Raw genomic sequence first — 72089 nt, 5'->3', positions numbered from 1 at the left:
GCCCAGGAGTTGAAGGTTGCTGTGAGCTGTGATGCCACGGCACCCTACCCAGGGCAACAGCTTGAGGCTCTGTCTCAAAAAAAAAAAAGAAAGAAAGAAATGCACACATGGCCTTTCGAAACTGCACATTTTCCAGATCCATACAAGACAAAAAAATCTTTTTTTTTTTTTTTTTTTTGTAGAGACAGAGTCTCACTGTACCGTCCTCAGGTAGACTGCCGTGGCATCACACGGCTCACAGCAACCTCTAACTCTTGGGCTTACGCGATTCTCTTGCCTCAGCCTCCCGAGCAGCTGGGACTAAGGCAAAAAAATCTTATTTGCATCCCTGGAGAGAGAAGAGAAAAGAAGGTCCCAGGAAGAAAATGGCCTATTTCCAATGTGCTCACCTTGCTGGGCCAAAAAAGTGGGGTAGGGAGCAAGGGGTAACGTGGAGGTTATAATGATCCCAGGCATAACCAATTCTTCCTCAACACAGCAATTTCATAAGTGCTCTGGATAATAGATTCTATAAGGAAGTTTGCTGTGGTTTAGAATGGAAAGCATCCTCGTAAACCAGGCAGTGTACCAGCCGTGCTCCCATGCTGTCTGTGTGCACAGGCACAGGGCCCCTCACTCTACTCCGTAGCTTCAGCTGATCCACAAGTGGTCTTTCATTCTTTCAACAAATGTTCTAGAAACTGAAGATACAGTAGTGATGAGAAAGACAAGGAAACAAGCTTCATAGACCTACTTTAAATGGGAGAGGCTGACATGAAACCAACACTTTCAGAAGCAACTCTGTAGCCCCCCAGCTATGAGGTGCTGTGAGGGAAGAGCTCAGGGTGCCATAAGGCCTATTTCTGATCCATGGAGCAGGGTATTGGAGGGAGTGTCAGGCAGTTTCGCCAAGGAGGTGACATTTAATCTAAAACCTGAACAATGGCATTCCAGATTTTCTGTAGAGAAAATGATTCAGAACAGCAATCAGGATGGAAGAGATGTGGGAGCTGAAGCTGTGTCTTTGAGAAAACAACAATTGCTCATGTCTGTAAGGGGAGGTGATGAATGAGGCCCCTTTAAGTGCCACTTTATCACAGCACTGCACATGTTAAATGGGTCACCCAAAGACAGCAAGTGGAAATGCCCTGAGGTCAGTTTCCTAGTAGACTATTTATTAATAGATAAAAGATCTGAACACAAATGATCATCATTGTAAACTTCTGGTTCTCAAACGTTTTGCACTTTATCATACTTTATCATTTTTTTTTCCACAGTGTATTTTTTCTTTGTTTGTTTTTGAGACAGAGTCTCATTCTGTTGCTCCAGGCTAGAGTGTCATGGCATCATCTTCACTCATAGCTACCTCAAACATCAACTCCTGGGCTCAATCAATCCTCTTGCCACAGTGTCCCCTGAGTAGCTGGGACTACAGGTGCTGGTCACCATGCCCAGTTTGTTTTTCTATTTTTAGGAGAGAAAAACTCTTCACTCTTGCTCAAGCTGGTCTCAAACTTCTGAGCTTGAGCAATTCTCCTGCCTGGGCCTCCCAGAGTGCTAGGATTATAGGCATGAGCCACTGCACTCAGCTTGGTTCTCAAACATTGTGGTCTCAGGACCCCTTTATTCTATAAAACTTAGTAAGAACTCGAAAGGACTTTAAAAACATATAAACTGTATCTTACCAAAAATAAGTTACCTATTAGAAATTAAAAATAAGTAAGTTTTAAAACCATTAATTCTTTTTAAAATAACCACATATTAACAAAACATATTTTTGTGGAAAACAACCATATTTTCCAGAACGAAAAAAAAAATGGGGGGAGAAAAGTGGCATTATTTTACATTTTTATGCATCTTTTAAATATCTGGCTTGAGAGAAGACAGCTGAATGCTCATATATGCTTCTCTTAGAATATTATTGATTTATTTAATTCCCTCCCTGCCTCTTGCAATGTTATTTAGTTGAAGTATAATTGTTGTGGGCTGAATCGTGTCTACCCTCCCAATTCATATGCTGAAGTCCTCATGCCCATTACCTCAGAATGCAACTGTAGATGTATTAGAAAAAGATAGGGTCTTTAAAAGATGTAATTAAGTTAGAATGAGAATATTACGGTCCACCCTAATCTGCTGTGACTGGTGTTGGAGTAAGAAGAGGATATCTAATAAAAAATAAAAAACGGAATAAAGAAGAGGCTATCTGGACAGAGGTACAGAGGGAAGAATCTATAAAGACACCAAAGCAATCAATAAAATAGATAAACCTCTGGCTAACCTAATCAGAAAAAAAAGAGTAAAATCTCTAATTTCATCAAGCAGAAGCGACAAAGACGAAATAACAGCAGACTCCTCAGATTAAAAAACTCCTTAATGAATATTATAAGAAACTTTATTCTCAGGAATATGAAAATCTGAAGGAAATTGACCAATACTTGGAAGCACGTCACCTTCCAAGACTTAGCCAGAATCAAGTGGAAATGTTGAACAGGCCAATATCAAGTTCTAAAATAGCATCAACCATACAAAATCTCCCTAAAAAGAAAAGCCCGGGACCAGATGGCTACACATCAGAATTCTACCAAACCTTTAAAGAGGAACTAGTACCTATATTACTCAACCTGTTCCAAAATGTAGAAAAAGAAGGAAGACTACCCAACACGTTCTATGAAGCAAACATTACCCTGGTCCCCAAACCAGAAAAAGACCCAACAAGAAAAGAAAATTATAGACCAATATCACTAATGAATATAGATGCAAAAATATTCAACAAGATCCTAACAAACAGAATCCAGCAACACATCAAACAAATTATACTTCATGACCAAGTCAGTTTTATCCCAGGGTCTCAAGGCTGGTTCAATATACATAACTCTATAAGTATAATTCAGCACATAAACAAATTAAAAAACAAAGACCATATGATTCTCTCAATTGATGCAAAAAAAGCTTTTGATAATATCCAGCATCCCTTCATGATCAGAACACTTAAGAAAATTGGTATAGAAGGGACATTTCTTAAACTGATAGAGGCCATCTACAGCAAACCCACAGCCAAGATCATATTGAATGGAATTAAATTGAAATCATTTCCACTCAATCAGGAACCTGACAAGGCTGCCCATTGTCCCCACTGCTCTTTAACATTGTAATGGAAGTTTTCACCACCGCAATTAGGGAAGAAAAGGTGATCAAGGGTATCCATATAGGGTCAGAAGAGATCAAACTTTCGCTCTTCGCAGATGATATGATTGTATATCTGGAAAACACCAGGGATTCTACTACAAAACTCTTAGAAATGATCAAGGAATGCAGCAGCGTCTCAGGTTACAAAATCAACATTCATAAATTGGTAGCCTTTATATATACCAACAATAGCCAAGTTGAAAAAACAGTTAAGGACACTATTCTGTTCATAGTAGTGCCAAAGATGATGAAATATTTGGGAGTTTATCTAAAGGACATGAAAGATCTCTATAAAGAGAACTATGAAACTCTAAGAAAAGAAATAGCTGAAAATGTTAACAAATAGAAAAACATACCATGCTCATGGCTGGGAAGAATCAACATTGTTAAAATGTCCATACTACCCAAAGCAATATACAATTTTAATGCAATCCCTATTAAAGCTCCACTTTCATATTTTAAAGATCTTGAAAAAATAATACTTTGTTTTATATGGAATCAGAAAAAACCTCGAATAGCCAAGACATTACTCAGAAATAAAAACAAAGCAGGAGGAATCACGCTACCTGACCTCAGACTATACTATAAATCAATAGTGATCAAAACAGCATGGTACTGGCACAAAAACAGAGAAGTAGATGTCTGGAACGGAATAGAGAACCAAGAGATGAATCCAGCTACTTACCGTTATTTGATCTTTGACAAGCCAATTAAAAACATTCAGTGGAGAAAAGATTCCATATTTAACAAATGGTGCTGGGTGAACTGGCTGGCAACCTGTAGAAGACTGAAACTGGACCCACACATCTCACCATTAACTAAGATAGACTCTCACTGGATTAAAGATTTTTTTTTTTTTTGTAGAGACAGAGTCTCACTTTATGGCCCTCGGTAGAGTGCCATGGCCTCACACAGCTCACAGCAACCTCCAACTCGTGGGTTTAAGCGATTCTCTTGCCTCAGCCTCCCGAGTAGCTGGGACTACAGGTGCCCGCCACAACGCCCGGCTATTTTTTGGTTGCAGTTTGGCCGGGGCTGGGTTTGAATTCACTACCCTCAGTATATGGGGCCGGCGCCTTACCGACTGAGCCACAGGCGCCGCCCCTGGATTAAAGATTTAAACTTAAGACATGAAACTATAAAAATACTAGAAGAGAGTGCAGGGAAAACCCTTGAAGAAATTGGTCTGGGTGAGTATTTCATGAGGAGGACCCCCAGGCAATTGAAGCAGCTTCAAAAATATATTACTGGGACCAGATCAAACTAAAAAGCTTCTACACAGCCAAGAACACAGTAAGTAAAGCAAGCAGACAGCCCTCAGAATGGGAGAAGATATTTGCCTCTTTGTCTCTGACAAAGGTTTAATAACCAGAATCCACAGAGAACTCAAACGTACAAGCAAGCAAAGAACAAGAGATCCCATCGCAAGCTGGGCAAGGGACTTGAAGAGAAACTTCTCTGAAGAAGACAGGCGCACGGCCTACAGACATATGAAAAAGTGCTCAACATCTTTAATCATCAGAGAAATGCAAATCAAAACTACCTTGAGATACCATCTAACTCTACTAAGATTAGGCCAAAGCACAAAGTCCCAAGACCAGAGATGTTGGCGTGGATGTGGAGAAAAGGGAACACTTCTACACTGCTGGTGGGAATGCAAATTAATACGTTCCTTTTGGAAAGATGTTTGGAGAACACTTAGAGATCTCAAAATACATCTGCCATTCAATCCTATAATTCCTCTACTAGGTATATATCCAGAAGACCAAAAATCACAAAGATATTTGTACCAGAAAGTTTATTGCAGCTCAACTCATAATTGCTAAGTCATGGAAAAAGCCCAAGTGCCCACGAATGGATTCATAAATTGTGGTATATGTACACCATGGAATATTATGCAGCCTTAAATAAAAATGGAGACTGTACCTCTTTCATGTTTACATGGATGGAGGTGGAACATATTCTTCTTAGTAAATTATGTCAAGAATGGAAGAAAAAGTATCCAATGTACTCAGCCCTACTATGAAACTAATTAATGGCTTTCACATGAAAGCTATAACCCAGTTATAACCTAAGAATATGGGGAAGGGAGAGAGGGAGGGGAGGGAGGGGGGAGGATGGGCAGAGGGAGGGTGATTGGTGGGATTACACCTGTGGTGCATCTTACAAGAGTAGATGTGAAACTTAGCAAATGTAGAATATAAATGTCTTAACGCAATAACTAAGAAAATGCCAGGAAGGCTGTGTTAACCAGTGTGATGAAAATGTGTAAAACCGTTTATAAAGCCAGTGTATGGTGCCCCATGATTGCATTAATGTACACAGCTATGATTTAATAAAAAAACAACAACAACAAAAAAAAAATGACACCAAAGCAGACCACCATCACCAGCCAGGAAGAGAGGTCTCAGGAAAAACCAGTCCTACACAAACCTTGATCTTGAACCCCTAGCCTCTGAAATTGAAAGAAGATAAATTTCTGTTCTTTAGGCCACCCCGTCTTGTGGCACTTGTCATGGCAGGTTTACCAGACTGATATACAAAGTACTCCCCTTGGCCATCTGGCGACTGTAGTGATATTCAGCAATGAGGTATGTAGTGCTTTTTGGAGGATGAGTTCATGAATTAAATTGTCAGATCCTATACAACAACATCTCTGATAGCCACTCCAGAAAAAGGGTTCCAAAATTGCTCTGAAGGATGGACTAGGAGCTGGTGTCAGTGCATAGCTTCCCAAGGGGGATATCTCACAGGTGACCAAAGGGCTATTCAGCAATGAGGTGTATAGCACTTTTTTCTAGGATGAGTTCACGAATTTAACTGTCCAACTTCGTGTATGTATGTATGTGTGTGTATATTATATACTTGTCAAGTTTGGCCTCACACAGATATGTAGTTGGAAAAGGCAGTATGCTTCAGTAACCTTTTAGGCAATTGTAGATTATCATAGTATCCAAAAGTATCCTTGTTTGATACTGTACCGAAACTTGACAATTACTGGTTTATCTTGCAGGTTAGCTGCTCATGGAATAAACCACATCAATGAATTTCTTTGTACTGTCACATTAAAATCCATTGGTTTGCCTTGCTCTTTGAATGGATCTTTTGCTCATACATGATTCTGTAACATTGTGCTCTTGTCATTCGGAAAATATCGATTCATTGAGTTCTGCAGATTTTCCAAATGCTTTCATTACACAAAATTTTTAAAATCAAGTTTGTTAATGTCACCACCAGTCTCATGAGAAAAGTATGTAAGTGTTGGAAAGCTGCCAGGCTTACAGTGGCGGACACAAGTTTTCCAAATGAGAATTTTCATTTGAAAGCTGAACATTTATCATTGCCAACAAATACTTCAGTTGTTTTTCTTTAAGGAAAATGACCACTAAATACCTCAGTCTGAGTAACCTCGGTTTGTCGGTTGTTCTTTCAAGAAAAAATGATGCTCCATGATAAGGGGGCTGGTGTGGCTTTAAACTTAAGACATGAAACTATAAAAACTGTAAAACTCACTCACAGATGACCTTTGTCCTTTGGTTTGCAGAAGTGCTTCTCAATTCATCACAGAGTATTTGAAAAAATCGTGTGCTCTAAAGACAAGATTTAATAGAATTAATAATTTTTATGGTGCCATCAAAGATACTATTAAGTGAAACTGTTACCCTATTATGGTGAAGAACCAGATCAAGTTCATCTTCAGGTTTTTAGCCTGTCTATTTCACTTTCAAAACAATGTATATGCTGAATCTGACCACTTCTCCCTAAAACCCACTTTCACCTCCCTGGCCTGAGGCCCCTTGCGGAAGCTCCCGACTAGAGTTCTCATGGCAGCCCCGCCGTCAGTTCTCCACACTCTTCCCAGACCACTTTCTCCAAAACAGCACACACACCCCTGTCCCTCATTTGGCTTTACGTTTCTTCCTAGCATGGACATTATATAGGGTACCCCCAAATTTGCCCCTAAAGTCACCATCCATAGGGAAAATGGGAAGTTGTAGCTAAGCTTTATTTACAAAATATTCATTACAAAATTTTACGAGCCTGTGGTCAGAAGGATAGACCTAGGCAAAGCAGCTCAGAGTCAGAGGCAGCAAAGTGGAGGGTGGGTTGGGGGATGGCTAGAGACCAGGAAGGAACAGAACCCACTGGATGTCGTGGGGGTGGCAGATGAGGAGATTGCAGAGGAAGCCTGAATTGGGAGGGAACCCAAGCGCCATGCTGAGAACTTGGGCACTTTCTTTCTTTCTTTTTTTTTTTTTTTGAGACAGAGCCTCAAGCTGTCACCCTGGGTAGAATGCTGTGGCATCACAGCTCACAGTAACCTCCAACTCCTGGGCTTAAGCGATTCTCCTGCGTCCACATCCCAAGTAGCTGGGACTACAGGCACCTGCCACAAGGCTGGCTATTTTTTGGTTGCAGCCCTCATTGTTGTTTGGCAGGGGCACTTTCATTTTGACCCCATCTCTTGCAACTGTCAGCTGAGGTATGATCATCCCCCCTCTGTCCACTGGGGACACTTCCCAAGATTCTTAGTGGATACCTGAAACTCTGGATAGTATCGAACTCCACATATGGTGTTTTTTCCTATACAAAATTGTACATACCTATGTACATACCCATGATGAAGTTAAATCTATAAGTTAGTAAGAGATTAACAATAGCAAATAATAAAATAGAACAATTATAACAATGTACAGTAATAAAATTTATGCAAATGTGGCTTGTTTCTTTCTCTGTCAAGATATTTTATTGTCCTGGACTCAATCCTCTTCTTATTGTAATAAAGAAGGGACAGAGCAGGACGGTGTGAGATTTCATCGCACCGTTCAGAACGATGCACCATTTAAAACTTACAAATCTTTTTTTTTTTGACATAGTCTCACTATGTCTCCTTCAGTAGAGCGCTGTGATGTCACAGCTCACAGCAACCTCAAACTCTTAGGATTAAGCGATTCTCTTGCCTCAGCCTCCCAAGTATCTGGGACTACAGGTGCCCACCACTACCAAGTGTTGTTTTGTTGCTGTTGTCATTGTTGCTTAGCTGGCCCAGGCTAGGTTCAAACCTGCCACCCTCGGTGCATGTGGCCAGTGCCATAAGCACTGTGCTATAGACACTGAGCCTTGTGAATTATTTATTTCTGGAATTTTCCAATTGATTTGTTTGGACCATAGTTGACCGTAGGTAACTGATACTGCAAATAAGTGAGGGCTACTGCCTAAAGTTTGGCAGGGTGATACCCACAGCCTTGTTTTTATTACTAAAAATTGCCTTGGCTATATGGGGTTTCTTCTGGTTTCATACAAAATGAAGAATTATTTTTTCCAAATCTTGAAAGTATGATGATGGTATTTTAATGGGGATTGCATTGAATCCCCATTGCTTTGGGAAGTATAGACATTTTGACAAGGTTGATTCTTCCCAGCCATGAGCACGGTATGTTCTTCCATTTGTTAATATTTTCTGCTATTTATTTTCTTAGGGTTTCATAATTTTCTTTGTAGAGGTCCTTCACCTCTTTTGTTAGGTATATTCCTAGGTATTTCATTTTTTTTTAAGCTACTGTGAAGGGAATTGTGTCCTTGATTAGCTTTTCATGTTGGCTGTTATTGACATATACAAAGGCTACTGATTTGTGGACATTGATTTTATATCCTGACACATTACTGTATTTTTTGATCACTTCTAGGAGTCTTGTGGTTGAGTCTTTGGGGTTCTCTAAGTATAAGATCATATATCAGCAAAGAGGGAGAGTTTGACCTCCTCTGCCCCCATTTGGATGCCCTTTATTTACAAAGGGGGAGGAGATTGAGGAATGAGGACGTGGGGAGAGGAGAGCAGGAGGGGGTTGGGAGGTCACGGTGTACGGCACACCTCTTGGGGGTGAGACATAATTATAAGAGGGACTTTATCTAACAGATGCAATCAGTGTAACCTAATTCTTTGTACCTCAATGAATCTCAAACAATAAAAATTAAAAAAAAAAGGCCACTATATTTGTTGCCTGGAATTCCTGTCCCTCCCGCCTGTTCCAGTAAGGTGATGTGGGTACTTGAGGATGTCTATTTCTGCGAGGAGGCAGAACATCTTAGCCAATGTAACTGACTAGCTCTCTGGTCTCTTACATTGCTTGATTTTATAGCAAGGGGGAAATGGAGCCCTTCCTTTAATTAGTCTGTTGGTGAGTTTAGATACATCACACTTTGTTCCCCCCAAAGACTGTCTCATTCTAATTTTTATTCAATAAGCACTTGTTGGCTGATAAATGTTAAAGATAACATCTATTGTTTGAAACCCAATGATCTTTGTTACTACTGATGTATGATAGAATGTTCTTAAAATATATTGTGTTGCTTTGAGTGCCACAGAAAGGCCGGAAGACAACAGCCTGCCTTCTGTGAATGTTCCTTGCCACCTAAACGTAACACGTGCTTATCAAAGAAAAAGTACAAAATCACATGAAGTCAACAGAAACAGATCTGTCTTCTCCATACCACCTCCCCCTTAATCAGCTCCTCAGAGCGTGAATGTAGCCCATCAGACATTTTCTATATGTATCTTTGTATAATGTACTTTTTTTCAAAACCAGAAATGAACTCCCACTCGATATCCTGTTTTGTAGCTTGCTTTCCTCTTCAACAATAGATGGCATTTTAGAAGTCCAGGCACGGGATTCTATATTTTGAATGAAACATCCTTTCGATGCAGTACTTGCCTTGACTCAGCCATCTTTAGAGAAAGGCAGACCTTAAAGCCACCAACCACTTTAATTTGCAAGGGGATCCTTGGCAAAAGGGCAGTTTTTGCCCGCTGTAAAGCACCAACCTGTGACTAGATGCCATATATTTTAAACTCGGGGAAACTCCAAATATCCCTGGGCAGCAAGGGGGTCCCAGGCAGAACTGGGCAAGGGACAGCCCCAAAGAGCAAAAGGGGGTTTGTTGCTAGATCAGATTCTTGCTGTTGGGGATCCCCAGGCCCAAACAGAACATGTTTAGACACATCTTCCACTTCCTGCAGGCCTGTAGTCATTGACACTGAGAAACAGAATGGCAAGTTGATTTATGTCAAGGAAAAGTTCCTCCCAGGAAAACTCTTCGCAGCATTCACTCAGCACAGTCTAGCAAATCCTATATATTTGCATATTGAGACAGTACAAAAATATTTACCGCAGAATAATTTGTTAATATTTTTAAGATTGGTAACAATCCAAATGTCTGTCCACAGGACAATGAATAAATAAATTGAGATGTATTCATAGAATACTTGGCAGGAATCAGAATGAATGGACTAGATGTTCAAATAGTGTTCACTGAAAGCAAGCCCAGAATATTAAGTATGGTGTTGAGATCATTTTAAAAACACACTAGATGGACCAGGTGCAGGGGCTCATGCCTGTAATCCCAGCACTCGGGCAGCTGAGGCAGGTGAATCACCTGAGTTCACAGGTTTGAGACCAGCCTGAGACAGAGAGAGACCTCGTCTCTAAAAATAGTTGGGCATTGTGGTGGGCACCTGTAGTTCCAGCTACTTGGGAGGCTGAGGCAAGAGAACACTTGAGCCCAAGACTTGGAGGTTGCTATGAGCTGTGACGCCACTGCACTCTACCCAGGGCGACAAAGTGAGACTCTGTCTCAAAACACACACACACACACACACACACACACACACACACACACAAGATGCTGCATATTGTTTATGAATACATGTAATTTGTAGTAAAAATGTGAAAACACCAGAGTTGAAGTAATGACTCTGGTGAGGGGAAGGGGATAAAAACTGCCTCACTGGGCCATGCTTCAATGTCACCTGTGATGCTAATTTCTTCCTATCTTCTTTTTCTTTTTAATTTTTTTTTATTTTAGGGGAATTTACTAGTTTTCTTTTTACCCTTCATTTTACCCAAATTTACTGAGGTATAATTAACAAATAAAGTTGCATATATTTATAATGCACGTGTTTTAATACGTGTTGTGAAATGATCACCTCAATCAAGCAAATTAACATGACCTTACGTAGCTGTCCTTTTGTTGTGTGTGATGAGAACATTTAAGATCTATTCTCTGGGCAGCACCTGTGGCTCAGTTGGTAGGGTGCCAGCCCCACATACCGAGGGTGGCAGGTTCAAACCCGACCCCGGCCAAACTGCAACAAAAAAATAGCCGGGCGTTGTGGCAGGCACCTCTCTACTTGGGAGACTGAGGCAAGAGAATTGCCTAAGCCCCAGATCTTCGAAAGCAGTTTGTCCCCCTCCCCCTTCCTGCTGGGTAGCTGGATGTCCTAAGAAATATTCTAAGGCAGAAGTTCAGGCTGAAGGAAGGGCACAGTGTTAGAACAGTGAGGTTTTCCATGGACATGGCATTGAAGAGTTGCCATGTGGGTACCAATTATTTGCAATCCTGATCAACCACTTTATTTCCTTTTATCAAATACCATGGATAGTGAAGAGGGATGACATTTTATTATTTACCAAAGACTTTGTGCTTTGGAACTGTCAATGGACCTCTTTACTTTAGATAAAAGACCAGAGAGGTCTAAATAAACCAATTCCTTCAAAGTATTTTGGACTTTACGAAGAACTCTTTGTTTTTGATAAAAGTTAGTATTTTTATAAATAAATCTTAACGTGCCACCTACAATTCTGTTAGAAATTGCTCTCAAGAATATTGGATGTATGTATTGAAACCAGGTGATGAATTTAATGAATTGTATACTATAATTTGAGTTCTCTTCCTTTTGCTGTTTACAGAGTTAACTGGTGAGTGGGAAACATACCTTAGATCCTCTAATTGCTTTTAAGTTGGAAAAGGCATCTTCAAGATCTAAACAGTTCGAGCTCTATAGATGACATCAGGGATCACTTGATCTGTGGAGAATAAATGACAATTAGGGACCTTGGTTACAAGATTGAAATCTTTAAGATGCTCTGAAATAATTTTCTTTCTTTCTCTCTCTCTCTCTATTCCTTCCTTCTCTCTCTCTCTCTCTTTCTTTTTTTTTGAGACAGAGTCTCACTATGTGGCCCTGGGTAGAGTACAATGGCATCACTGCTCACAGCAACCTCCAACTCCTGGGCTTAAGCAATTCTCTTGCCTCAGCCTCTCAAGTAGCTGGGATCACAGACTCCCTGGCTATTGTTGGTTGCAGCTGTCATTGTTGTTTGGTGGGCCCAGGCTGGATTCGAACCCACCAGCTCAGGTGTATGTGGCTGGTGCCTTAACCGTTTGAGCCACAGGCACCGAGCCATGAAATAATTTTCAACTGGCGAATATTGATCAACTTGTAGAAAAGGTACTTTTCTTTTTCCTAACATTTTTTTTAATTTTGTTTTTGCCAAAAATATTATCTTTATTTTTGGACTATTTCTTGGTTTTCTAGGCAGATATTGACTGAGTAAAGAAGTAATAATTCATGTAGGGTTTGTTTTCACTTTCTTTAAAGGAGAATCAGTGAAAAGAACACATACATTTAAAATGTCTCATTATTTTTTCGAAGTATTACTTTTTCTGGTTATAAAATTGACTTAATTCTGTAGTTCAAACAGCACTAAAAGTGAAATTTGCACATAATCCCAACTTTCTTTTTTATTTTTTATTTTTTTTTTTATTGTTGGGGATTCATTGAGGGTACAATAAGCCAGGTTACACTGATTGCAATTGTTAGGTAAAGTCCTTCTTGCAATCATGTCTTGCCCCCATAAAGTGTGACACACACCAAGGCCCCAATCCCAACTTTCATTCTACTAGAAAACCAGGATCAACATTTTGTTCTGTTTTCTCAGTAATATGTTATTAGAGTTAGTTTTATAAATGTGGGATCATATATACTCTGTTTTGTCCCCATCATTTTTAATATCTATATATATAGAATTATATCATTTTTATCAACTGTATGGTATTTTATAGCACCATTGTTTATTTACTCAATGACCTACTTTCCAATGTGTCACAATTATAGATAATTCTGAGATCATATGACCACTTGCTCTAAAGATGTCCCTGTCACTTGGAAACATCACTAGTGTGCCAACCCTCTCTCCTGAGTATGGAGAAGCAAGCAGCGGAGGCCCAAGCTCTGGCCCAAACCGGGGGCTTGAGCATGAATGAGGCTGGCCTACACCCTCATTTTATTAATCTGGATTAAGGAAAACATTTGTGCAGGAAAACTCCTGCCTATGCCAAGGAGTTTATTAAGATAGTTTAATTTTATTCAAATGAAATTATATTAATAATAAAGCACCGGTATATTTGGCTAGGTGAAAAAATCCTGTGGGGGGTCCCTTTGCTGGAGAGGAAGAAGAATATGATTGAGGAAAAGCCGAAAAGGGGCTTCAAATGTACTTCAGGTGATGTTCTAGTCTAGTTTATAAACGGGCTATGGGAACCTACCAATGCAGTTATTTCATATTTATGTTTTATTGTGCATACAAAATCCATTCTTTTATATACAGAAAATATTTCATGATGTATTTTTATAAAAACAACTCTGCGTACTTCCACTTAAGATGAAACCCAGGTCCACTGTAATAGGTCACTGTTTTCACTGACTGCTGCTGTTCTCACTGCTGAATAGACCAAACTAAAACACTTAGAAAAACACTCCGAGCCTGAGCATGAGACCAGCAGGTCAGCTGGGTTTTCTTTGGTCAGAAGAGACAGACACTATCTCTGACTAATATGTAGAAAAGAACCAGACTGTGAGATAGACCACAGAAGAGCCGGGTCTTCGGGAGAATGAGACAGGGAAGAGCCCTCTATGTGGCAGCAGAGCCACCAGAACCTGCTCTTAGCCTGGCTTGGCAGCTCTAGCTGTTTTGATCTTTCTGTCCCTTGGCTCAAGATTCAAATTCCAGGGACGAGTGGATGTGACAAGCCTGGCAGGGGTCACAGGTTGACTGTTGGCCTGTGGGGATAACAGGCTGTGTGTCATTAAAGCCCCAATTCACCAAAATGAGGTCAAGACTAAAAGAGGTTCAGTAAAGTGTAAAAATAGTAATGGAAAATAGAAGTGTAAATACTGTAACTCAGGGGGTTGGGGGAAGAGTTGTGGGGACTCAGGTGTGATTCACTTATACTGGGCTAAGTGAATCTGAGAGTGTAATGAGACTGAGTAGGCAGCCAAAAACTTGAGGGAATAAAGCCAAGCAATTGTAGCTAAACGTTCAAAAGTGCAAATGGATGTATGATGACTACTTAAAAATGGCATTGGTCCAGCTTCTAATGTGTGGACTGTTGTAATGTTCAGTCCATTTCTGCTTCAAGCACCACTGCAGACTAGGTGATCTGAGAAGCCATCTCATTGCAAAACAGCACAGAGACATACCCTTTGAATTATCTTTGCTCCCACTAACTTCAGGAAAAAGGTTCCAAGAAAAATAAGCCTGTGGCTCAAGGAGTAGGGCGCCAGTCCTATATGCCAGAGGTGGTGGGTTCAAACCCAGCCCCTGCCAAAAAAAAAAAAAAAAAAAAAAGAAAAATAAGCTGAGGTCAGAGCCGCAACAGCTGAGAGAGAAAGTGTTGCCTCAAGGAATGTTCCCTCAGCAGCACAGCTGTTGAAATACCCAGTAGGGAGGGTAGGAAGCCAAGCCTTAGGTCCAAGTTAGTGGCTCCCTCTAATGGCCAGCAGAGACAGGCACAAATTGTTTTTGGAAGAAAGTATATTTAATTTAGATCCCTAGGATGTCTGTAAGTTAAGAAGAAGAAACCATATGGCAATTATTACTAAGGCATACAGGGAAGGCAAGGCACTTTGTGTGAGAGAAGACAAAACAAAAAACAAATTTAGAATTTTCCCACCCCTCAAATAGCAGATCATAGAACTATCAGACACCAAATATAGAATAGACATATTAAGAAATGGTTGTAGAAATAATGGATGCAATGGCAACAATAAGCACCCAACAGAATATAATTAGAAACAAGCAGGGGGACTTGAAAAATGGATCTTCCAAAAATAAAAAATATTTCTTTGTTGAATTTTGAAAACTTTCAGAGGATGGTTGAACAGAAAATTAGACATAGATGAAGAGAGAATTAATGAACTGGAAGGTATATTCACAGGAATCATCCAGAATTCAATGCAGAGTGATGAAAAGATAAAAATATGAAACCAGGCTCAGCGCCTGTAGCACAGTGGTTATGGTGCCAGCCACATACCCCAAAGTTGGCAGGTTCGAGTCTGGCCCGGGCCAGCTAAACAATGATAACAGCAACAAAAAATAGCCAGGCATTGTGGCGGGTGCCTGTAGTCCCAGCTACTTGGGAGGCTGAGGCAAGGGAATTGCTTAAGCCCAAGAGTTTGAGGTTGCTGTGAGCTGTGACACCACGGCACTCTACCCATGGCAACAGCTTGAGACTCTATCTCAAAAAAAAAAAAAAGAAAAAAAAATATATGAAACCACTGGTAAGCTACCTTAAGAACAGAATGAAGTCTAACATATATCCATTTGGAGTCCCCAAAGTATACCGAGCCATTATTTGAAATAATAAGGCTAAGATTGTTCCAGAACCTATAAGAAAATATAAATACACAAAGCTACGAAGCATAACATATCCTAAACATAATAAATAAAAAGAAATCCATGCTTTAACTCATTGTAGTGAAACCATGATACACCAAAACCAAAAGAAGTTCTTAAACAGGACCAGAGACAAAGGACAGATCATTTATAAGGGAATGACAGTTAGATTAAGGAAAGACTTCTCAAAATAGTGAAATCCAGAAGATAGGGAAAGAATGTTTCCAGAGAATTAAGAGAAAATAACTATCAACCTAGAATTGTATACCATCAAAAGTAGTTTTCTTTTTTTTTCATCAAAACTAGTTTTCAAAAAAAAGGATACAAAAAAGACATTTACAGATTACCAAAGACTGATAACATTTGCCATCAAAAAATCTATACTAAAATTTATAAAAAATATTCTTCAGGGAAGAGCTATCAGATTTAGATATGAGAACTAAAATATAAGAAGGGGTAAGGAGCAGGGCGGCGCCTGTGGCTCAAAGGAGTAGGATGCTGGCCCCATATGCCAGAGGTGGTGGGTTCAAACCCAGCCCCGGCCAAAAACGGAAAAAAAAAAAAAGAAGGGATAGGGAGCAAATAATATGGTAAATATCCAAACCTAAACAATGATCATCTGAATAAAATGATGGTAATAAGGTATAATATTTGGAGCTAAAATAATGAACAAGAATGGCAAGTAAATCATGAGAGGGAGAGAGTTTAAAGTATTCTAAGGTTGTGGTATTACCATGGAGGAATTAGGATAGTAATTAAGGTTAGAAGTGATTAAGTTAAATATACATGCTGAAATTTCAATGGTATCCTCAAAATAGAGTGTACAAATTCCAAACCAATAGCAAGAAAATGTGTAATAGGAAAACAAAATGAAAAATAAAAGTAATAAGAAAGAAGGAGGAAAAGCATAGAAGAGTAGAACAAATGGAATTTTTTTCTCTTTTTTTGAGACAGAGTCTCACTTTGTTGCCCTCAGTAGAGCGCTGTGGTGTTACAGCTCACAGCAACCTCAAACTCTTGGGCTTAAGTGATTGTCTTGCCTCACAGCTTCCCAAGTAGCTGGGACTACAGGTGCCCACTACAAAGCCCAGCTTTTTTTTGTTGTTACTTGGCAGACCGGGGCCAGATTCGAACCTGCCAGCCCTGTTGTCTGTGGCCAGCGCCCTAACCACTAAGCTACAGGCCCTGAGCCCAAATGGATTTTTTCTAAGATGGTAAAAACAATTCCAAATACAGTAGCAGTGTATCAATAATCCTAAGGAACATAAGAGGAATACACATACCAATGAAAAAGACAGAGGTAGTCAAATTAGAATTTTAAAAATTCAGCTATGTACTGTTTATAAAAGATACATCTGAAGCATAAGAGTACAGAAACTTGAAATTACAAAAGTAAAAGCATGAAGAAAGCAGGCATAGTCATATTTATATCAGGTAAAATAAACTTTAAGACAAAATATATTATTAGGGATAGAATCATAAATATAGTTGATCCACATAATTTACAAATTCCATATTCGTTAATTTGCCTACTTGCTAAAATTTATTTTAAACCCCCAAACTAATACTTCTGGTGTTTCCCAGTCAATTTCAGACCAGGACACAGAGGAAAAAAATTTGAGTCGTTTGATGTGCGTGCTCCCTGCTGAGGTGATGGTCTGATTTTGTGTTTCAGCTGTTATACCACAAACAAGCTTCCTTTCACAGTCTATTTAGTGCCATGATTTTTGCCCTTTTGTGTTTATGTTGGTGATTTCATTGTTTAAAATGGCTCTTAAGCACAATCTAGGGCTGTCCAGTGGTCCTCTGTGCAAGAAGCCTGGGATGAGCGTTATGGTAAAAACACATGTGTTAGACACACTTGTACGGGCATGAGTTACAGTGCTGCTGGCCAGGAATTCAGTGTTACTGAATCAACAACATATGTTAAAGAAGGTATATTTAGATAAAGCACATATTTTAGAAGATTATGTATTGATCAGTTGATAAAAATGTTGTGACTAGAGTCTTGCAGGAATCTAACCTTGTATTTCCCTAAGGAGCAATGATTCAATATTCATTAATTCAGTATTTGCCACAACTTTGTAGAGCACAGCTACAGCAAATTACAAGAATCAACTAGTTCAGTTCTCCAAGGAGCATGAACAATTCTAAACTTGTATATCTGATAAAATAGTTTCAAAACATATAAAGCAAAAATTGCTATAGGAAGAAATGGACAAATTCACCATCCTAACAGAAGGCACTGTTTCAAATTATTGATCAGATAGGCAACAAGAAAATCAGCAATAACTCAGAAAATTTGAATAGGGCAATCAACAAACTCGAGGATTGTTGACAGATACAAGAGTACACATCTTCCTCAGACAAACATGGGACAGGTGCAACAATTCTTATCACATATTAGGCCACAAGGCAAGTCTCAGAGATTTTGAAGAATTGTATTACACAGATCACATTCTCCAACCAACTAGATTGGAAGTCTGTATCAAAAAAGTAAATATAGCTAATCATATATTTGGAGATTTAAGATCACCCTTAGCAATAGTTCTAGAGTCAAATGGAATGTATTTCCACCATAATGGAAATACAAAAATACTTAGAACTGAGTGGTAAGGAAAGCACACCTTATCAAAACTTACAAGCTACAGAGAGAAGTGGTACTTAAGGGAAAATGAATATACAGCCTTAAACATAAATTAGAAAGAAGGGCTAAAATTAATGAATTAATGCTAGCTAAAAATTTCAGAAAAATAGTACAAACAAACATTGAAGAAAACAGATAATAAAGTTAAGGGCAGAAAGTAATGAACCAGAAAGCAAAGAGAAATCCAGCAAAAACAAAAGTATAATATGAGGTCTAACAATTAAGTTCATGATCTTGTCCTAGAAAAAGTGCTACCATACCTCATTGCTGAAAATCACTATGGTCACCTTTGAAGTACCCCTCTTGAAAAGCTATACACCAATGCCAGCACCTAGTCCATCCACCCTTCAAAGCAATTTTGGAACTCTTTTTCTGGAATGACCATCAGAGCTGTTGTCATACAAGATCTGACAATTTTCTCGAACTTGCCACCATGCACTTACGTTAGTAGCACTGCACAAACAACTCTGGAAGGTTTCATAACCTTGGTATATCAGTGTCTCACAGCTCTGTTCATATAGATGCGTGGTGGTGTCTTGCTGAGTGCTGTTCATTATTGTTGTTGCATGTTTTTGTGTGCTTTGATACATGCTGGAGTCACATTGAAGACCCATGGACAAATGCCAGTACAACTGGGACTCCATATGCGAAAAAGTGAATCCGTGCCCCCAGAATGAATCTAGACAGATTGAGGACTTAAAATCACAACAAACTCTTGAAGATTTGAGAAGATGATATAGTAGAATAGATCTCTGATGCAGACCTGAGAAAAAAAATTTTTTTTTTTTTTGGCTCAGTACAGGAAATTTTATTGATGCTGCATGACAAGGTGGGGTTCCCTAGGGCCCTCCCATTCTTCAGGGCATCTGGTGTGGAACTATGTCTAGGGGAGATTCTCAGTGAGTTGGGGGACTGAGTAGGCAGGAGCACCCCAGCAGCTGAGGGCCTCTCTCTTCCTCTTGTGCTCTGGCTGGGGCTGGTGGTCCCAGAGCTTTTACTCTTTGGAGGCCATGTAGGCCATAGTGTCCACCACCCTATTGCTGTAGCCAAATCCATTGTCATACCAGGCAATGAGTTTGACAAAGTGGTTGTCGAGGGCAAGGCCAGTCCCTTCCAAAGGTGGAAGAGTGGGTGGAGATGACCTGGTGCTCGATGTAGCCCAGGATGACCTTGAGGGAGCCCTCTTATGCCTGCTTCACCAGCTTCTTATGTCATTGTATTGGGCAGGCTTCTCCAGATGGCAGGTCAGGTCCACAACTAACACATTGGCAGTAGGGATACAGAAGCCATGTCAGTGAGCTTCTCATTCAGCTTGGGGATGACCTTGTCCACGGCCTGGGCTGTATCAGCTGAGGCAGGGATGATGTTTTGGAGAGACCCATGGCTATCACACCACATTTTTCCAGAGGGGCTTTCCACAGTCTTCTAAGTGGCAGTGATGGCATGGCTGCAGTCATGAGTCCCTCTACAAGGCCAAAGTTGTCATGGATGACCTTGGCCAAGGGGGCTAAGCAGTTGGTGGTGCAGGAGGCATTGCTGAATAGTTAGGTTGTTTTTGAACTTCTCATGGTTCACACCCATCACAAACACAGGGGCATCTGCAGAAGGGCCAGAGATGGTGACCCTTTGGCACCCCACTGTAGGCGAGCCCCAGCTTCTCCATGGTGGTGACGATGCCAGGGGACTCCACAGTGTGATCAGTGCCTGCCTTGCCCCATTTGATTTTAGTGGGATCTGGCTCCTGGAAGATGGTTATTAGATGTCCATTGATGACAAGCTTCCCATTCTCTACCTTGACTGTGCCTTGGAACTTGCTATGGGTGGAATCATACTGGAACATGTAGACCATGTGTAGTTGAAGTAATGAAGGGGCCAGGGATGGTGACAATATCCACTTTGCCAGAGTTAAAAGCGGCCCTGGTGACCAGGCACCCAATACGGCCAAAGCTGTTTATTCCGACCTACACTTTCAGCCTGGTGTCTCAGGGATGTGGCTGGCACTGCTCGAGAAGATTTGGCTCTCTGTCAAACGGGAGGACCAGAGAGCCAAGAAAACATTTCTTAACAGGTGCAAAGAACTGTACAAGACCTCTACTTATTCAAAAGCATCACAAAGAAACTGAAAGCACAGGACAAATTGGAAGATATTCAGAAGATATTCACAATACGTATCGTGAACAATATTCGCGTAATTAAGTACTCCTACATATCAATAAGGAAAAGGCAAGAAACCCAACAGAAAATAGGGCAAAAGACTCAAACATTTAACTTGTACAGCCGTTGAACATGTGGGAAAATATCCTCAACCTTATAGGTAACTGGGAGAATGCAAATTAGCAAGATATCATTTTATACTCATTTGATTGGCAAAAAATTAAGGCCGATAGTAAGAAGTGTTGGAGGGGACAAATATCAACAAAAGCCCACATGCATTGCTGGTATGAGTGTACATCAGACAATCACCTCAGAAAATGACTGAGCATCATGTTGTAAAGTCCAGCATGTCCCACCATGACCTCTCACCTGGCAATCCCTTCCTAGGTACACCCTCGGGAAGGCGCATGTGCTTACTGTAGAGTTTAGGCATGTATCCATATGGACGAACCTATCAAACAAATGGCTAAGGAATCAGAAACACATTTCCTCTCTGGAAGCAAAAAAAATGACAGGCTGGAACTTGTAGGTAGGCACAAGATATTGGTAATGTTCTCGTAAGGTATGTTTAATGATATGAAAAATTTTTCAGATGTTCCTTTTAAGTTAAATTAAATTTAACATCTAAAGTTGTTATTGGATTTTAATTTACATTAAAGCTTTCATTGGACTAAAATTTACACCAATAGACACGGCTGCATGTGGTACAAACATTTATTAGTAGCCAATCGCAGAGATTGTTGATTTAGTAATTTGACTTCCAGAGAGCAGTGACTAATATAATACCTTCCATTTGGATTTAAAAATCTGAAAACTCTTACCTACCAGCTCTTCCTTTAGGAGTTAAAAATATGTTATATGTTCTGTTTTTAAATACTTTTAGGAAGAGAAAAACAAGCTATTGGCAATCTATTTTATTATTTCCAACACAGATCTCTGTAAATAAAACTGCCAGATGATGAAACCGTTAAAACATTTTTTTGTCATTTGCAAATAAGCACAGTATCTTTTTTTGGTAAATAATTTATACAGTTTTCCCATAATTGGGGCATTATAATGCTATAATGCTTTTCTTTCTTTCTTTTTTTTTTTGTGGTTTTTGGCCGGGGCTGGGTTTGAACCCACCACCTCCGGCATATGGGACTGGCGCCCTACTCCTTGAGCCACAGGTGCCGCCCACTATAATGCTTTTCAAGAAATTCTTTCCCTTCCTTTCTCCTTCCTTCCTTCCTTCCTAGCAGAGAAGATATCTAAAGGCAAAAACCTGATTCAAAGTTGTTCTCCTCATAGGACATGTCATACCATGTCTGGGAGCTATAAATGAGTGTCAACATTAACGAAAAATGACAGGAAGAGAAGGCAACATGAGCCACTGAAAAAGTTCTGTTCTGAAGACTCCGTAGGCTGGCACATCTGTAGCAAAGGCCTACCACACAGTGGAGTGATAATTATGATTTATTTGGGCTTGCAGATATTTTGCCTAACAATTTGACAAACCAGTGAAGAAGTAGCACTTAGAAAATGTGTGATGCACAAGGGAGAAGTAGTTGATTATTTTTTGTTCTATTAATTGCAGAAGAGAATGTCATAAAGCTACTATTGGCATATTTAGAAATTACTTTCCAAAACTGCAACAGAACAGGAAGAACTCTTTCCCAGATGGAAAAGCAAAGTGTGGACTGAAAATCCAGCCATCACTCTCTCCTAAGAGGAAACATTCAACTTCTCAGAAGAAATGTTCAGTCCTTTGGATTTTGGATGTGATGGGAGCCCTGAGAGCAGTCATCAGTGAAAAAAAAATCTATGATTTTGCAATTCATGTTCAACCTGAATATTCAGAACCTGATCTGATAGAGCCTCCATAACATGCTATGATTTCAGATATCTTTTTATTGAGAATTAGCATTTTCTAAATGAAAGCAAAGAGTCAAAATTGAAAGCCACAGGTTGTGAAACCACACGAGTTTCATGCTGTCATTATCCTGGATATGGAGTTATTTGTGTAAGACTGCAAGTGAAAATCCCCCCCAAGGCATACGACTATGATACTGTTGTTATTGACCTTAAAGAATTAAATCATTATTTTTAAATTGGGGGAATATTTTTAAATTTTCCATAAAGCTGACAGTCTGCAATAAATGGTCCAGAGAGGCTGAGAATTTGTAGGGTTTTTGTTTTTGTTTTTTTTTGGCCGGGGCCAGGTTTGAACCCGCCACCTCCCATATACGGGGCCAGCACCCTGCTCCTTTGAGCCACATGTCCCACCCCAAGAGAGGCTGAGAATTCGAAGCTTGCTATTCACAAGATCTGCTGGGCCCCTGCAGGAGTCTGTCCTTTCCTTACTGTGGGATATGCCGATCACTCCTGATGGGAAACAGAACACGTTGTGGTCTGCACATGGCTTCTATTTGTGTGGGAATTTGAAGAGGAACCTAGAGAGGGTCGGGTCTTGTGTGCTAACTCAGCACTGCCACTTTTATGAGCAGCTCTGGCTTTGCCAGGAGCCCTATTTCTGCTTCTGTCCCTTCTAAAGACAGTACATGGCCCTGGCTGAGAAATGAGGACCTGTATGGGAATGAGGTAGCCATTCGCCACCCTGGCATTGGAAGGATGTGTGTTGAAGTCCTGCCCCTACCACTTCCTAGGTGTGTCACTCTGGGCAAGTGACTCTCCCACCCTGAGCCACTATGTTCTCACCTAAAAAGCACAGGAAATTCCTTCATCCTGCAAGGGTGAACGTGGATGGTGAATAAGAAAACATGCATGAAAGAAGGATCTTTGAGGCCCACAATGTGGGACAAATTTGAGGATTATCTTCCTGCTTCTCCCATTGCCAAAAATCATTCCCATTCTGTTCTGACAGCAGAAGGCAACCGCTACGCTGGGTCAAAGGTGATGGGGGATTGTCAGGTAGGCAGGGCATCAGGGGAACCATGGGGAAGGAGACTTCGCTTCCGTCCAATCCACTGCCTTCCATCATCCAGTCACACATCCGTCATCTTTTAAGAGTCTGAGCCAGTGGCCTGCCAGCCCTCCCTCCACGGCTACACGGACTTACCTCTTACCACAGCATTGTCAGAGCTGCTCGCAGTGTCTGGAGCGCAGATCCCATCTGGCCCCCATCGTTTGGCAGAGGCAGTAATGGTCGCTTAGCTTGGATCCACAGCTGAGAGGCAAAAGAAAATTGCCCTGAGCCTGAAAGAAACCACCCTGGGAGTGTAAGATGCTGACGAGGACTGGAACTCCCAAATCCACCGTAGTTGTGGGCTTCCCCAGTCCAGTTTGACAGATTCATGTGGACACAGGGCGGGTGCTGCATAGGATTAATGGACCATGGCCACAAACAGAGAGGAATTCGTGATCTAGCAAAAAGATGTCTGCTCAGCCAGACCTGGGGAGAGACCGGCTTCCAGAATAGCCCTGCCAACCTTAGGTAACAAGGAGGCTTTTCATTCTAGCTCCTCCTAAGTCCCATGCTTGGTGACGCCATGGTAACTATGATGCCACAATGGAACACTCTTTCCAAGGCGGTGGAGGAAATCCCTCTGTTGAGCTCTGCTGGGTTAAGGCCAGAGTGAATTTGTTTCTCCTTTAGTGGGAGCACTTCACAGAAGAACTCTGAGAACCATCTTGAGGACAAGAAACATCCTGTGTCACGAGTGGAACGTGGTGACTTGTAACCGTGCACATGTTCCTTAGCCTTCTGTGCATTGTTTGAGGCGAGGGTGTGGGCCTGGTGATGTAGTGTGCGGTGAACACCCCAGCACTTTGAATCCAGACCGACCTGAGATCCAATCCCGGTTCCACGACTTGGTAGCTGTGTGACCTCGGACAGGCTACTCCATATCTCTAAGTGTCAGTTTCTGAGTCTGTCGAATGGGGGCAGTGAGAGCATCGACCTCCTGGGGTGGTTGTGCAAATGAGCTGAACTAAATGCCAGGACTCTTACTATATAAACGCACGGGCTGATAACTAGCTAAAAGGAGCCCCAGCATTACTTCCACCAGCAGAGTTTAGTAGGACAGGTAAAACCACAGCATAGACATTAAGCCCGGGGTGGGCTTCTGCTAAAACCCCACCTTTTCTTTCAGCAGCATTTTATGGCTACAGAGATAAGGCAAGGGTTGAATTACACAAGTCAAAAAGCAACCCTTTTAGGAGACCCTACTCTCCAGGATTCCCAGGGGCCTGGGCCAGATTGAGAGGAAAAGTGACCGGTGTGAGCTGCCTTCTCTCCCTGGGCCATCGCACACACCGTAACTGAGCATCAGTGTGGACAGCTGGCCCTGCCACTTGACTGCACGGAACCAAGCCCAAAGGATGTGACAGGTCAGTACCCTGCGTCCTGGAGCCTTTGCTGGTGGAAAGGAAAGATGGAAAACCTCCAATGCTGGTGGCAGGGGGCTCGACCCTTTGGGGAGGAAAGGGAAAGCCCCACGTGTGTCTGGGAAGGGGACAGAGCCATGGGGTGTTTTGCTTTTCCAGCTGCCCATGGTGTCTGTGGCGGCTCTCTCGGGATGGCGGAGACGCAAGCGATGCTCTTGGTCCTGCTCTGCGCTTTCCACTCTGCGCTTTCCGACAGTGAGTGTGCTTCTCTCCTCCTCTGACTTTAGCTGCTCCTGTCCCATGCAAGGGGGACCATCTGGGGAAATGAAGTGTCCCTCAGTGCAGGGAGTGGCTCAGGGATGATGACTCACAGCACTTTGCTCTGGGAAGCATGCTGGCGACAGGAGCCAGGCAAAGAAGTGAAACATGGGATATGGATGGAGGAAACTCACGTCAGGGCTACTCCTTAGGCAGAGTGCCCTAAGTCACGGCTGTCAGGCCCTCTGGGCAGCGGGGACAGCACGAGATCTGCCTCTCCACTCACAGCCCTGCCCTGCCCTCCTGGGGTGTGCTGCTCTTCTGCAAACTATGACCCCTAATTGCAGGGCTGCTCTCAGGAGCAGTGGGCGCTTCTGCGCGTCATGCTGTCTGTGTCTTGGGGACTACCAGAAGTTCAGACAGCAGAAGTGGCAGCTGTGGTCCCCGCTTCCCCTGACTCTAGGTTGTTCAGGACTAAGACTTCCAGCCTAGAAAGGGGCAGGTGACGAGGGGACACCTGACTAAAGCAGGCTCTCTCCCACCTTGCTGCCATCCCAGCTGGCTTTGCCCCATCTTCCTGGAGTTAGATGGGAGACATGAGGAAGCCTCCCCCCATCATGTGTAAAGAGGGGACTCCTCCACCTTCCTCAGCCTCTTCTATACCTCCTTCCAGTCCCCAGGAGAACAGGGGATACCAGAAAATATAGAAAGGCATCACCTTTATTGTTTTTAATTTATTTTTATTATTTTTATTTTTTTAGAGACAGAGTCTCACTTTGTCACCCTCGGTAGAGTGCTGTGGCATCACAGCTTACAGCAACCTAACAGCTCTTAGGCTTAAGCAATTCCCTTGCCTCAGCCTCCCAAGTAGCTGGGACTACAGGCGCCCGCCACAACGCCCGGCTATTTTTTTGTTGCAGTTTGGCTGGGGCTGGGTTTGAGCCTGCCACCCTCAGTATATGGGGCCAGTGCCCTACTCACTGAGCCAAAGGCGCTACTCCTTTTATTTATTTATTTATTTATTTATTTATTTATTTATTTTTTGAGACAAAGTCTCACTATGTTGCCTTAAGTAGAATGCTGTGGTGTCACAGCTCACAGCAACTTCAAACTCCTGGGCTCAAGTGATTCTCTTGCCTCAGCCTCCCAAGCAGGTGGGACAACAGATGCCCACCACAATGCCCTGCATTTTTTTGTTGCAGTTGTCATTATTGTTTAGCTGGCCCAGGCTGGGGTCGAACCCACCACCCTTAGCGTATGTGGCTGGTGCTATAACCACTGTGCTAGGGGCACCGAGCCTAAAGGCATCACCTTTAGAAAGACACAACTAAGTGACCCAGAGCAAACATTTCATCTCTGGGTTAGATTTCCAAGGGTTTTGTAAGGGCAAATGAGCTGGCCAACCAGAGCTTTTAAAAAGTAAAAGTAATCACATGCCTGTAGGCGCCTGTTGGGTTAGGAAGAATTGGTTAATGCCTTGCGCCACAGATTGTCAGTGTCCCAAGAAAGAATTAGACTGAAGGAGTCCTGTCTTTGGTGGTTCTGAGCACTTTGTGGCCATACAGACACATCTTGCTGTCAAACAGCTGTCATTGTTCCAGTAAAGTCTCCGACTGTCAATTAAAGGAGATATTTACTCATACAATGTCCCCTATGGAGAGGTCCCTGTATGTGATTGCTGTGTGTTACAATCAGCTCTAGTATCATGGTTTAGAAACTGGTTTTGGTGCTTACATCCTAGGGAAGTTCTACTAGACGTCATGCCCTGGGCAGAGTTCATGCTTCCTATTCTGTACACTCTGAGCATAGTCCCTGTGTCACTTGTCTCTCTGTATGGCCACCACTTTAGCATGTCACTGTGATAGACTCCTGAAATCCATCCCTAGAAGTCCGGGCCCCAGCTCAGCACCTGGCAGGGCCGGGTGTGTCTGGGTGAATGGCTGCAGCAGTAGTTGCCAATGGTCTGATCCATATAGGCCACTGGTGATACCCATCATGTGACACCCATGAACCAGGGCTACTGCTTTAGAAGCAAGCTCTGGGTGCTTGAGGTTTGGGTTTTACAGACAGCAACCAGAGCAGTGGTTTACATTTTTAAAACATGGAATCATCTCTTTAGCCCTTGGCTTAGCATTGTCAGTCATGGGGATACAGTTTGCAAAGTGCATCCCATAACCTCACCTGATGTGATTTTCACCACAGCCCTAAAAGGTGTGCAGGCCCAGGATTATTGCCCCACATTTCAAAAGAGGAAGCTGAGGTCTTACAGCAGACCAAGGGGCCAATGTGATTTTGGAATCTGCATCCAGGCCCTTCCCAAATACACCTGAGAATCTCCCCTGGGGAGCTTTTTTTAGAAAATGCAGTTGCCAGGGGTTCTGGCCCATGAAACGTGCTGTCAGCGTTGAGAATCTGCCTGCTCTCCACCCTATTATGAGAGGCTGAGATGGGCACCCCCAGACACAGTAAGGAGGGTGGCACTAGTCCTGTGGGCATGGACTCACCAGAATAGGGCGTAGGGACTCTTAAGGGCAGCAGAGGGGGTCAGCAGTCGGGAAGAGGAAAATGGCTGGTGTGAATGCATTCCACAGTGGTGCCGGGAAAGCAGGAGATGCGGCCCACCCAACTGGGGCTTTGAAGAAGCCAGTTCCCACTTCTAACTAGATGACTTGCAAGGGCCCTTCCTGTTCTAGCAGCCTGGCACTTTTATACAGAGCAATATAGCCGTTCTGGGCCCTGGGGCTGGCAGGAAGAGCCTATCATTGAACACATTGACTACCACACTAGAAAAAAAAATTGCCATGGGGCCACGGTGTTTTATTACAACTCATCATATAATCTGTGTGCTACAGCAGGGCAGCATGAGCTGCCTGTGCACCTATCAGCTCCCAAACAGACATGTAGACATGTGATAAACACACACACACACACACACACACACACACACAAAAAATGCTTTACAAGGCCCCAAGTTCAAAACTAGTGTAAGTTAAATACAGCTCACATGACAGTTAATGTGTTATTCTTAGTAAAGCATCACAAGAATGGAGAAGCATGAATCCTATATACTCAATTTTGATATGAGGACAATTAATGACAATTATGGGGGGGAACAGAAAGAGGGAAGGAGGGAGGTGGGTGGGGCCTTGGTGTGTGTCACACTTTATGGGGGCAAGACATGATTGCAAGAGGGACTTTACCTAACAATTGCAATCAGTATAACCTGGCTTATTGTACCCTCAATGAATCCCCAACAATAAAAAAAAAAAATACTTAACTTTCATTGGAAACAAACAAGTCCAGCTTCTAGAGAAGGTGGAGGTGGCCCACTCTAGGGTGTGGGAAGGCCAGGGCTGAGCAGGCCTGGGTGGGTCAGAGATTGCCACCCCACATGCCACGACCTTCTAGCCCTGTAACAAGAAGTCAGGGAGAGTTTAGTTGTCATATCTCTTTTGTTCGTGCACCAGATGATTTACTGAGCACTTATTATGTGCCAGGCATGGTGCCAACACCTAGGGATCCACTGGCAAGCAAAGCAGACACACCAGGAAGAGGGACGTGTGTTAACAGCCTGCAGGGAGGAACAGGGGCAAATGTGAGGATATGAAATGTGGATGCAGCCTAGACTGAGATTGGAAGGTCTAATAGAGTTTTGATCCATCTGGCCCTATATCCAATTGTGTGACTCCAGCAAGTGCTTACTGGTTCTAAGACTCAGTTTTCTCATTGACAAACTGGGAATGACACCACCTCTCGGGGCTGCTGGGGGAATTGTATGAAGTGTACATCAGCAGTTCTCAAATTTTTTGGCCTCAGGACACCTTTACACTTTTTAAAAAAAGTATTGAGTACCTCAGGAGAATATTTTTTTTTTTTTTTTTTTGCTTATGAGTCTTATCTTTGCATATTTACTGTATTAGAAATTAAAACTGGAAAATTTTAAAACACATGAATATATAAGTTCACGCATACTATTAGCCATCACGGTGATGACATTTCACAGCCTCTGTACAGGAGTGGGAGAGAAGGAGAGGGAAAACGCAAACAATGTTTTTGTATTCTTATGAAAACAGTTTTAATCCTGAAAGCACAAAAGGATCTTAAGGACTCCCACAGACCGCCCCCCACCCCAACACTTTGAGAACTGCCAATATATCTAAAAGTTTGTAGAAACTTCCACGTGCTCCATAGATGAAAGTTATTTTCAGTAGTCTAAAGTGATTTTGAGGTTCACAGATGCCACCAAACATCTTTTATGGGGAAGAAGACCCACTAGGAAAAAAAAGAAATAAGGTGATACAGTGAAGAGAATGGTGGACAGCCAGCTGGGGAGGGGTCCTGAGGCCTGGCTAGATGGTGGTGAGCAGCTCCTTGCCCAGCAGTGAGGTCCCGCACCCCTCTGCAGGTTGTGGCATACAGAGAGTTTCCATTTTGGATGACTCCGGTCTTCAGGAGAGCTTGGTCAGCAGAATGGAGTTCCCCTGGGTAGTGTCACTGCAGGATTCTCAGTACACCCACCTGGCTTTCGGCTGCATCCTCAGTGAGTTCTGGATCCTCAGCATCGCTTCGGCCCTTCAGAACAGGCCAGTACCCCTGCGCTGGGGACTTCTGCCACTGCTGGGGTGGGTGGGGGCGGCTCTGTCTCCTACCCTTCCTGGGGCAGTTCAGCCCGTGCTTTACCGTGAGCCTTAGGGCCCTAAAGTCACCAGGTACCAAGGCTGTTCTCCACTGTGAGGGCTGTGGGCCTCACAACAGAACAGTAAAATGATTCTTCCCCCATTTTATACAGGAAGGATATGCATTCTGATTTCACTGTCATCACAGAGTCACAGACTCTTAATACGGGGCGGGTCCTTACGAAAGTTTTGAGATACACAAAAATCAAGAAACGTAAAATCTGCATGGATGGAAACAAACGAAGCCCTGCCAGCAACACCTATAAGGCGGGCAAGTTGAAACTTGCACGGGTGAATCAGAAAGGATGCTGTTGACTGTGTTTCTTGGAAGTGAAATAATGGACCATAACAAAGTCTGTCTCAAAACTTTCATAGTGACCCACGTATGAGGGTCTCAACGGCTTACCCTTTTAAGCCAGTCAATAAGAGTCCTGACCCAGGCCTGGCATGGTGGCTCATACCTGTATTCCTAGCATTCTGGGAGGCCAAGGCTGACGGATTGCCTGAGGAGTTCAGGATCAGCCTGAGCAAGGATGAGACTTTTGTCTGTAAAAGTAGCCGGGCATTGTGGCAGGTGCCTGTAATCCCAGCTATTGGGGAGGCTGAGGCACGAGGTCTCCTGAGCCCAAGAGTTTGAGGTTGCCATGAGCTATGACATGATGGCACTCTACCAAGGGTGACAGAAAGAGACTCTGTCTCAAAAGAAAAAGAAAGAGTCCTTACCTGAAAATACTTACCTCAGGCCTTGCAAATGTTACTGCCACAAATACATATATATACATAGGGAAAAGCCTTGAAGAAAATGCAGAAATTGTCCAAAGAGTGCAAATCAGAACACATGATTTCTATTTTCTTCTTTGAACTTCTCCACAGTCTCTAAATTCTGTACAATATCAATTCTGCATTCTTTAAACCAGAAAAAAAACATAAATATTGTTAAAGGAATAATTATTTAGTAAATATTTGTAACATGTTTTTGTAAATATGGTAAAAACATTTTTTAGTAAATATTTTTAAACTATCTCCCTTTTGTACCCAGTGATTTCACTTTTGGGAATCAACACTCAGGAAATAATTTCAGCCACTGGAAAAATTTTATGTATAAAGTTGTTCCTGAGATGGTGAATTACACATAAAACACTCGAAAGAAACCTAATATCCAATTATCACAGCTCAACAAATGACAGTATAATTTCTCATATTTCCCTATATATAATACATGGTATGTAATAATAATTACTAATATAAATTATTTATAAATACACACATACATGGAGTACGGTGGAGAGAGTATAATTACTGTACCTGGCTAAATAGATCATAATAGAAACCCTTTATGGAATATTGTGCAGCTGATGAATATTTTAGCGTATGATTTTTACGTAATTGAAAATACGTGTAACACATACATGGGTCTTAAATACAAGTGTAAGTTTATAATTTTACATACGTGTATTTTGTGTGTACTGCATGGATACTTGTACACGTGCATGTAGTACATAGCAAAATGTTCAGAAGGAACCACAGGGTGTATAGTGAAAATCAGCTTGTTCCTTCCCCTCCCATCTATCCCTAGTTTCTCTTGAGCCACATTCTGTCACCAATTTCTTGGATTTTCCTCCTTAAATGCTCAATGTGTTTGTGTATATCTATATGCCTATAGATACAGCTATGTTGATTATTTTCTCTATTTTAAGAGAGAGAACTTTCTCTCATTCTGTATTAGCTCAGACTGGGTGACTTAAGCAACAGAAATGTATATCTCACAATTCTGGAGGTTAAAAGTCCAAGATCAAGGTGCCAGCAGACTTGGTGTCTCCCGTGGCCTCTCTCTGTGGCTTGCAGAAAGCTACCCTTTTGCTGTGTCCTCACCTGGCCTTTTCTTTGTGTGGGTGTCCCACTGGATAAGGGCCTTGCCCTTAGGACTCCATTAACCATAACTACCTCTACCTCCAAATATGGAGATAAAAGCCCTCTCTTCAAATATGGTCACATTGAAAGGTAGGGCTTCCACCTCTGAATTTGGAGGGACACAGTTCAGTCCACAGCATTCTGTCCTCAGACTCGCCAAAATTCATGTCCTTCTGGCATACAAAATACATCCATCCCATCCCAACATCCCCCAAAGTCTTCCAGTATCAGTTCCATGTCCCAAATCTCATCTAAATATCAACTAAATCAGGTATTGGTGAGACCCAAGGTATGATTCATTTTGAGTCAATATTCCTGTCCATCTGTGAGTCCTGTGAAGCCAGACAAGTTATGTCCTCCAAAACTATAATGGTGAGACAGGCATACGGTAGATACTCTCATTCCAAAGGGGAGAAACTGGAAAGAAGACTGGGGACAGCTTCCAAGCAATTCTAAAACCTAGCAAGAAAAATTCCATTAGATTTTGAGGCTTAAGAATAATCCTTTAAGGATTGATGTCCTATCCTCTGGGCCCACTGGGGTAACAGTCCTGTCTTTTAGGCCCAGTAGGGTGGCAGCATTGCCCCTCCTCAGCCCTGGACAGTGGCCACTGCTCTAAAGCTCTGGTTGGGGACCTTGATCTTGAGGCAGTGGGCTGGGTTAAACTGGTCCACTGAATCTAAGGAGCAAGCAGCCTTGTCCTCCAGACCTGTGCATGCTGGGCCTGTGGCAAGGATGGTACCCCTACTTGAATCACCTGTGGGATCATTTTCCCTTTTCTTGAAGGATAATACAAATTTGCTGTATTTTCCCATTCTGTAGAATCCAAGAAGTGTAGGGCCTTCCTTCATTTTGTCCCGTTTCTGTTTCCTTTGTTCCAAATTGGTAGTGTTTCTGCAGTATAATCCCATAATCCCTTTACGGGGGTTGTTCAAAGTGCAACCACACCCTCAGTGCTCTCTGCAAAACCTACTTTATTCTTTGCAATATGGACAACCTGAGAATTTTCTTCAAGTTCTGGTTCTTTTTTGTTTCCTTCTTCAGTTCACATCTCTCTTCTCATGGTTTACTATAAGCAGTGAAGAGAAACCAGTCTGCCCTTTCAACACTTTGCTTAGGAATCTCAGCTAAATATCCACGTTCATTTTTATAATTCCTTCTTTCCCACAAAACACTAGAACACAATTTGACCAAGTTCCGTGCCATTTTATAACATGGACTATTTTCCTTCCTGTTTCCAATAAAGTCCTCTAAGGCAATCTAGGCTTTTTCTAGATTGCCTCAAAACTCTACCAATTGCTTAGCTACAAAGCTACTTCTACATTTTTATGTATTTGCTAAGTAGAATTCTTAGCACCAAACTCTGTGTTAGTCTGCTAGAGGTGACCATAGAAATTTATTTTCAGAGCTCTGGAGACTGGCAGTCTAAGATTAAGATGTTGACAGATTTGGTTTCTCCTGAGCTCTCTCTCCTTGGCCCACAGATGGCTGCCTTTCCACTGTGTCCTCACCTGACCCTTTCTCTCTGTGTACTCATCCTTGGCACCTCTTCTTCCTATAAGAACACCAGGCCTGCTAGATTATAGCCACATCCTGACGCCTCATTTACCCTTAATTGCTTCTAAAAGAACCTGTCTTTAAATAAAACCCCCTTACATTGGAGGTTAGGGCTTTAACGTATACATTTTGGGTGGGGAAGGTAACACAGTTCAGTCCATAACACCCCCTAATTCAACTAGGATAGCACACCATACAAACATTTCATTCTTAGCTTTCTTCACTCTAACTTTGGACACTTTTTCTTACTGTATTCTTTTTGTGAGCTGCACAGTATCCCATAGTTTTCTATTAAGGAAAATTTGGGTTGTTTCCAATCTTTCACTAGCGCCAAGAAAAGGCAGCAGATACTCTTGTACACTCATTATTTCACACATGTGCAAGTGTATCATGGTGTGAATAACCCAGGAGAGAAAAGACTGGGCTAGAAAAGGTAAGCACTTGTGATCCTGATAGCTACTGCCAGCTAGCCCTCCATGGAGGGTCTGTTTTCTATGCGGTGTTTTCATTATGGCTGTTTTCTACTTAGTCTTCTCTTTCGGTTTTGATTTTCTCTTTGACTCAAGGGTTTTTTTTAAAGACAGAGTTTTAAAATGTCCAGGTGGTAGGGGATTTTGTTTGTTTTGTTTTTGAACATTGAGGTATACCATATGGTGATCTATTTAGAAATTTGCTGAGGTTGTCCTGTGGCCACTGTAGGTGTGGTTCATGTGAATATTTTATGCAGGAAAAATAAAAGGTCACCTGTGCTGGGTGTGTAATTTATTTAGTTATTTATTTTTATCATTTTCTTCAGTCTTGCTCTGTTGCCCAGGCTAGGGCACAGTGGAGTCATTGTAGCTCACTTAGACCTGGTACTCCTGGGCTCAAGTGATCCTCCTGGCTTTAGGCGCCCAGGTAGCTAGAACTACAGGCTTGCACCACCATGCCTGGCTAATTTTTCTGTTTTTGGCACAGACAGGATCTTTTTATGTTACTCAGGCTGATCTCAAACTTCTGGCCTCCAGCTATCCTCCTGCCTCAAACTCCCAAAGTGCTAAGGTTATAGGTGTGAATCACCATCCCCAGCTAGTATATAATTTAATATATAAAGTTGGGGGTGCAAGGCTACTTGGTCTAGACAGAGGTGAATTAAAATCTCCTATCATGAACAGCCTTCTGTTTATTTCTCCTTCTATTTCTTATCACATTGTGAATACTGTGTCACTTGCAGATATTTGTAACCGTGAGTTCTTCTCTATAGACTGATTCTTTATCATCATTAAGAGTCTTTCTTTCTCTTGCCTAACAACATTCTTCTCTGAATTAATGTTCAGAATGTGGTTCCTGTTTCTTGTTTTTGTCTTAGTTTCTGTTTTCTGTTTTTATTGCTGCTTATTTTTCTTTTTGCTATATTACATTTCTTTTGTATTTCTCTTCTGACAAACTTGGAGAGCTTGGATTTTCAGTCTGGTTTTCATCTTAGAGTTATACTTTATATAAGATATCCAAATCCTCTGCTTCTTTCTAGACAATCCTCTGTAGACTTTCTACTATGGCCAGGACCAGAATTCCTATCTTTTCCTTTTCCCCCTTCTTCTATCACCCAATTTGAATAGATCATATATTCTATTCATGGATTCAATGATATACTTGCTTACCCTTATTACTTCATACATTAGCTATAAATGAACATTTAGGCTCCTTCCTCTGACTTTTCTTTCCACCTATTTTATTATTTCCAGGGTTTATACCTTTATACCAATCTATAACTTTTTTAAGTTTTTCTTTTTAGTCCAATATTATAATAAATTTCATACTTCCTATTAGTCCTTTTGCTGAATTTTCTCTAACATTAGGTTTGGCTAAACTTTGTATTCAAAAATTCTTTAAAAGGCTTTCAAGAACCTTATTTCCTTGGTCTTTACATTTTCACAAATGTGCTGTCCTTAGACCTGAATGATCACTTAAGTATAGAATTCATGGTTCACAACTTCTTTCCTTTTTTTTTTTTTTTGAGAGTCTTACTATATTTCCCTTGGTACAGTGCCATGGCATCACAGCTCACAGCAACCTCAAATACTTGAGCTCAAGTGATTTTCTTACCTCAGCCTCCCAAATAGCTTGGACTACAGGCACCTGCCACAACATCAGCTACTTTTAGAGATGGGGTCTCGCTCTTGCTCAGGCTGGTCTCAAACCCATGAGCTTAGGCAATCCGCCAGCCTCGGCCTCCCAGAGTGCTAGGATTACAGGTGTGAGCCACTGTGCCCAGCCCCTTCTTTCCTTTAGAATACTTTTATGAACATCCCAGGATTCTAATATTAAATCTTTCTCCCGCTCTGGCTTCTGGTATTAAATCTTGCTATGGAGAAGTACAAGACCATTCTGATTCTCTCACTATAGGTAGGGTGGCCACACATCCCTGTATGCCTGGGAGATGCCTGGTTGACAGCTCCTGTCCCACAGCATGCTGCTGTTAGCTCCGCCTTTCTCCCTCACAAGTTTCCTGGGTTAGACAACAGGGCCAAATTTAACTAAGGCAGCTTCTTTGCTGGTCTGGATACCCAAGGATTCCCTTTTTTGTTGCTCAGTTTTTCTAGCTAGGCTGAATCTCACTCATTTGCCTCTCTGGATCCACTCTCTACTCTTCCACCTGGTAGGCCCCAGGAGGCGCACCAGTACAGGTTCACCAATGGTTCCTCCTGCCTTCTGGGTTCCAGCTGGGTTTGGCTGAGGGGAGTGCTGGAAAGAGATGAGAGGACATGGATCCTCACCCCTCTCACTGCAGATTGGCTTCTTTTTCCAGCTAAGTGACCCACTCTGCACCTCTCTGACCACTCCTTCCCCTCACCTAGAACCCAGAGGTGTTATCAGCACCTCAGCAGGAAGCTGCCTGCACCATGCAGAACCCAGTGTACTACAGTATTTCCCTGAATCTTGCCAAGACCCTTTGTAAAGAGTCCCTTTATTAAACACTCAGTTTGCCTTATTTGAATGCTCCATGTGTTTCTATTGGGACCTGGTCAGGTATGTTTCAGTGTTGATTATTTTGTATCTCCAAACTGTAGATTCAAGTATCATGCCTGGAAAACTTTCTTAAATTATATCTTGAAATATTTTTTCCTGTTTTATTCTTGTGATTAGTTTCTTTCTGGTCTGCTGGCTATCCTTTGACTGTCATGTCTGTCATTTTCCTTTCTAGCTTTAAAAATAGTTGCTAGTTTCCATTTCATTTTGGTCACTTTTCTCAATGCCCCTAATTGTGTTTTCCGTGGTCCAGAAAACACAGCATTCTCCTTTAAGGCTGCTTCAATTTGACCTTCATTTGGGTGATGGGTTTGTTTCTTTTCTTTTCTCTTATTTGCTGAGAACTACACTTAACTAGTTTTTTCTGAGCTCTGTGGCAGTAGGTGTCATCATCTATAACTCTCTGCACTCCGGCTATCCTTCGCTGCTTTCATCAGCCCTTTCTCTAATTCTGAGGTTTGCTTTCTTTAGTGTCTCTTGGTTTTATGGTGTTTGCATTTGTTTCTCATTCTCATAGTTCCTTTGGTGATTTCCAAGAGAAGAACGGGAAAACACAGAACTTAACTCCATCATTATTAAAATCAGAATTTCTCCAAAGTATATTTACAGAGCGTATAATAGGGAAAGATGCTTGTATTAAAATGTTAATTGCTAAAAGCAAGAGTCAAGATTACATCTTTGGTATAACTACAACTATTCACTTAGCAAATGACAACCAGGCAAAAAGAAAGTTAATAAGCAATAACATGTTAACAGATATTCCCTTTGGGTGCTGGGATAAATGGTCTTAAGACAGAAAAGTCCCTAAGATTCTACAAGTTCACAAAAGGAGGCACAAGCCTAGGGTTTTAGAAAAGACTTTCTGGAAACTCAGTCCAAAAGGATGAATTAAAATTAACACTGGGAAGATGAGCTGGAGGAGCATTCCAGGTTAGCGGGGGTGGGGGGGGTGTGTGTGTCAAAAACCAGTAAACAAAATAGGGAAGGGTGAAGTTTCCTTGCTGCATTGACTTCTTAAGATTCCTTTGTTCTCTCTCCAGGAAGGATATTGTCGCCATAGTGGGTATAGACAACATGGATCCCAGCAAGGTTGCTCACACAGAGTATCCGGTCAACACCATTATCATCCATGAGGACTTCAGTAACCAAACCATGAGCAATAACATAGCCCTCCTGAAGACAGACACAAAGATGCATTTCAATGACCTGGTCCAGTCCATCTGCTTCCTTAGCAGAAAGCTGCATATGAATCGAGCCTTGCGGAACTGCTGGGTGTCAGGATGGAACCCCACGTCTGCAGTTAATGCATCCCTTCTCTTGAGGAGGATGTGTGTGTGCTAGCGGGGTGGGGACTTGGATGAACCATTTTAGGGATTATCTTAATTTAGTCATTGAGCTTGCTCGAGGTTTTAGAGTTGGGCTGAAACCCTCACCTCCTCAGTCAAGATTCTAAGTGCTTGCCCTTTCTATGGTCATTCTTACATTACACTGGTCATTTTTCATCTAGCTGTGTATCAAAACTGGGAGTACATAGGCAGTGTGCAGGCTGAAATGAGTACAAGGTTATGGATGGGTGAGGGGACATTATTTCCTGAACTAGAGCTGACTGTCCTTTTGTCTAAGCCACCCTTGTTTTCTTTCATTCTTGGGAAAGGAAGAAAGAAAGAAATGAATACTCTCTAAGAGAAAGGGTGTTTCCTGCCTATATACACATTCACGTCCAAAGCAAAGGTAGTTTCCAGTAAAAATTCAGACACATTCTTGTTTATATGAAGAAAAGAGATTTATAGAAACATTTTCCACTCCCATTTGGATGTGTGAGTTGCAGTTGCATTGATGTCGGCAGCCACTTTCTCATTAGTAACTCTTGGGCTCTCTGTTGCATGGTTCAGACAGGACATCATATGACGATGAGTATCCTGAGGAAAGTCTTCGTGAAAGACGTTGATGTGTGTCCCTTACACAAACTCCAGAAAACAGGATGTGGCAGTCACACAAAAGAGGAAACTAAGTCTGTCTGCTTGGTAAGAACATGATGGGGTACAAGCTAAATGTTGAGAGTAAGAATTGTTCAAGTTGAGGAGCACCTTGGGACTCCCCCTTACTTGATGGGGAATCTCATGAGAGCAGGGACTGTAATTTGAGATTTGTGGCTGTGGCTGGGCTGAATAGCACTTAGCACATAGCAGGTGCTCAATAAATATCTGCTGAATGGACTAACCAGGCTATTATCAGTATAATATGAATAAGCATGTCTAAAGCACAGATTTTTTTTTTTTCTTGAGATGGAGTCTCACTTTGTCACCCTTGGTAGAGTGCCATGGTGTCATAGCTCACAGCAACCTCAAATTCTTGGGCTTAAGTGATTCTCTTGCCTCAGCCTCCTGAGTAGCTGGGACTATAGGTACCCACCACAATGCCCATCTATTTTTTTTTTGGAGGCAGGGTCTCGCTCTTACTAAGGCTGCTCTTGAACCTGTGAGCTCAGGCAATCCACCTGCCTCAGCCTCCCAGAGTGCTAGGATTACAGGCATAAAGCTATTTTTTAACTAGCTAAAAATGTGAAAGTGTGAGTCTGTCCCACACATGCGGATACACTTGGAGCAGACCTACAGTGTGAATTTACTGTGTTCAGATCCCAGGGAACCTAGACTCCACTTTGATACTACAATTTATCAGTCATTGGGTTTTTATTCTGTAAGAAGCCCTGCCCCACTCCGATGGGGGCTGTCCTATTGTCTCAGAAATGGTGCAAGACACAAACACCTGTGTTTGCGTCCAAAGGTTCCCTTGTATCCAAATATGCAGAAATTGTGGCTTATTGGGGTCACATAGTCAACAAATGCTGGAACAAACACAGAACCAAGGAATACCAGATATCCAGATAGAGTTTCTCTCCTCTGCTCTAAAATTGCTTTGCTAAGATGCCGATCACTTACTCTCTTCGAAACAACCTTTTTTTTTTTTTTTGTGGTTTTTGGCCAGGGCTGGGTTTGAACCCATCACCTCTGGCATATGGGGCTGGTGCCCTACCCCTTTGAGCCACAGGCACCACCCCGAAACAACCTTTAAGACTTCCTGATAGGGAACTATTTTTTTCCAGAAGGTTTAGAAGAGGAAAGCTGTTTTGGCTTTTTCTGTTTTCCTTGGAGATGGGCTCTCACTTTATCACCCAGGCTGGACTGCAGTAGTGTGATCATAGCTCACTGCACTTTTGAACAACTGGGCTCCACAGATCCTCCTACTTTGCTCTCCTCAGTAGCTGGAACTACTTTTTGTCTCTGTTGCTTGTGTTCAGAAGTCCTAGGCATAAACCACCAGGCATGGCTAGTTTTTTTACATATGTATTTTGTAGAGATGAAGGCTATGTTGCCATGCTGGACTCAAACTCCTGGACTCAAGTGATCCTCCAGCCTTGGCAAGATTTTTAGAGTAAGGGGGAAAATACACATATATAGACAATGGTTTCTAAAAGTCATTCTGGAGGACTGCTTCTCATTAAGCAGTAAGTTTGTCTTTTCAAGGTTGATTCAACATTTATTGAGTGCCTACTTTGTACTAGATCCTCTGCCAGATGGAAGACCTTAACGGCTTCTTACATTATATAATGTGTTAAAATACTGCAGAAATCACAGCTATTTAACAAAACCTTGTCCTTGACCGTTCCATCAATCCAGTATCTTACTTCATCCAATCCAAGATGCTGCCGTAGAATGCACCGTTGTTTTACGTAATGCCAAGGATGAAAAAATGCTGCCAGTTAAACTCTGATATCAACTGATTAAAAGACACATCCTAAATTCAAAGATGTTACTATGTTGCATATATCTTTAAACTCAATGGAAGATGGTAACTTGTTTAGACCCCCAAGTGATTACCTTTTAAACCCTCCTGCAAAGTTCAAGGTGGCTTTTAACTGTGGCACACCAGTTACAGTCCTTTGTTTTTGAACAGAATTGTGTTTGCAAACCATCTACTAGTGAATCCTTCCCTCTCTTGGAAATGTGTTCTAGTGGCCAGAGGTCCTCAAAGCCACACTTATCACATGAAGAATAAACCACCAGGTTCAGTGTCTGCCTGATGGGTTTCCCACAGATACCTGACAAAACGCACAGTCACTCTGAACTCACCCCCGCCCCTTTTTCTTTTACAATTAATTGTTAGGGCTTTTGCTTAATGCGCAGGGAGAGGATTGTGCGATGAAAGAGCCGCCTCTGTGTTGCGACCACTCTCTTAGGAGATGAGGCAAGGCTGCTCCCGAGGGGCTGCGGGTACTTTTTGTCTCTGTTGCTTGTGTTCAGAAGTCCTAGTGGCTCAGGATTATGGGGAAGAGAAAAAGCAGTATCTTCTGTACCTGGGTGGACTAACAAACTACAAAACTATGCAATCCTTCATCAAATGGTTTGTCCTAAATTACACTTTTTCTTCCTCAAAATATAAAGCCACTGTTAAGACAAACTGGGAATGGGATGGGTAAAACTTTTCACAGAAAAATGGCCTATTACAGTAAAACTCCAAGATGATATGAGTTAATATTTCATTGAGCACACACTGCCTGCCTACCAGGTCCTGGGCTAAGTATTCTGCATGGGTTTCAGACATTAACTGTGTTCCCACTTTGGCTCTGAGAGAATTTGTGACCCAGGGTCACATATTTAGCTAAGTGTGCCAAGCTTCCACCCACTCACCTCACCGGTGAGGTAGAGTGTGTGTGGCGGAATTCTGCAGTCCCCAGAACACTGCGCCCTCAGAGTGGGAAGGTTAAGAGCACAGCAGGGCCAGGGAACTAACAGGTGGGATAGCAGGCAGCTGCCAGGTCAGAAGAAGCTACTCGAAACAAGAATGGAAGTGAAGTAGAGAGAAGGGGGAATGTGAGCATTTCAGGCCGGGAAAAAAAAATACCAACATTCTAGAAATGAGAAGCCAGGAGAGAGTGAGGATTTAGTCAAGGTACTGAACTATCAATCAGGGAGCTAGAGGCAATCTGCAGAAGTCCACAAATAATTTGCATAATACAAGGAAAAGTCACCCTGTTGGAATTTGTGGTGTCTGGATTTCAAATGGTATCCTATGATTTGCCCCATTTCTGGTGAGAACCAGGGTAAAACATTTGTAGAACAAACAGCAAATTGCACGAGATATATTTAAAAAAGAAAACAACTTTTTCTAAGACCTGAAGCCTTCTGTCCTTTGTCACAGGGGGAACCAGGAAGCCCAATGATGTGCCAGCTGGAGAAGATGAGTCTGTGGGTTCTGCAAGGACTTCTGACCTACGGTGGTGAGAAATGCCCTGGCCTTTTTGTGTACACCAAGGTGGAAGACTACAGCGACTGGATCATGTACAAGACTAAGCGGACTGGCCTTCCCGTGTCTTCGCTTCACCAGTGGGAGAAGCTGATCTCTCTCTCTAACCCTAGATTATACGCAGCCACGACAAACGGCGCACATTTTGGACGGGGCTACCTCAGATGGGGCTACCCATCACACTTCCAAGGACAAAGAAAGTCCAGTATGCATTTACAGAAAGCAAACAGCTCTAGATATGGTCAGGACCTTAGGCTAAAGGATGTAAGGGAATCAGGCAGGCTGCAGGCAGCCATACAGCCCGTGTACTATGACTACTATGGCGGGGAGGTTGCGGACAGCAGGTCTGCTGCGGGTCAGAACAGGGTGCGTCAGCCCCAAGAAATCATCTTGGTTTTCTTTGTGCTTGTTTTCTTTTGCAGCAGTGTCTACCATAGGAGCTAACCTACCAAACGGAAGAGTAAGCTCAGAAGGCTGAGTGCCAGCCATTCGCCAAGCTGTATTGGTGTCTGTTTTCAATAGTTACACACCTGGGCTGCCACAGATAGGCCCCACAGCACACACTGGGCTGGCTCTCCCTCCTCTGTCCCACTCCCACCTTCAGGAAGGTCACTTTTCTTTGTGCTTGTGAACTAAATGTGGGCTAAAAAGTGTCAAACCATTAGAGTGCCCTGTGGTTCTTTCAAGGTTAATGGTTTCAGGGGCCAGACTGTGAAAATACTCCCCACTGGGCAGATGTGGGGGGTGACTGATCAGCCTGGCTGAGGAGTTGGGGATAGCACAGAGAACAGGAAGAGCACCCCTTGTCTAGAAAGGAGCTGATTACTTTAATGGATCTCATCTTGATCTGCCAGCCATGGCCTGCCTCTGGCTATTTACCAGGGGGGCAGATTGCCTGGAACTGCTCATTAGATGTTTTCATTTTATTCCAAGTCTTGCGGTAGCCTTTTAAGGACATCTGCAAAAAGAAAAAATGGGGAGGGGGAAGAGGAGGTCACTCGAGAAAACCTTCATCCAGCCCTGCTGATGGTGCAGGCGACCCTGTGTGGGGCAGTATGGGTGTGTGCTGCAGTGCAGGGGCCACTCAGGGCAGAGCCCACCCAGAAGATTCTTTGAAAGAGCATGTTTCTGTTTAGTGAAGTGAGAAGTTGCAGGTTCCTGCTGTAGTTCTTTGCTACTTCTCAGCTCCAGATTTGATGGGCCGGAGTTTGGGTCCTAATTTACTTTTGCCTCCAAGAGTCCACAGGAGCAGCAGGAGACAGTAAGTGGGAAATGGAGCCAGAGTCTAGATGTGAAGACGCCAAACTCCCAAGCCACCTGGCTGGGCTTCTGGGCTGTCTTAAGGCACCTCCCTTTACAACCTAGCCGTGGCAGTCTCAGTGTTTGCCTTTTTTCTGACACCAGTATATTGTTTCCGCGTTGTCCATTTCTCTTCCGCAGCTCCCAGGGGGCGAGGCTGCTTCCTGCCACCCTGTACCATATTCAGAGACTACGAGATTAGTTTAAAAGACTCCTGGCAGCTATGTATGTGCGTGGAATCAGGTTCTAAGTGATATTAAAAATCCATTCTTATCTCATTTAAAAAAAAAAAAACTGGCTTCTCCATGTATAAAATAGCAATCACTAAGTTACCAATGGCTTGGAGGGATTTAGAAGCTTCTAGAATTCATTAAGAAAACAAGCAACTAAAAGCACACTATTATTACAGAGTCTCTCCCTGAAAACTAAAAAGACTAAAAGGAGCTTTAAAGAAAATCATCATTTTGATTTAATGGTGGAGGCGACTACTGTGATGTAGACGTAACCGGTCCAAATATCAGTATTCTTAGACCCTAAAACAAAATCCTAAGCATGTTGAGGGCTTCCCACCCGGGGATTCTCTGCAACTCACCTCTGCAATCTCCACTTTTCTTTCCCACATCTTGATGCTCTTCTCCAGATCCCCATTTAAAATCTTTTCCTTGAGGTACTGCATCACTTGCGGTGCTCGGAACTCAGCCAGCTGCTTGCGAAACTTCTTGTTCAAAGCCTCTGCTTTGGCCCGGTCCTGGGTTGGGAAGGAGCAGTTACATGCAGGGCACCCTGGCAGCTCCTGCTGGGAAGACTCACTGCCCTGCCATCTCTCCTACAGTTTCAGTAGACTTCTAAAAATGATGTTTGGGGCTAAGTGTGGTGGCTCACGCCTGTAATCCTAGCACTCTGGGAGGCTGAGGCAGGTGGATTGCTGGAGCTCACGAGTTCTTGAGACCAGCCTGAGCAAAAGCAAGATCCCTGTCTCTACTAAAAATAGAAAAAAACTGAGGCAAGAGGATCGCTTGAGCCTGAGTTGGAGGTTGCTGTGAGCTCTGATGCCATGGCATTCTACCCAGGATGACAGCTTGAGACTCTGTCTCAAAATAATAAATAAATAAAAATGATGTTTGCATTTTCAAAGGGGTGGGAGGGAAACCACAAGATTCTGATTTTTTGTTTTTTACAGATTGTGATGTTTAAATGTAGTTCAGAAACATGAAATGCAATCTACAACAGTCTTTTGCTGGGTATGGTGACTCCTGCCTGTAATCCCAGCACTCTGAGGCCAAGATAGGAGGATTGCTTGAGGCTAAGAGTTCAAGACCAGCCTGAGCAACATAGTGAGACTCTTTCTCTATGAAAAGTAGAAAAACGATCTAAACATGGTGGTGCCGACCTGTACATAGTCCTAGCTACTTGGGAGGCTGAGGCAGGAAGGTCCCTTGAGCTTAGGAGTTTGAGGTTGCAGTAAGCTATGATGATGACACTACTTTAGCTAGAGCAACAGAGTGATACCCTATCGCAAAAAAAAAAAAGTCTTGTTTTTTTTCCCTCCTCTCTACCTCCCCTTTCCCCGTACCCCTCTCCTTCCACTTCCGTCCCTCCTTCCTTCTGTTTGTTTCGTTTTGTTTTGAAACAGAGTCTTTCTCTGTCACCTGGTGTAGAGTGCAGTGGCATCATCATAGCTCACAGCAGCTTCAAACTCCTGGGCTCAAGTGATCCTCCTGCCTCAGCTACTAAGTAGCTGGGACTACAGGCACACACCATACCCAGCTAATTTTTCTATTTTTCGTAAACAGAGGGTCTTGCCATGCTGCTTAGGCTGCTGTAGAGCCTCTGGCTTCAAGCGATCCTCTCCTCCCAGCCTCCCAAATTGTTAGGGTTACAGGTGTGAGCCATCATGCCTGCCCTCCTTCCGCTTCTTCTTTATTAAGAAATACATTTTAGGCCAGGTGTAATGGCTCACACCTATAATCCTAGCACTCTGGGAGGCCGAGGTGGGTGGATTGCTTGAGCTCACAAGCTCGAGACCAGCCTGAGCAAAAAAGCGAGACCCTGTCTCTACTAAACCTAGGAAAACTGAGGCAAGAGGATCACTTGAGCGCAAGAGTTGGAGGTTGCTGTGAGCTATGATGCCACAGCAGTCTACCCAGGGCGATAGCTTGAGACTGTGTCTCAAAAAAAATTTTTTTTTACTTATTTTGATTCTTTAGGGGGTGGTTTATATGAAAAATTATATATTTTAGCATACTTTGATTTGATTTGATCATTCTCAATTCCTATCTTTTTTTATCACAAAGCACACATAACATAAAATTTTACCATCTTAACCATTTTTAGGTATACAATTCAGGAGCATTAAGTACATTGTTGTGCAATCATCACCACGTTCCGTCTCCAGAACTCTTTTCATCTTGTAAAACTGAAACTCTGTACCCATTAAACAGTAACTCCCTATCATCCCAGCCTCTGGCAATCATCATTCTACTTTCTGTCTCTCTGAAATTGATTTCTCTGGTTACCTAAATGGAATCATACAATATTTGTCCCTTTGTGTTGGCTTATTTCACTTAGCATAATGTCCTCTAGATTCATCCATATGGTAGCATGTGTCAGAACATCCTTCCTTTTTGAAGGCTGAATAACATTCCATTGTATGGATAAAACACCATTTGTTTATCCGTTTGATGATGGACACTTGGGCTGCTTCCGCCTCTTGGCTACCGTGAACAAGGCCACTACAAACATGGATACACAAAAGCCTGTTCAAGTCCCTGCTTTCAATTCTTTGGGATATATACCCAGATACAGAATTGCTGGAATGTATAGTAATTCCATTTATTGAGAAGTGCTTGTCTTTGAAATTGTTATTTAAAAAATTATTATATAGTAAAATCAACTAACCCTTTTAACAGGACACAGTTTTTAAAAATTAGCATTGTCCTTTTAATTTTTATTTTACCTATTCTTTTGTATAGCCAATACATTCAATTCCAATGATATAAAAGTTCACTGTAACAGTTCCCCCGCCACCCCTATTCCCCTATCATAAAGGTCTCCTTCCTTATCTTTAGGTTTTGTGTATCTTTCTAGAAATCTATGCTTATACAAAAATGTTTTCACTTTTTGACCCAAATAGTAACATATTCATTTTTATCCATCCAGCTTTTTTTTTTACCCAATAAATCCTAAAGTTCCTTCCACATCAGCTCATAAAGAATTTATTCTTTTTGACAGCTACGTAATTCTCCACATGGATGTGCCATGATTCAACAACTCTCTCAAAATAGCCACTTAGCTTTTCAATATCTTATCACAAAAAAAACAGTACTGCGATTACTGATCTGGGTTAACATCGTGTTGCAAGTTTGTAAGTATCTATTTATAGTAGGATAAACTATTAAAAGTGAAATTACTTTTTCTAAGGCAGTGGTTCTTTTCCTCTTTTTTTTTTTTTTTGGCCAGGGCTGGGTTTGAACCCGCCACCTCTGGCATATGGGATCTGCGCCCTACTCCTTGAGCCACAGGAGCCACCCAAGGCAGTGGTTCTTAACGAGGTTTTCAACCAGAGGCAATGTTGTTCCCAGGGGACACATGGCAATATTTGAAGACATTTTTGTTTGTGACGACTAGAGGGATGCTGCAAGCATCTAGTAGGTAGAGGCCAAGGATGCTACTTAGCACACTATAGTGCACAAGACAGCCCACCACGAGAATTATCCAGTCCCAAATGTCAGGAATGCCTAGGTCAAGAAGCCCTCCCTTAAGCATTTGTGCATGTTAATGATTGTTAAATAGCACTAAGTTCCCCTCTGTGATGATCAAGCCAACTACTATTCTGCAGCAATATTTGCTTTGTGGGTTTTTTTGTTTTGTTTTGAGACAGTCTCACTCTGTTGTCCTGGATGGAGTACCACGTGTCATCATAGCTCACAGCAACCTCAATTTCTTTGGCTCAGGTGATCCTCTTACCTCAGCCTCCCTGCCAGCTGGGACTTCATGAGCCCACCATGATGCCTGGCTAGTTTTTCTATTTTTGGTAGAGATGGGGTCTCACTGTTGCTCAGGCTGGTCTCAAACTCCTGAGTATAAGCAATCCTCTCACCTTGGCCTCCCAGTTTACTAGCATTACAGGCATGAGCCACTGCCAACAGCAACATTTGGGAATGCCTGTTTCCCTCTATTCCTTCTCTACAGTCTTATCAACTTTCTGACCTTTGTCAAGGTCAATCTAAGAGAGGAAAAATAATATCCCATTATAGCTTTATTTTATATGCCTCATGTTACGAGGGAGGTAGAACATTTTTCATATGTTTCAGACTGCTTAGCTTTTCTATAAACTGTTCAAAACTTTTGTCCATCTTTTTCCTCTCAGTTATTAGCTTTTTCTTATTGATTTGTAAAAGGCATTCAAGAAAATTAGCTCCTTGTGATTGATATTGGATACAACATTTTCCATTTATTTGTCTCTTGATGGTTTTTGCTATGCAGAAAAAATTCTGTTTTATATTACTGACTTTAACACTCTTATTACTTACATTTAAATCTCTGATACAACTAAACTAATTTCCAACTTAATTTCTTCCTAAATGGCTACCCAATTAACCCTTATCATTTATTCCATAATCTGGCTGCCCCTTATCTTTATCTGCCAAGCAAATAAAAAAGATAAAAAAAGATAAATTCCCATCATCCCTTGAATGGATTAACAAACTATGGCATGTGTATACCATGGAGCACTATTCAGCCATAAGAAGAGTTGAAGACTTTACATCTTTTGTGTTTACCTGGATGGAGTTGAAACACGTTCTTCTTAGTAATGCATTCTAAGAATGGGGAGAAAAATTTGATGTACTCGATCGATACTAATATGAAACGAATATATAAGAAATTGCATATCCACACAAACAATAAAATACAAATATAGTCTAGCAAGGGGGAGGGAAGAGGAAGGATGGGGAGGAGGAAGGTGATTGGAGGGAGGAGGGGGGATATTGGTGGGATCTCACCTAATGTACACAATGTGAGGGTGTTCAGCATGTCCCCTGGGTGAAGGGCTCAACTATAACTTGAACTTTACCTTGAAAATGAGAACAATGTAACCTAAAACTTTGTACCCTCATATTAAAATTTAAAAAAAAGAATCAAGCCTGCGGTATATAGGATATATATAATAAATACAAATGTATTTTTCTTTAAGCAATCATGCACTCATATATAACATTGAAAATAAATAATTAATTGAATTTCATTAAATGGTGTGACCATTCTCAAAACAGTTCAGCAGTTTCTCTAAATGTCAAACATAGGATTACCTTAGTTCCACTTTTAGATTTATGTCCAAGAGAAAAGAAAATATACAACCACAGAGAAACTTGTATAAGAATGTTCACATCAGCATTATTCAAAACAGCCAAGAAATGGAAACCTAAATGTCCCTCAATGGATGAATGAGTAAATACAGTACAGTCTCCCCATACAATGCAGTATTATTCAGCCATAGAAAGAAAAAAGTACCGAGACGTGAAACTTGAAAATATAATTTTGGATTACAGAATCTAGGTGTGAAAGGCTACACATTATTGTATCCCCTTTATATAAAATGTCCAGAACAAGCAAATCCATAGAGACAGAAAGTAGATTAGTGGTCACTTAGGGTTGGAGGGTGGGGCCTAGTAAGGTGGGGAATGGAGAAAGATTTTTTAAAGGGTGCACATTATTGGGCTGATGGTTACTCACTCTGTGAATATAAACCATTGAACTGTATGCTTCAAGTGAGTGATTATACAGCAGGTGAATTAAATCCCAATAAAGCTGTTTGTAAAACATTAACAAGAAAACTAAAATACAGGCTCGGTGCCAATAGCACAGTGGTTATGGCGCTGGCCACATACCGAGGCTGGTGGGTTCAAACCTAGCCTGGGCCTGCTAAACAACAATGACAACTACAACAAAAAAAATAGTTGGGCACTGTGGCAGGCACCTGTAGTCCCAGCTACTTGGGAGGCTGAGGCAAGAGAATCACTTAAGCCCAAGAGTTTGAGGTTGCTGTGAGCTGACGGCACTCTACTGACGGCAACAAAGTAAGACTCTATATCAAAAAAAAAAAAAAAAAAAACAACTAAAATATACTAAGCAATATCGGCTTTTAACAATCAATTTCAACCTTTACTTGTAATCTAATAATGATTGCCTGCCCCTCCGTCCTGCGACCAGGTTTTCTGCAGAAGGTATTGGTTCTTTATCAAGGATATGAAGTGGTAGCCATGACAAAACTGAGTCCGGTGTACTAATCCTATGGCTTTGGGGCCATTGTAGGCAGGTTTGGGGCCACACACATTGATGGGGACCTTTCAGGCCCATTCAAGACAATGGCACAAACAATTATGTGAATGGTGGTAGAGGCTGAGAAAGCTACATTATATGTGATCCTATCTATTAATAGCAAGGGTTGTGACCTCTACTTTACAGATGTGGAAACAGTCCTGTCTAATTGAAAGGCTTGTCCAAGGCTAAAACCAGCACCAAACCTAAGGCTAGGCGAGCTTTCTCCTCCACCCTCCAAAAAAGTCCTCTTTGCATCATATCCTATGTGCATCTCAGTTATGGAAATTTAGCTATACGTGCTCAGCAAAATAATGAGAGTGAGAAATTGCAATGTAGTTACACAGGCAGCTCAGGTAACTCTACCCACCTCTTTGCACAGTGACCACAGGCCTTGGAGTAAGCCCAGGACAGAGGTCACAGGTCTGCCATCTTTCAGTCTCTGCTTCAGCCTGCGCAGGCTGTGAGCACCCACTGCACCAGCTGAGAGTTTAGTGTTTCCAGAGGTCACAAACATTCTCTCTCTTCTTTACATAGAACGCTGTATTTTGGCATGTATACTTTTTCTCGTATTAGTTAATACATGCATTATACATTCTTAATGGAGTTATAGGCACAAAACTTTGGATATTGTGCTTTTAGGAATTCTTGAGTATTATTTGGACTCTGTGAAATTTTTCTTATGAGCTGACCCTAGAACCTAACCCAGGAATAAAATGCAACACAGGTCTCCGGATGCAACTTTCTGCTTTGATGGTTATTTTGATTTGTATGGTCTAGGATCTTCCAGGTAAGCAACAAAGTGGCTTAAACCTTGATAGACACTGACTCAAGTTCTTGTAGACAAAAGGAGACAAATATCAGAAATGGCATGTTTTGCCCTCTCCTCCTACCTCCTCCACTTGTAGGGTTTCTCTTTCAATCTTTTCAAGCAGCTCATTTCTCATCAAGATCTCCCTGTCCAGATTGATGTGCATTTCCAATGCTCGTTGGAGCTTGCTCTGAAATACAACAACACATCAAGTCTTGAGCTAAGATGATCTTGTGGAACTGCAAGAAGGGCAGGCAGCTCCTTATTAAAGAAAAACAAGACTATCCAGGAGCTTCAGACTGCCCTTCTCGCAGTTGCCTAGATTTTCAGAATTTTTGGGGTCTGAGAACTGGCAAGGGAGGGGCGAGAACATCGGGGATGTTGCCTTCAGCTGGAGAGGCAGAGGTCAGACCCATCTGGAGCCAGATCCTACCCCACTGCTTACTAAGAGAAATTCTGAACACTGAACACTGTAGAGAGGCTTACAGGAGGTATTCTGGTTGAGGGCTGAGCTCAGCACCTGGCACGTGGAAGACATTCCACAAACAGCTGCCATGACTTCCTCCCACGGACGGAGAGGAAGAAATACTCCACAAGAGATGGGTGCTCCTGCTAGTCCTACCTACAGGAGAAGGAACTGACCCTAATTTCGCCAAGGTCACAGAGACGAGGGGGAGCGAGGATTTGAACTCAGCCAGTGTGATGCACAGCCCACGGGTTCTACCACTGTCTCCAATGCCCGGCAGATTCCCATTCTGTCATTTGCCCTTCACCTGCTCCTACGGCCCCCTTCGGAACACTCTCTGCCAGTGGTGAGAGGCAGCCAGGGGAGCTGGGATAGTGTCTGCTTGGCTGAGGACTCGGCTCAGGGAAAGAGCCAGTGATTTCAGGGGTTTCACTCAAAAAACTCTGACATCCACTCACCCTGTGCCGGGCACTGGTCAGAAAAGCAACCTATGCCCTGCCACAGGGGCCAGCTCACAGCCTGGACGCAGGAGGAGGGGAGGCAGTAAAATTACAAACGTAAAACTGCAACTGCACCAGGCTGTACAAATGCCAGGATGCTGAGAAGAGGTTTTCCTGCAGAAGAAATGCTGAAGGAGGCCTGTAAGGTGGAGTCAATATGTACAGGTGAAGGGGAAAGAGAGAACATTCTAAACAAAGGAAAGAGCCAGGCGAGGCAGGTCTAACAGGAGCTGGGAGACCAGGTGAGAAACCACAGGGCCACAGTCAAGGTGAAGGCAGGAAGAGGATGATGATGCTGGCGCACCACCCCAGACAGCAAAGCTCAGATGTAGCAGAACAGCCCGGAGCCACCTACCTAGGGGGCCTTTAGGCACCCAGAACCATTCCCCTCCCCATTCCTTTCAGCCCTCACTTCTTTAAGGCCCACTTTCTGCTCCGTGTCATGCACGAAAATTGCAATGCTCCAGAAAGCAAAAGTGAATACGAGACCAGATTGAGAGGGGTCAGCTGCAGCTGGGGCAAGCAGGGCGGGAAGGCATGAAACTATGAGGGTAGCACCAAGGCCATCACCGGCTCTGTCGGGCAGGGCCGTCAGAAAGGTGTGATGAGAGCTGAACTGGTGACCCTGAGGGGGCCTTCAGTCACTTGAGGTAGAGGCCACTTCTGAAAAGGCATGCCTTCACTTCCCATCACTGCACAAACAACTACCACAAGCTCATTGTCTGCCCATGGTCCCGCCAGGCCGAAATCATGATGTTTGTCAAGACTGTGGTTCTTGTCGGGGTCTCAGGATCCTTTTCCAAGCTCATTCAATGGCAGAACACATTTCCCTGAAGTTGTAGGACCAAGGTCCCCATTTTCTTTCTCCTGTCAGCAGGGATTACTGCAGCTCCTAGAGGCCCTTCTGTCTTCCAGCCACCAATGGAGAACTTCTTACCCAGCAAATTCCCTCCACACTTCATGTCTCTGACTCCCTGTTCCAGAGAAACAGGGCTGTGTGATTAGGCCAGAACCACATGGGTAGTCTCCCTTTCTTAAGTCCACGTGTGCCATAGAATATAACCCATTCATAGAACAGAACCGAACCCCTTCTATTCACAACCCTGGCAGGGGTATATATACCCCGGGGCAGCAAATCTTGGGATGTATCAGAATTCTACCTACCACAAGACATCAGGTCACTAGTTTACAGTCAGTCAAGGGTGACTCATCACAGCTGTATGCTACCAGACTCCACCAGGAAGAGCTTGAGGGCATAAAGTCAGAGAAAAAGGGTGCCACTTTGACTTAGGTTCACTCATAAAACTTGTAGAAGAGAAGAGACCATGTCCATACTGTCTAAATGCTGTGCCCGTGGCACTCAGCCCTGTGTCTGCCTGCGAGTGTGGCTACTGTGGGCAATGGAAGAAAGTTACTCTGCGTGTTGTTAACAGGGCCTCTTGCACTTGGGTGTTTGGTGTTTATACTGCAGTGGCCTGGCCCCTCCCCCTCCCCTCACTCACGCCTGAACCGCTGGCTGCTAATTTACAACACTGGCCGAGCATCTGCTTTAGTCAGGCACTGTCCTGGTGCAGAAGACACAGCGCAGACTAGGCAGAGCTCCATCCTGGTGGCAAGGCACAAAAACTTGCCCCTGAGAGGTGAAGAATCTTGCCCAGCTGAAGCATGTCCCCCAGCAAAGCATGTCCCCCAGCAAAGCTGCCGCTCAAAACCAGGTGAGGTCTGACTCCACAACTCACAGTTGTTCTGCCTCCATTTCCCCCAGGAGACCTGAGACTTTAGACATGGAACGGCTCTCATTCTGCCTGCGGTGGCCTGCTCGCTGATGCTCAGGTGTGGCAAGCAATCTGAATTGTATTTAGACTCATCCTAAAGAGCTCAGGGCCCGTAATCTGGTACTTTCATTTTATGAATCAGTAGCTCTCCTTCCAAACCCTTGGCTTTATCCCATGATGCCAGACAGGTCCTGTGCTACTTAACTGATTCTGCAGGGTCAGGTCAAGGTCCAGTGTGATCTAACCATGTACTTACTCACTCTCCAGGCAATCAGGGCCTGGAAGTCACAGGAATTGCCATCAGCTCAAAATACAGTCATCGAATAAGCTAAATACTGATGAGATAAACTAAAAGTAGATGATCTGTTGGACATTTATGACACACGAATTTCAGAATGCTAGCACAATGTTCCCTGTGTACTTTACACAAGGTGAAAGCGGCTGAGTGGGACACACATTGGACAAGAAGTCTCAGCTCTGTTGCTTGAATTTGACAAACTGTCTGTATCTTTGAGCCTCAGTTTTTTCCTGTAAAAGGAAAATGTTAAACAAACATAAACCTGATCTAAATAATTCACAATCACACATTTTTAAACTAGGTAGGCCAAATGAAGCCCATCTGTTAAGCTACCTAAACCCATAGCCACCATTGTCACCTGGGCCACTAGGCCAGGGCTCTGCAAATTTTGTAAAAGACCAGATAGTAACTATTTTAGGTTTTATAGGCTCAGAGACAAAATTGTGGCTATTGTGTAGTTACTTATATTAACAAGAGAAAAAAAATACTAATTTCTAACAAGTGTTTTTATTGGTTAAATTCAAAACATGATAATTAAGTATAATATTTGGAATACAGGTCTACTAATGAGAATAGACTTTCTGGGGCAGAAACCAATTTTGCTTAATTTAGTTTCAAAGCTAGTGTTCTCTATCACCAAATTGGGTGTGAAAGTTTGCAAAAACGACTCTTGGCTCTCAGACCAGTAGGTTGGGATACACTGGCCTGCAGTATGCCGACCATTGCATTAGATGAATGCTGTAGAGTGACCAGATGGTCTGGTCTGCTGAGGATAGGCCTTATTCATGCCTGTAGGCCTTGTTTACTTATTAATAGCGTCTCTTTTCTCTCTCAAAAGGGTTCTGCTTGGATAATAAATTATTTAGTAGTTTTCTGATTTAGAGCTAAGACTTTTTCCTTTGCAGGGTCTTACGGTGGGAAGTACTTATATATATGCCTCAATTAAACAGGGCCTAAATGTGATTAGTTCTCAAAACTCACCATGCATACAATCACTTGGGAAGGTAAAAACAACAGCAACAACCAGAACAAGATAAGTGACCCTCGCCTCCTAATTCGATTGGTCAGGGCGGGACTGGCATTGGTAAACTTTTTAAAAAAAGAAAGGTACACAGGTGGCTCTCAGGCACATCCAGGGTTGTGGGAGCATTAGAGAATGTTAGTTGAGTTCTCTGCACTCAATGCAATGGCTTTGTTGAGTGCAAAGAAATCAGGCAGCAGCAGGACAGTGAGAAGCCTGGAGGGGGCCTTGGCATTGGAGATGGCCTTACTTTGTAGGTGTTGAGGACCTGCAGGGTGTTCCCAGACACCAGCTTTAGCTGGATCAGTTCTTGATTCCTTCCTTCAATTGTCTCTAAAAATTGAGCATTCTCAATCTTTAGCTGCTGAAAATCAACTTCGTGGAGGGCCTCGCCCACCTCTTCTTTCTACAGCTCAGAAAGAAGAAAGAAAAGATGTCACATTCAGTCATGATTCTGAATGAACGACTCACATTTCGCAATTCTTGGTGAAACTTTAGAAGTTATTCCGCCATTCAGCAAACACGTATTGCGCATCCGTTTGGTGCCAGGCATGGTGCAAGGCTCTGGGAATAGAGATTTGAGTAAATGTAATGTCCCCTGGCTTCAAAGAGAACATATGAATGTTCACAAACAGGCCCGATGTATTGACTCAACAACGTAGTGCAGTGGGATGGGTAGGAGGAGGCAGAGGGTGCACAGAAGCCCCTCAGCTGGGCCAGGGGAGGATGAAGGACAGAATCAGTGATGGTGCTCAAATGGGGCATGCAGGAAGAGTAAGAATCACACCATTTAAAAGTAGTTTTTAATCTGGAAACCCCAAGAAAAGCAGCCCATAAATTCCCCTCTAATCATATGCCATTTTTTGCCCTGTTCTAGTTTTTGGTGTTTTAGTGCATTGCGTTTCCTCCCTGATCACTAGGTCTATGCCATATTATATTTGCCGCAGCTTGGGGACTGCTGCTGTTCCCATGCCCACACTCTACTCAGACCGTGCTCCCTCTGCGGTGCATCTTCTTCCCCGTTCCAAAACAATTCCTTAAGCCCAAACACAACCCATCCTCCAGCTCCAATGCTCCCAACCTGTTTTCCATACCTGAGGGGAATCTCTCTCTTGCTGAGCCTCTGGAAGCTCTGTGGTCCTTGACACTGTTGCTTCTGTATCGAGTCACACACACACACAGCTGCCCGCTAGTGTGTTCTCTCTTTCCGCAGCAGCCCGGAGCACTCAGAGGCAGTGGTTGTGGCTCACCTCATCAGTCCCAGGTACTCCAGTGAGGTTTCCAATTCCCCTTGCCATCTGGCTCACTCTCATATGCAAACTTTAGTTTACCAATTTTTCAAGTGTGGAGCTCACACTGGGACACAACGCTCCCAGCTGGGGCTGCTAAGACAGACTAGAGCAAGGACCCTCTTTTCTTAGTCTGGGCACTATATTTCTATGAGTGAGGCCTAGGCCGGTAACATTGCCATCAGCTGAGCTGCCATTATCAGGTACTCTACAGCTAAGCCATCCTGTGCCTATGCAGATATTTTGGGGGAAACCAAGTAGAGGAATCTCATATTTGTCTTTAGTTTCTTTATGTTATTAAAGCTGTGCCAGCTTGTTGAGGTCTTTGTGGACCCCAAGTCAATCAAGCAATTGTTCCCTGACATATCAGTTCTGCCCAGTTTTGTGTCAATCAATGGCTCCCTTTGATGTGTATGCATCGGTACCCATATTCAAGTTAATTATAAAAATATTGAGCTGGGATGCTGGCGTGGATGTGAAGAAAAGGAACACTTTTACACTGTTGGTGGGACTGCAAACTAATACAACCTCTTTGGAAGAAAGAGGAGAAAGTATGGAGAATCCTCAAGGAACTCAAATTAGAGCTCCCATTTGATCCCACAATCCCACTACCAGGCATCTACCCAGAAAAAAAAAATCATTTGATCATAAGGACATTTGTACTAGATTGTTTATCGCAGCTCAATTTACAATCGCCAAAATGTGGAAACAACTTTTTTTTTTTTTGTAGAGACAGAGTCTCACTTTATGGCCCTCGGTAGAGTGCCGTGGCATCACACAGCTCACAGCAACCTCCAACTCCTGGGCTTAGGCGATTCTCTTGCCTCAGCCTCCCAAGTAGCTGGGACTACAGGCGCCCACCACAACACCCGGCTGGAAATAACTTTTAAATGCTCACCAACCCAGGAATGGATTAACAAGCTGTGGTATATGTATTCCATGGACTACTATTCGGCCATTAAAAAGATGGAGACTTTACATCTTTTGTATTAATCTGGATGGAGTTGAAACACATTCTTCTCAGTAAGATATCACAAGAATGGAGAAGCAAGAATCCAATGTACTCGATACTAATATGAAGCCAGTAGACCATCTAACACACACTCAAATGAGAGAAAACTCAAATCAATTAAAGGTGAGGGGTGGGGGAACGAGGTATTGGGAGAGGGAAGGAGGGAGGAGGCTGGGTGTGCTCCCACTTAGTGGGCATAATGTTAGGATATATGGCACACCTCTTGGGGGTGGGAAACAATTATAAGAGGGACTCTACCTAACAAATGCTAACATTGTGACCTAATTCTTTGTACCCCCAAACAATAATAATAATAATAATAAATTTGAGCTGGGAAAAGACAGAGCCATGTATCATATTCTAGAGGTCCTAAGTCACGTCTGCCTCTAATCAGGAGCCATTAGGGTCAGCTGGTGAAAGACTCACCAAAACTCAGTCTAACTGTGCCACCCAGGCAGCGTTCCCCAAAAAAGTCAACAAGTATGTCATGAAGATCTCTTCTTTCTTTCTTTTTTTTTTTGCAGTTTTGGCCAGGGCTGGGCTTGAACCTGCCACCCCTGATATATGGAGCCAGCGCCCTACTCCTTGAGCCACAGGTGCCGCCCACATGAGGGTCTTTTCAATTCAAGCCAACTCTATCTACAGAAAACCCCTACCTGCCTATATAATAATTCTGTCAGTTTCCTTTTGCTGCTGTAACAAATTGTCACAAACCTAGTGACTTAAAATAACTCAAATTTGGCTCAGTGCCCATGCTCAGTGGTTAGGACGCTGGCCACATACACTGGGGCTAAAGGGTCAAGCCCGGTCCAGGCCTGCTAAACAACAATGACAACTACAGCAAAAATAGCCAGGCATTGTGGCAGGTGCCTGTAGTTCCAGCTGCTTGGGAGGCTGAGGCAAGAGAATCGCTTATGCCCAAGAGTTGCTGTGAGCTGTGACAGCACAGCACTCTACTGAGGGCGACATAGTGACACTCTGTCTCAAAAACAAAAACCAAATTTATCTTACAGTCCTCAAGTCAGAAGTCTGAAATGGTTTGGGGGCTAAAATCAGGGTGCTGGGAGGCTGCATCCCTCCTGGAGGGTCTGATCTCTGCTTTCAATACTGTATCTCTTCTCACCACCACCACCACCCCCATCTCCTTATAAAGTGGGAGATTACATTGCCTGCCCTCCCCCCCGCCAGGTAATTCAAGATCATCTCCCCATCTCAAGAGCCTTCAGTTAATTACATCTGTAAAAATCCTTGTGCCATATAAATTAACATATTCACAGATTCCAGGGATTAGGATGTGAGCATCTTTGCGGGGGCCACTGTTCAGCCTACTATAATAATAGGAAAGAGAGTGAGAAAGAAGGAAATCACATACCTGCCTCAATTGCAAAAGCATTTTTTTCCTCTGAACTTTGAGAGAAACATTTTTCAAACGTAATTTATCCTTCATATGATCCTGAAAAACAAAGGCATATTTTAATCCTTTTAATCCATTTATCTTCTTTTTCCCTGTTGCTATGGGAAATTGTTAAGTCTAAGGCTGCAAATCAAAACTTCAGCCCTAACATTCACTCACTTATCTCAAGTTCTTTTACTTCTGTCCAAGCTGCTGCTGCTAGGACATTTCACTCATCATCGAGAAAGCAGAAGAAACTGAGTCTGCTCCCTGCATATTTTATATCGCTTTTAAATTCAAGATTATTTCGGTGCGTGCTACTGTAGGTGTGTGCTACTCATAACGAACTTATGAGTCTTTGGTCTTTTATTCTCATAGTAACTTATATAATTTCTATTACTCTTAGCATGATAGAGTTAGTATCTCAACTGTCTCCAGGATCCAAAACTCAACATCTGCATGATCTCTGGAAATGGAGTGCCCCCCTTCTTCCATTCCCAGGCCTGCCCAAGGTCCACCTCCTCATAATAAGGGAACTCAAAAGAGCTTGAGATTCACCTGCTTCCTCCACACAGACCCAGCCTCACACCTTTTGAATGAAAATACATCAGATCTTGAGGCAAATAACAGCAATTAAAAGGAAGTCAATCTACTTAATACGCATCCTGCCTGGTTGAGTTTAGCCTTGATAAGCATGCATTGTGCGCATACACAGACAGTTTTAGGGATGCAGAACTATCTGTACATGTCAGCAAGTGGGGTTAGGCTGCCTCACGTGGGTAATTCCGGGTCTTCCTCGTGTGAATCTACTCCCCCTCTCCAAACGCTAATTGCCTGCCAACTCACCCTCCGGCGGTTCATGTCCTCAATGTACTTCATCACTTTTTGAGTGGCCAAAATACTCCCTCTCTTCTTGGATATGGTTTTTAGAACGTCCTTTTCAAACTCGTGGATTTCCCTCCGAACTTCAGTCCATCGAATTTCAGCTTCCTCAATGATAGCCTGGGCAGGTCAGCACAAAAAGAAGAGAGTTTCCGAAATTCCTCAAGAATAGGTACATAAATCCTTTAAGGAAATCTAAGTTCCCAGGCCTCTTTGTGTCCTAATGCATGATGTTTCTTCTTAGTGTTAAAAAGATGTCATTAAGAAACAAATTTGATGTGCTGGGCGCCTGTGGTCCCAGCTACTCTGGAGGCTGAGGCAAGAGAATCGCCTAAGCGCAAGAGCTGGAGGTTGCTGTGAGCTGGGATGCCACAGCACTCTACTGAGGGCGATAAAGTGAGACTCTGTCTCCAAATAAAAAAAGAAAGAAAGAAAATAAACAGACTTGACTATATGACTATTTCGATTAAAAAGTATGCCTCAAAGAATAGTATCCATTAAGAAAAGCAAACAAATGAAATCGGGGTTTCAGGCATCTCTATAAACATGTATTTCCATATTTAAAATGTTAGTTATCCATTAAAAATTATATTTAAAATATCTGGAAGATGGCTGGGTGTGATGGCTCATGCTTATCATCCTAGCACTGAGGAGGCTAGGCAGGTGGATTGCTTGAGCTCAGGAGTTTGAAACCAGTCAGACCAAAGGTGAGACCCCATCTCAACTAAAAATAGGAAAAACTAGCCAGGCATCATGGCAGGCTCCCATACTCCCAGCTACTTCGGAAGCTTGAACCCAGGAGTTTGATGTAGCTGTGAGGCATGCCATGGCACTCTAGCCTGGAGCAGCAGAGTGAGACTCTGTCTCCAGAAAAAAAAAAGTATATATCTGGAAGTATATACATCAAAACATTAACCACATTATATCTAGAGATATGAATCAGTGGGAAGGTAAGAAGTACTCTTAAATACTTCTTCTATTACTTAAAGCAAAAAGAGATGTTATAAAGCATCTCTTTATAACACATGTGTGGAGGCAGGCACCTGTAGTCTCTGCTACTCAGAGGCTGAAGCAGGAGGACCACCTGAGCCCAGGAGTTCAAGGCTATAGTGAAGACCAACTGCACTCCAGCCTGAACAACATAGTGAGATCCTGTCTCTTAAAAAAAAGTTATAAAATGAATGAATTGACATGGAGAGACAATTTCACCTTGTTAAGTGAAAAATATGCCTTACAAAATAATATGATACCTCTTTTTAAAAGAAATTCACATGTACATAGAAAAATTATCTATATTCTACAAGGAGATAAATGCAAGGGTCAACAGTGATTACCTCCCAGAGGTATCATTGTAGATGTTTTCAACTATTCCTTAAGCTTCACTCTCCTAAAACAAACATAGATTGCCTTTAAATAAGCACACACAAAAAATTATTTTTTTATTTTTTCACACACACAATTTTAAAGAATAAAATGAGAATGTGTCTGTAGCCACACACCAAATCACCCCAGTTCAGGCTTTTTCTTGGACACGGAGAAGCACAAGCATCTTCACTGGATGGCCTTGACGTCTAGTTCTTTCCCAGCCCATCATGTCTGTGTGCTGGAACATCAACCCACCTGAAATGTTGCCTTCCATAGTCACACTCCTGCTCACGGATCCTCAGTGAGGTCCAGCTTTTTAAGACATCAAAGGTAGACGCCTCTGCCTGACTTTCAAGGTCTCGTTGCCCTACACAACCTGACTTCTAATACAGCCCCCAAAGCACCCTCTTCTCTAGTCACACTGGCCTCAATGCTGTGCCCAGGCCCACTTCCACTTTCTTGCTCATGTCGTTCTCCTTACTGAGGGTACCCTACTTTCCCTATGATTTAAACAAATGCCATCATTCTTTAAGGTCATGCCAAGTCCCATGTGGGTCCCACCTCCTCAACAAAGTCTCGACCATTGTAGTCCATACTGATCTCTCTCTGCACTCAACATTTACATCACACATCCTAGCAGGCCAGGGCAATGCTCCAACATCCTAAGCTCCTTTAACTTGCTAGACCTCAACACTGTGTTTGGAAAGACAGAGGAATGAAGTGGGTGAAGAGGGATGATGGAAATGAGGGAGGGTGGGATGGGTTTATGTGATATAGTAGTTCCATCAATGGGGGACATGAGTCCACTCACATCCCTCTGAAAGGATTGTGATTCTGTGTGTGCCCACACTTAGAAACCAAAAACTGAAAAAATTTAGTAGAACAGAAGTATCTATTTTTTATACAACAGGGCTCTCAGATGCAAGCCAACAACTTCATCCCATGGGCAACTAACTGTGATGTTTCTCCACTGGAGGAAACTGACTATGTTGGACTCACTGTGGCGTGCCATGCAGGTCTCCAGCAGGACACGGACAATGGGCGTACATATCACATAAAAACAGCATCCTTCATCCAATTCACTGACTTAAACCTCAAACCCCTTTTACTATTAAGGAATTATTGTAGATTTTTAAGGGCATTTAAGGTTACTGTGGTTATGTTCTGCAACGTATTCATATTTTAGGGACATAAAATGAAATATTTACAGATAAATAATACGTCTCAGATTTGCTTTATAATAAGCCAGTGGGATAAGGGGAAAGTGGGCCAGAACATCGATGAAACAAGAGTGGCCATATGTTGATAATTGCTGCATCTGGGTGCTGAGTCGCACAAGTTCATTGTGCTAGATGTGTTTAAAATCTTCCCTTTTCAAAAGGTGAAAGATGTTTTCTCCTCAAATAGGGGGTACATTCCTTAAAGGCAGGCCCTGATTTGTCTCATCCGTGTTTCTTGCAAAGGAACAACAGTTACACCAGCCAGCACACAGTAGGTCTTCTTGATTGGGCGGAAGTGGGGAGGCCGGGTAGGAGAAGGCGGAAGGAAGGTGTACCTCGTGGTGCTGCAGGTCCCGCTCAGCATTTGCCCGCATGTGCCTTATCTCATCCTTTGTGTCTTCCAGCTCCTTTTGTATAAGCTCAAGTTTTTGGTCGATGGTGAGGCCTGTCGAATGGTCCATATCTGAGCGGGCTTTGGATTTACGCCTAGCCCGGAACTGTAACCCAGGATAAACAAAGCCATTGTCAAAGAGGAACTGGAAATACAGCGGCCCAAGGTGGGCATCAAAATGATCCCTCAGAGCTGCTAGAAACCCCCTTGCAGGACGGTCAGGAGAACAAACTCCTGGGGAAAAGGATGCTGGCTGGTAGGCCTGAGGTGATGGTTATTTCACAAGTCATACGAAGGCTCTGTGCTATCTACTTCAAAGGCTTGTGTTAGGATGAACTAAAAACGAATAAGGGGAAACTGTCTCCAGGGTGAAAAGACTGAACTCGCTGGAGACCAACTCTCAAGTCAAAGTCAGGGGAGCTCAGAGCTTCCCAAACAGAACACAAAAGAGAAATTGCATCTAGCAGCACACTGCTCAGCAAAATAGACAAAGAAGTAAAAATATTAGATTTTCTGTGTATTTAAGGGCAATGTCACAAGTGGTGGCGCAGGGAATGTGTGGGCTTAAAAGCAGGTGTCTTTGGCTCTCAAAGCATAGACCTGCATGGATAAGTCCTTTGAGGCCAGGGCCCACAACAGGTCTGCTTCTTGCCTTTAGTTGGCTGGCTGGGCCTTGGACACAGCTGAGTCCCAATTTAAGGGAATTCTTTCATATAAACTAAGATATTCTGGGAGAGTCAATCTATTAGTAATTGAACCTAATTCCCTTTATACTTCCTTGAAAAATAAACCTTAGAGGGGAAAGAAGAATCAAAAGCAGAACAGGGAGAAAGTCACTTGCGGCCACTTGGCCAAAGAGGGCACAGCGAAGGCAGATTGCACGAATGCCACCTGCATTTAAGGAGACAGCGATAAAATGACTTTCTAGATCTACTCTGTGTACCTGTGCATATTCTGCCGCTGACATTTTAACGTCTGATAATCGTGGAGGTCGGTGATCCCTGGGCTCCAGTTTAGTGTAATATTTCTCAAACATCTCTGTCTCAATTTTGAGAGCAGAGTTTCCATAGCTGCAAGACAGAGGGGACCTGAGTAAGTTCTACCAATAGGAGCTTAAATTCCAAGTAATTAGTATTTAACACGTATAGCCACATGTGACCTTCTGCAAGACACTTAGCCACTTGGTGCCTTAGTTTTCCTCAGCTATAAAATGGGAGTAATAACAGAACCTACCTTTGGAGGGTTATCATAAGGAATGTATAGACTTCAGGACAGAATATATACATACAGCCTGGCACATGCTAAGTGCTATTTAAGTATTTGACATTTTTACTAATATGTTTAATGAGTCGCAAAATTCATAGCACTGGTATTACATCGAAAATTGTTTGTACAGGTTTCATTTTCTCCATCTAACCAAGGGGTGTCCAACCTGTGGCCGAGGACAGCTGTGAATGTGGACCAACAAAAAATCACAAACTTGCTTCAAAGCATTATGAGACTTTCTGGTGGAACTCAATTTCACGGTTCTCAGGCATGAACTTTGCAGACTATGATGTTGTGTTGTGATGTCATGTAAAATAAACATATGTATACTCTCACTATTTGTACGCATGTGTGCCTTCAGTTTTATGGCAGCGTGTCACCTTCCAAGCATAGATAGTCAAATTGACACCATCAGATGTATGTGTGCTCATGGTGACTTGGCAAGGCATCAATTAGAAATAATATTTCTTTTTTTATGTCTTTTTTTTTTTTTTTGTAGAGACAGAGTATCACTTTATCGCCCTCAGTAGAGTGCGGTGGCATCACACAGCTCACAGCAACCTCCAACTCCTGGGCTTAGGCGATTCTCCTACCTCAGCCTCCCGAGTAGCTGGGACTACAGGCGCCCACCACAACACCTGGCTATTTTTTGTTGTGATTTGGCCGGGGCTGGGTTTGAACCTGCCACCCTCGGTATATGGGCCCAGCGCCCTACCCACTGAGCCACAGACGCCGCCCAGCAATAATATTTCAATCTACCATTGCAGTGTTAGACGTTGAACATTACTTAGAAGTCAGGTTAGCATTCTTCTGATTATGAAGATACCATCCCTCAGTGCTGCCTCACATGTCACCTGCCACGCTTTACCATTGGCCCTCCGCCTCACCCTGCATTGGCAGCCAAGATGTGGAAGGACACAAATCTTGCTTTCTATTTTCCTGTCAATTAATTTTCATAATAAAAGTAAATATAGTCCCTTATCTATTATTATTTTTTTAAATCCCAGCATGACTTCTACAACATCTCAAAAGAAACAGAAGCCCCCAAAAGAAAAAATTTATTAATGAAGGAAGACATTTCAATGAAAAGTGAACAGATGACCACTTTTTTATCAAGGCAAATAGTGAGGCACTCTGCTTAATATGTAGGGAATCTAAGCTAGTTTTCAAAGACTATCATTTAAAAAGGCATTACATCCCCAAACATGCCACCAAATTCATGCACATGAAGGATTGTGTCCTAAGAACAAAATAGCAGAACTGAAAAAAAGTTTGTCTTCTTAACAAAAAAATTTTTTAAAGTTAGCTCAGATGGATTCCATTGTAAAAGCTAGTTATGTGGTAGCATATTTAATAGCAAAAAAATTAAAACCATTTACCGATAGTGAGTTTATTAAGCAACATATGGAAAGCCTGGGAGATATAATTTGACCTGAACAAAAGGGAGATATTTCTAAAATCAGTTTGTCTCCCCCACAATATAGCCAAGAAGAAATTGGAAAACATATAAAAAAGTATAGAGAGTAAAGCCCCTAATTTTGAATTTCATGCTTTGGTGATGGATGACAGCTTAGATGCTACAAATATAGCTCAATTTGTCACTTTTATTAGAGGTATTGATGATGAATATAATGTCAGTGAAGAAATGGCTTCTTTAGTGCCATGAAAAGACATAATTAAATCAAGAGATTTATACAAAGCAGTAAAAATACGTTAGGGCAATTTTCTTTATCCATTTTCAACATATCTGGTATAGTTACTGATGGTGCCCCAGCTTTGGTAGGTAAGAGAGGGACTTATAAAATTAATCAAAGATACCCAAAAGTCATATTTGATGAAGTATCATTGCATAGTACATGAAGAAAATTTATTCACAAAAGGTTTAAAAATTGATAACATTATTCAAATAGTCATTAAGACTGTAAATTTCATAAGGGCCAAAGAATTGAAGCATTGTCAATTCCAGGGATTTCTTAAAAGCATCAATGCTAACTAGGTGACATCATTTACTTTTTGGAAGTGAGATGGCTAAGTTGAAGACAAATGTTGAAACTATTTTCTGATTTGCAAGATGTTATCAAGTTGTTTATGGTATGAAAAACCATCAAGCCAGAACTTGATGATGAAAACTGGCTTACAGATTTAGCATATTTAATGAATTTAACCATTCACTAAAATGAGTTGAAGATGTGCCTTTTTTTTTATTATTAAATCATAGCTGTGTACATTAATGCAATCATGGGGCATCATACACTGGTTTTATAGACCGTTTGACACATTTTCATCACACTGGTTAGCATAGCCTTCCTGGCATTTGAAGATGTGTCTTTAAGGTGAAAGCCAATTAGTCAATACAATATTTCAACAATAACAGTTCCCTCCATCAGACTGAAATTATGGCAAGCTCAAATTAAGGCAAATAATTGTATGCATTTCAACATGTTGGCTAAACATAGTCCTGTGAATAACAAAAAATATGCAGCCTTGCTTTTTAATTTGAAAACAGATTTGAATATTTCCAGAAAATAATGAATATTTTGGTGCATTTGCAACTCTATTTATTCAGTTGACATAAATTATATTACCTGTCAATTTTCAGATGGAATTCATAGAGCTGCGATCTGACATTCAACTTAAAGAAAAATTTGATATCTCTTTACTGAACTTTTATAGGTCCTGTCTTCCCAGAGATAAATATCCCTCACTTCACAATCATGCCTTGTTCATGTCATTGCATTTGGTAGCACCTACATTTTTAAGCAACTATTTTCAAGAATGTAGCGCATTAAAAGTTAGAATCAAAATATCTGACAAGCACCTTAAGAACTCACTGAGAATTGCAACTACTTCCATCTAACCAGATACTGATACTTTAGTTTCTCAGATAATCAAATATCCCATTAGCCTACTTCTCTTTTACTTTGGTAATAAAAAAAAATCAATAAATATCACTAAAACAAAGATGTTTTATTACTGAGATATGTATATCTTCTATATTAGTGACTGCTGGGATCTGCTGGCCAATTTCTCTGAAAGGGCCGCTGCATAATTAGGATTGTTACACGAGGACTTTTTTGCTTATCTTTGGTGGCGAATATTAAGAAAATTATACACAGACTTTTTTTTTTTTGCTTCAGCTTTCATTTGTGTTTGCGTATTTAATGTGTGGCTCAAGACAACTCTTCTTTCAGTGTGACCAGAGAAGCCAAAAGTTGGACACACTTCATCTAACCCATTTGTGAAATTATTTCTGAATTACTATATTCTTGAAGTTATACCTACAATCTTCAGATGTTTCCTTTGGTTCATGTTTCTTGGATCTTTTATTTCCAGCTCTCAACAGATGAAAGTACCCACCAGATGGACAAATGGTTTTTTTTTTTTAAGAGACAGAGTCTTACTTTGTCACCCTTGGTAGAGGGCTGTGGCGTCACAGCTCACAGCAACCTCCAGTTCTTGGGCTTAGGAGATTCTCTTGCCTCAGCCTCCCAAGTAGCTGGGACTACAGGAACCCACCACAATGCCGGGCTATTTTTTGTTGTTGTTGTAGTTTTGGCTGGGGCCAGGTTCGAACCCACCACCCTCAGTATAGGGGGCCGGCGCCCTACTCACTGAGCCACAGGCCGCGCCGGGACAAATGGTTTTTAAACAACTAGAGATGGCAAAACCTCATTCATCCTGGATATGCCAAGATCATGACCTTTTTAACCTCTTAATTTCTCATACACACACATAGAGGTGTGTGAATGTGTGTGCATGAGAGAGAGAACTGCTTTGATATTTTCATATGTTATTGGGCTAATTCCTATTTGGCTAAATTTTAAGACTGGTGGAAAAGGCTAAATGTAAAGCATACTATATCAAAGTATCTTGCTTTTTCAGCATGTATCAGGTTCCAGGTGTAGTCTGTGGAGTCATACCTGAGTCTGAATCCCAGCACTACCACCGTCTAGCTGTTTCCTTACCCACCTCCTAGGATTGCAGATGCCATTATATAAGATCATATATGTAAAATTCATGGTATATAGTAAGTACTCAAAAAATGGTAGTTGGGCGTCACATGTGGCTCAAAGGAGTAGGGCGCCGGCCCCATATGCGGGAGGTGGTGGGTTCAAACCCAGCTCCGGCCAAAAACTGCAAAAAAAAAAAATAGCTATTTGTAATAATGCCTCAGTTCTGACCTAAAACTATGTATAGATGTGTAGGACTATTCAGTTGCCAGAGCCAGGATATTCTGTGTGAGACCCATAATTTGTACAACCAACCTTACCTACATCATGGAATCTTGATATCCCATTTACTTGCTATACTTGATATAAAATAGACTCTCCAAAGTGCAGACTATTGGGCAGCCTTTCTTTGCCGTCCACCACCCTGCTCACATCTGGTTCAAGCATTTGTTGCCTCATACTAAAATCACCTCCATGTGCCCTTTGTATTCTGCTGGCATATTAATTTTATCATAGAATCTTAGCATTGGAAAGGGGCTTAGAAGTTCTGGTCCAACCTGCCGGTGCAGGAGAGGGGAAAAGCTAAGCACACCCCCTAGCACCAGACAGACCCGCTAGGCTGAAGTCCTAGCTTCCCCCTTACCCCCTGGGCCTTCCCATCCCCCGCCCCCACGGCCCCACCAGCCTCACCCCTCCACCCTGCTCTGGTTCCACCATCGGCTTGTTAGCTCAGTGTTGGTGGAAACGCCAGAGGTCAACAGGCAAAGACAAGCTTCCCCAATGTTCAATGCAGGCTCGAATCTTCTCCAGGCGGGACCCCAGGTCTGAGGCCACCCCGGGCAGAGCGCCCGGGATGTGGAGGGGCGGCCCCCAGAAGCCGCAGGCGGCTACCTGAGCTCCTCCACCAGCCCGCACAGCTGGATAATAGGCAGCTCGCTCTCCTCCCCGATCGGGGGCTCGGTGTGGACGCTATCGGTGTCATCATCAGTCATCACTCTGCCGAAGCGGTCCTCGTCAGTGCCTGGTGTGCGCAGGAGCGCCGGGCGCTGGCTGCCGCGCTGTCACTCAGACTGCTCACTATCCCGCTGCGCGGCGGCGCGTTGCCCGGGCAACCGGACGCGCGCGGGGGCGGAGCTTCCGGCGGCAGGCGCGAAGCGGCCGCTGCCGGTTTCCGCGCTGACTCCAGCTCGGCAGCCGGCCTTGACCTAGACGCGCCTACATGTTCGCTGTCGCTTGTTTAGCAAGACGTAATTATCGCAGCTCCTGTTTGCTCAGTCTTACCGTGTCCCTGGCACCGTGTTCACCAGGTTTTATGAAAGTCCTTACAACAACCTGATAATAGTATCTATTTTCTCTTCCTTCTCCGAACAAAGAAACTGAGGCCCAGAAAGTTAGTACAATTTATGAAAGTGTCTTCCTTTCTCTTCCTCACTGTGAGGCCCCTGCTCTGTTCACTACCTGGAACTTCAAAAACGCTCTCAGATATCAACATCCTGCAATTCTGGAAGAAAAAAAATGTGGCTGATTATAACATGGGTGTAAATTCAGGAGACACCCCTAAATAGGCACCGGATATCTATTAAGTCCTTAGTATCTTGAGGGAACGTATGGAAAATACCACTGTGGCCCTCAAGGAGCTTCCAATGAAATGAGGGAAACTGCCCCTAAAGCAGTGGTTGCAACCTGGGGTGATGAGAGTAAAGACACCTCACCTCACGCTGTGGTTCCCAAATTGTCATCTCATTAAAGGATCAGGAAACCGAGGAGTAGAGTTGCTTAGATTCCTTTCCACACAGGAATAGACCAAACTCTGGTGAAACCCAAGTTCATGCTGTTATCTTCTACCCTGATCTGACACATGACAGGATCAGCCAGGAAACAGGGGGAGCTTTTTGTCTGCTCCCCATGTGTGTGGAAGAGCACAGAGGGCAGGATGTGCAATCTTCTTAGGGAGAGTTGGCACTGGATGTAGTTAGAAAGCAAGCTGTGCCAAATTGCTTAGGTTAGGGGACAGCTCCCTTCCCCTACAAGGGACATGAGTTAACCTCAACGGGTCTTTACTAGACTCTGAAGGAGGGCTTTTGTTTGGCTGCATAGGGTGCACAAGTTTGGGGCCAGAGTAGAATTACTGAAGATGATAGCAGAAAGGCTGAACCCTGCCACTTCCTTCTCTCTGCTGGTAGGCTTCTTTGGGCTCTGGGAGCAATGCAGACTACCTCTAGGAATATCTAACATGCCAATATGGCAGGTGAGACAAAATGAATGCAAGCCCCAGATGACACAAACAGGTGCCAGCCCCAAGTGAACCCAGACCAAGAAAGAGCTCTGCAGCAAGTCCAGGCTTTGGTGCAAACAGCCCTGACAATTGGGCTGTACGATACAACAGACCCTCTGGTGTTAGAGGTGCCAGTGGTAGAGAAAGATGCAGCAGGAAGCTCAAAGCAAAATCCAGTGACCCAGTGGGAAAATCATAACCAAGGACCCCAGGATTCTGGAACAAGATCATGCAATCCACAGCAGAGAATTATACACCCTTTGAAAAACAACTCCTGCCCTGTTACTATAACCTGGTAGAGATAGAATACTTGACCATGAGGCACCACGTGACCATGTATCTAGTCCTGCTCATTATTAGCTAGGTTCTCCAGTAAATAAATCTTGTTATATCTAATTTCATCTTGGCTAGAAATAATAATATTTCTAACAATATTATTATTGTTTAATACAGACACTTAGAACAACTATTGTTTCAGTTCATCTTGGCACCCCAACCAGCACAAATAATTAATTTCAATGTTAACGATATTATTTGGATTTAGTAACATATTACATGGAATACATTTGTACTTACTGAACAAAAATATTACACGTTGGGTGGTGCCTGTGGCTCAAAGGAGTAGGGTGCTGGCTCAATATACCAGAGGTGGCAGGTTCAAACCTGGCCCAGGCCAAAAACTGCAAAAAAAAAAAAAATGACACTTTGCTGTTCACACTCTGTTTCACTGCTTTACACATTTTTAATGTGGTAAAAAAAAAAAAAAAAATATATATATATAGCATGAAATTTACTATCTTAACTACTTCTAAGTGTAAGGTGTAGTAGCATTAACTATGTTCACATTGTTGTGTACCCAATCTCTAGAACTTTTTCATCTTGCAAAACTGAAACTCTATACTCATTATGCCAGCAGTCCCCAATTTTTTGGCACCAGGGACTGGTTTCATGGAAGACTATTTTTCCAAGGTTTGCAGGGGAGAGGTGGGGACAGGGATCTGACAAGAGGCGGAGCTCAGACAGTGATGTAAGCAGTGGGGAGCAGCTGTAAACACAGATGAAGCATCTCTTGCTGACTGCTGGCTTCCTGATATGTGAACTGGTACCTAACCCATGGCCCGGGATTTGGGGCTACAGCATTGTAGCCCCAACAACTTCCTACCTCAGCCATAGAAACCACCATTCTATTTTCTGTTTCTATAAATTTGACTACTGTATGTACCTTGTATTAGTAAGATCATATACTATTTGTCTTTTAGTGACAGACTTGTTTCACTTCGCATAATTTCTTCAAGGTTCACCCGTGTTGTAACATGTGTCAGAATTTGTTTCCCCTTTAGGACTGAATAATATTTATGTCTGTACCACATTTATGATGCCATTGTGCTCTAGCATGGGCAACAGAGCAAGACTCTGTCTCAAAAAAAAAAAAAATGCAACCCTCCCCCCAAAATCTGTAGGCCATAAGCTTTAAGCTTTTTTGTTAAATTTTTTGTAAGGAGAGTGGTACCAGGTGTCTAAAAGAAGTGGGGAAGAGGGTCTTTTGGAAGTGGGGGAGTCAGAAGCAGATTGTATTTTAATGGCTGAAGGCTCCAGCCCTGGCTTGACTACTGGGTTAAACTTGGGTTTAATGTTCTTGTCCCTCAGTTTCCACTTCTGTAAAACAGGGGTGACACATTTTAGGTGACTACCCTTTGCATCTTACAAGGATACTGTCAGGCTTAAATGGGATGGTGTAAGAAGTAGTAACGTAGAAAGTATGACACAGGTGGACACCCGAACATCTCCTCCATCCAGGAGGAGCCACTGCCCCTGGTTGGCAGCAGCCCGAGGCAGATTATTAAGTGAAAAACTAAGCCAGCTTGCAGGCTTTAATAACGATAATTGCCATTGTTATTTCTTAATATATTTATTACCAAGTAGGCAATATTATTATTGTTTAATACAGACACTTAGAACAACTATTATTTTAGTTCCTGTTTATTGAGGGTTAGCTGGGTGCCCAGCACTGTGCTAAGCACGTTCTACACGTTATCTCACTTCATCAGCCTCATGATTCGGTGAGATACAGGTACCTCCATTGGGAGGAGTTTTATACATGAAGGCTGAGGTTCAGAGAAGTTGAGCAACTTACCCAAGGTCACGTAGTCACTTAGCTATTCCAGGGCAAGGCTGAAATTCAAACCCAGGTTTATCCTACTCTGCGCTGTCTTTTCATCATATCCACCCCCATTAAAGCAGAGGTTTTCAATGAGTTGGTGGGGTCTATTTTGTCCCCTTCTCCCAGGGGACATTTGGCAATATCTGGCATGCTGGTTTGTCAAAACTGAGCGGAGTGCTGGAGACATTTAGTGGATAGAGCCAGAGATGCTTGTATTAGGGCTGCTGTAACAAATTACCACAAAAGCAAGAAAAATGTATTCTCCTACAGTTCTGGAGGCTAGAAGTCTAGAATCAAGGTGCTGGTAAGGCCACTCTCCCTCTGAAGGGTCTGGGAAAGATGTTTTCCCTGACTCTTCCCAGCTTGTGGTGGCTCCTGGCAATCCTTGGCTTTCTGTGACTTGTAGCTGCATCACTCCCATCTCTGCCTCCATCTTCCCTGTCTTTGTGTGTCCTCCTTCTTCTTCTAAGGGCACAGTCATTAGATTTCCTCTTCTTTTTTTTTTCTTGAGACAGAGTCTCACTTGGTCACCCTTGGTAGAGTGCTGCGACGTCTTAGCTCACAGCAACCTCATACTCTTGAGTTCAAGTTATCCTCTTGCCTCAGCCTCCCAAGTAGCTGGGACTACAAGTGCCCACTATTTTTGTTGTTGTTGTCATTGTTGTTTGGCAGGCCTGGGCCAGGTTCAAACCGGTTGGAACCTGCCAGCCTGGCTGTATGTGGCTGGCTCCCTAGCCACCGAGCTATAAGTGCCGAGTCTTCCTCTTCTTTTTTCAATTGACAAATAAGAATCGTAATTTAGATCCAGACCTAAATCCAGAATTATTTCATCTTGAGATCCTTAACTAATCACATCTGTGAAGACCCTTATTCCA

At 42.6% G+C, this 72089-nt stretch overlaps 2 protein-coding genes across 4 annotated transcripts; one reads left to right on the top strand and one right to left on the bottom strand.

Annotated features, from left to right (window-relative positions):
• Nucleotides 1-37277: 37277 nt before the first annotated feature.
• On the top strand, nt 37278-42052 carry PRSS54 (serine protease 54). Its single transcript, XM_053602997.1, has 3 exons — nt 37278-37517; nt 38111-38242; nt 41418-42052. The coding sequence occupies exons 1-3, from the start codon at nt 37293-37295 to the stop codon at nt 41964-41966; spliced, it is 906 nt and encodes a 301-aa protein (XP_053458972.1). The 5' UTR covers nt 37278-37292; the 3' UTR covers nt 41967-42052.
• Nucleotides 42053-42061: 9 nt separating this feature from the next.
• On the bottom strand, nt 42062-67827 carry CCDC113 (coiled-coil domain containing 113). 3 transcript variants are annotated; one of them, XM_053602975.1, is made up of 9 exons: nt 67670-67827; nt 62506-62632; nt 61507-61668; nt 58551-58706; nt 57684-57764; nt 54261-54416; nt 50033-50140; nt 43414-43569; nt 42062-42480 (listed from the first exon to the last, which is right to left on the bottom strand). In XM_053602975.1, exons 1-9 carry the CDS (start codon nt 67768-67770, stop codon nt 42394-42396), a joined length of 1134 nt encoding a protein of 377 aa, XP_053458950.1. In that variant the 5' UTR covers nt 67771-67827; the 3' UTR covers nt 42062-42393. The 3 variants fall into 3 exon arrangements, 2 of the variants coding, with proteins under 2 accessions (XP_053458950.1, XP_053458959.1); XR_008382530.1 differs by lacking the exons at nt 42062-42480; nt 43414-43569 and adding an exon at nt 50875-51890 and having other exon boundaries at nt 50080-50140; XM_053602984.1 differs by lacking the exons at nt 42062-42480; nt 43414-43569 and having other exon boundaries at nt 50020-51890.
• Between the last annotated feature and the right edge of the window lie 4262 nt (nt 67828-72089).

This window comes from Nycticebus coucang, chromosome 2 (genome assembly GCF_027406575.1).
Source record: "Nycticebus coucang isolate mNycCou1 chromosome 2, mNycCou1.pri, whole genome shotgun sequence".
In the NCBI taxonomy this organism is placed as follows: domain Eukaryota; kingdom Metazoa; phylum Chordata; class Mammalia; order Primates; family Lorisidae; genus Nycticebus; species Nycticebus coucang.
This window is presented reverse-complemented; position numbering and strand designations above follow the sequence as displayed.

Excerpts from the sequence above, each read along its gene's own strand:
- PRSS54 (XM_053602997.1), top strand. The coding sequence starts at position 37,293 with ATGGATCCCAGCAAGGTTGCTCACACAGAGTATCCGGTCAACACCATT. Across the intron at positions 37,518-38,110 it reads GATGGAACCCCACGTCTGCA|ACAGGACATCATATGACGAT; the intron begins GTTAATGCATCC and ends TGCATGGTTCAG. Across the intron at positions 38,243-41,417 it reads AAACTAAGTCTGTCTGCTTG|GGGGAACCAGGAAGCCCAAT; the intron begins GTAAGAACATGA and ends CCTTTGTCACAG.
- CCDC113 (XM_053602975.1), bottom strand. The coding sequence starts at position 67,770 with ATGACTGATGATGACACCGATAGCGTCCACACCGAGCCCCCGATCGGG. Across the intron at positions 61,669-62,505 it reads CAGCGGCAGAATATGCACAG|TTCCGGGCTAGGCGTAAATC; the intron begins GTACACAGAGTA and ends CCTGGGTTACAG. Across the intron at positions 54,417-57,683 it reads TGCTTTTGCAATTGAGGCAG|AAAGAAGAGGTGGGCGAGGC; the intron begins GTATGTGATTTC and ends TCTGAGCTGTAG.